This window comes from Pseudophryne corroboree, chromosome 6 (genome assembly GCF_028390025.1).
Source record: "Pseudophryne corroboree isolate aPseCor3 chromosome 6, aPseCor3.hap2, whole genome shotgun sequence".
Taxonomy (NCBI): Eukaryota; Metazoa; Chordata; class Amphibia; order Anura; family Myobatrachidae; genus Pseudophryne; species Pseudophryne corroboree.
Window position 1 is genome coordinate 660,999,933 of NC_086449.1, and position 72,089 is coordinate 661,072,021.

The 72,089-nt window shown below is 50.3% G+C and overlaps 1 long non-coding RNA gene across 1 annotated transcript; it reads left to right on the top strand.

Moving 5' to 3' along the window:
- Positions 1 to 23,080: 23,080 nt before the first annotated feature.
- On the top strand, positions 23,081 to 37,430 carry LOC134935559 (uncharacterized). The gene is made up of 2 exons (XR_010180247.1): positions 23,081 to 24,651; positions 37,022 to 37,430. It is a non-coding gene; the product is annotated as an uncharacterized LOC134935559 (long non-coding RNA).
- The last annotated feature ends 34,659 nt before the right edge of the window (positions 37,431 to 72,089 follow it).

Genomic DNA, 72,089 nt, shown 5'->3' on the forward strand with positions numbered 1-72,089 from the left:
GGGGTATACCCTGGAAAGGTCCTGATACCATTTCCTGCCGTCTGCGGGGAAAGGATAGGAAAACAAACATTGTTTGATACCTGAAATTGTGTATTCGGGTGTCTGCCGGCCGCCCACCGGAGCCTGCCCAGCTCATCCGAAACTGGACCAGTCGCTGTCATTTCGTCATCGGCGTCGAACCCTGATGGACTTGACGTGCCCGCCTCCTTTACCTGCAGTCTCAGACGAACTGCTGTATAATGCACCTGGATATTCAGAGATACTGGTTCAGACTCCACAGAAAACGGACCTCATCAGTATCCTGGACATCTCTCTCCTCCTCCCGGAGAGGCCTTTCCACTGCTGAGTTGTGTAACATGGAAGGTTATCAAGGCTCTTTTAGAAACCTGGAGAGGTGAAATGACGTACAAGGTCTCTGGTTAACAGCGACATTACCTGCATAATGTGAGCTTGTCAAACAGGAGCGTCCTGCAGGTGCGTGGAGGGCTAAGCAGATGGCTCCACCGCATACTTCACACCTAAGAGGGAATTCCTTGACTATCCCAGGTGAGACAAACGAAAGGAGAAAAGGTGGGTTAAATAAACACAGCCCTATGTAAGGTCTGCACTATAATGTGTAGTGACCGACACGATTCAAATAAACTTTCTGGAGCAGCGGAGACCTGAACCAGTAGGTCTGCGCTGTGGGACAGGAGTCTTAGCCACTAGACTATAGGAGCTCCCTTAAAGTATTTTTTTTTTTTTTGGATTCAAACCCTTGTCCCTTCAGATACCCGCTACAGCGACTGTTTGTCTGATACCACACACATTCCCCAAATTACTACTAGTATTATTATTATTAAGCGAAACCAAGGAATAATAAAGGGAAGGTAACACCTGCCCTGTATGTAGAGTACTGCTAAATTAGGAAGACGCAATACATGTTTCTCGGAGGCTCCGCTGGTTTCCCAAAATGGCGTGCAGTCTGCGAGAAAAGCCGGGGGGAAAAGTTATGTGGCAAGGCGGAGCTAATGTGAAACCAGGTCTGTCTTATAATAAAAAAACAGTGCCACTATATATGGTAGTGTAACCGTATATATATATATATATATATATACACACACATATATACACATATATATACACACACACACCCATACATAACCCCATATATATATATATATACCCACATATTTACATATATATACATAATTAAGCCAATTGGGTAGAGGGTGATATGTGAACCTGGGTTCCTATGCATAATATGCTCCACTATTATGGCCACCAAGCTATAAAAACTCTTTATAATGATGATGCATTCATGAGCCCCTGATATAGAGCAGGCTCTAATCCATGTGTGTGTGTGCTGGGGAGCGGGGAGCCCGCTGAGCAAAGCGGGATTAAGCTCCTCCCCCTCCCAGTTCAAACATTAAATGAAGCGGTAAGGTCTTTGACTCTCCCTCCAGCAATGCGTGAAGTTGCCGTGGAGCAGGGAGCCCGCTGTGCAGAGCGGAATTAGGTCGGCCCCCAAAACTTAACTAACCCGCTTCAGTTCCACGAAGCGGTGAGCGCCCTGTATCCCGCTCCGGCAATGCGTGCGGGGAGCAGGGAGCCCGCTGTACAGAGCGGGAAATGCAGTGGCTGGGGAACGGGGCGCCGAGCCCGCTGTACAGCGCGGGAGCCTGTAGTTTACCCGGAGCGGTGAGCGCCCTGTATCCCCTGCCGGAAAAGCGTGCAGCGGCCGGGTCGCGGGGAGCGCTCGCTGTACCGAGCAGGAGTTAGCTCCGCCCCCCGCTCTGGCGCATAATTTAAACGAACCCGTCGATGAGTGGCCTGCATCCCCCGCCGGCAATGTGTGTCGCGGGCGGGGAGCAGGGAGCGCTGAGCCGCAGTACAGAGCGGGCGCTGTGCATATCGCACTGAAGCTCCGCCCCCCCCCTTAAAGGCGCCAAATTTGAACCAGAAAAGGCGCCTCTGATTATAATCTGACCCACTCCAGACACATGAGATTATACAGTGGCAGACTGAAGGAATAAACATATTACTTAGAGCACATTGCACCAGTAAATGTGTAATGTAATACAGGTTGAGTATCCCATATCCAAATATCCGAAATACGGAATATTCCGAAATACGGACCTTTTTGAGTGAGAGTAGGATAGTGAAACTTTTGTTTTTTGATGTCTCAATGTACACAAACTTTGTTTAATACACAAAGTTATTAAAAATATTGTATTAAATTACCTTCAGGCTGTGTGTATAAGGTGTATAAAAACATAAATGAATTGTGTGAATGTACACACACTTTGTTTAATGCACAAAGTTATAAAAAATATTGGCTAAAATGACCTTCAGGCTGTGTGTATAAGGTGTATATGAAACATAAATACATTATGTGCTTAGACTTTGGTCCCATTGCCATGATATCTCATTATGGTATGCAATTATTCCAAAATACGGAAAAATCCCATATCCAAAATACCTCTGGTCCCAAGCATTTTGGATAAGGGATACTCAACCTGTATATAAATCATACATCAATGTGAAGGGGGGGTGTTTACTCACCACTGCTTGCAGATGATGGAGTGGCCCCGACACGTGCCGCACGCAGCGGTGTCCGGCCACTGTTACTTACCGCTGCCGTGCTGCCGGAATCTTCTGCTGGTGGAGCGGCCCCCGACACGCGCCGCACGCAGCGGTGTCCGGCCAGCTCAGGGGAGCTCAGTGTCTCCCTCAGCCGGGGCCCATCCCGAGCCGCACGCAGCTGCGATGGGACCCCGCCGGCAGCTCCCGCGGTGCAGACTGGCAGTGGCAGAGCTGCCAGTCTGTGTGTGATAGTAAGAAAAATAAAATAATAAAGAAAAAAGAAAAAAATTCTTCAGCTAAACCCAAGTGAACCAGCTACAATCGGGCACTAAACTAAGACTGGCTTGGAGGGGAGATAGTAGGGGAGGAGCTAGCCACAGTGTGAGAATTTTAAAGTGCCAGCTCCCAATTACTGCCTACTATTTCCCCCATTGTAACTACGCTCCAGTGGCCCCTAGTGGATGAAGGAGAAATAATACACACATATATATATATATATATATATATGTATATATATACACACACACATAAGGCCAGACGGCCCAGTGCAAGTGGGGTGATTGGCAGTACAGAGACTGATCCCACCATCCACAGCCATCAGCCGGGTCAGTCCGATGACTGCCCGGCAAGCAGTTGCACTGTGCAGCCTGCTATAATGAACCACCCTGTTGACCACAACTAGGCATCGCCCTCCAGCGGTAGAGGGCGTGGCTATGAATTTTATGGGCCCACCGGGGATTACCCTAAATACCCATACAACGCCCAGTCAAAGCCTGAGCAAAAGAGCCGGGATAGATGTCAACCAGGCGTCTGGAGCTGGAGGAGACCCTTTGGTCAGTACAGAGTGGCAGGTAGACACACGCAAGCACACACAAAAAATGGATGAGTCTTTTCGGTGGCCACAGGGTAGGTAAATAGAGTTATCCGGCTGGAAAGCTCCATGCCCATCCAGGCCACACCCCAATAAGACACAGTTTATCAAAGTCACTATCAAGGCCAGTTTTGATAAATTGTGCCTTAGAAATCCTACCCCCACAGTGTTGTATAAATATATCCTTGCAGGTGTCCTAACACACAAGTACTCAAACACAAACTGTGTTGCATTTTGGCAGGGTGATTTTGCACTAAGGGGCCTATTATCCCTAAATTTCTACAAAGCAAGGTGAAAATGAAAATTTTCACCTACTAGAAAACATACATATTAAATATCCATATACATCAGAAACATATTACCACGCCTCTACAGGTCTAGAACTAAAGTCTAGCCTGAGCGTTATCGGTAATTAATAATAATATTAATTACCTGTCTTGGGTCAACTACTCCTGCGGTTCTATCTTCAGAGTATGCTTTGTAGTAAAGATGACCTCAAAGAAGCTCAGAGATGAAGGCTGGCGGCTGATGACCTCACAATTCAAACACGGAGATGGTCTAACTGAAAAAAAAAATTAGAGGCGCGATAATATGTTCCTGATATACATGCATATTTATCATTGTTTCTTTATATAGTACCACAAATAAATGCAGTGCTATACATAGAACACATGTCATCCATATCAGTCCCTGCCCCATAGGAGCTTACAGTCTATAGAAATCTAAAATAATATATAAAATATATAATAAAATAGAAAAATAAAATATATACTATATATAAAAAAATATAAATCTATACAAAAATATATCTCTAAAAATATTTGTAAAAATATTGGGAGAAAACTATACATACTGGGAAAATTAATAATACACACGTAAACGGGAATGGACCATATATAAACATTCAAGTAAAAATAAGATTTTACTCACCGGTAAATCTATTTCTCGTAGTCCGTAGTGGATGCTGGGACTCCGTAAGGACCATGGGGAATAGCGGCTCCGCAGGAGACTGGGCACAACTAAAGAAAGCTTTAGGACTACCTGGTGTGCACTGGCTCCTCCCTCTATGACCCTCCTCCAGACCTCAGTTAGGATACTGTGCCCGGAAGAGCTGACACAATAAGGAAGGATTTTGAATCCTGGGTAAGACTCATACCAGCCACACCAATCACACCGTATAACTCGTGATACTATACCCAGTTAACAGTATGAAATATAACTGAGCCTCTCAACAGATGGCTCAACAATAACCCTTTAGTTTAACAATAACTATATACAAGTATTGCAGACAATCCGCACTTGGGATGGGCGCCCAGCATCAACTACGGACTACGAGAAATAGATTAACCGGTGAGTAAAATCTTATTTTCTCTGACGTCCTAAGTGGATGCTGGGACTCCGTAAGGACCATGGGGATTATACCAAAGCTCCCAAACGGGCGGGAGAGTGCGGATGACTCTGCAGCACCGAATGAGCAAACTCTAGGTCCTCCTCAGCCAGGGTATCAAACTTGTAGAATTTAGCAAATGTGTTTGATCCCGACCAAGTAGCTGCTCGGCATAGTTGTAAAGCCGAGACCCCTCGGGCAGCCGCCCAAGAAGAGCCCACCTTCCTCGTGGAATGGGCTTTTACTGATCTAGGATGCGGCAGTCCAGCCGCAGAATGCGCAAGCTGAATCGTACTACAGATCCAGCGAGCAATAGTCTGCTTCGAAGCAGGAGCACCCAGCTTGTTGGGTGCATACAGGATAAACAGCGAGTCAGTCTTTCTGACTCCAGCCGTCCTGGAAACGTAGATTTTCAGGGCCCTGACTACGTCCAACAACTTGGAATCCTCCAAGTCTTTAGTAGCCGCAGGCACCACAATAGGTTGGTTCAAGTGAAAAGCTGATACCACCTTAAGGAGAAATTGAGGACGAGTCCTCAATTCTGCCCTATCCATATGGAAAATCAGATAAGGGCTTTTACATGACAAAGCCGGCAATGACCACTTTCCACGTGAGATATTTGAATTCCACGGTTTTTAGTGGTTCAAACCAATGTGATTTTAGGAAATCCAACACCACGTTGAGATCCCAAGGTGCCACTGGAGGCACAAAAGGGGGCTGAATATGCAGCACTGCCTTAACAAATGTCTGAACTGGAAGAAAATCGATAGAGCCGAAATCTGGACCTTAATGGAACCCAATTTTAGGCCCATAGTCACCCCTGACTGTAGGAAGTGCAGAAATCGGCCCAGCTGAAATTCTTCCGTTGGGGCCTTCTTGGCCTCACACCACGCAACATATTTTCGCCATATGCGGTGATAATGGTTCACGGTAACTTCTTTCCTAGCTTTTATCAGCGTAGGAATGACTTCCTCCGGAATGCCCTTTTCCTTCAGGATCCGGCGTTCAACCGCCATGCCGTCAAACGCAGCCACGGTAAGTCTTGGAACAGACAGGGCCCCTGCTGCAGCAGGTCCTGTCTCAGCGGCAGAGGCCATGGGTCCTCTGAGATTATTTCTTGAAGTTCCGGGTACCAAGCTCTTCTTGGCCAATCAGGAACAATGAGTATAGTTCTTACTCCTCTTTTCCTTATTATCCTCAGTACCTTGGGTATGAGAGGAAGAGGAGGGAACACATAAACCGACTTGTACACCCACGGTGTCACTAGAGCGTCCACAGCTATCGCCTGAGGGTCTCTCGACCTGGCGCAATATCTTTCTAGCTTTTTGTTTAGGCGGGACGCCATCATGTCCACCTGTGGCCTTTCCCAACGGTTTACAATCAGTTGGAAGACTTCTGGATGAAGTCCCCACTCTCCCGGGTGGAGGTCGTGCCTGCTGAGGAAGTCTGCTTCCCAGTTGTCCACTCCCGGAATAAACACTGCTGACAGTGCTAACACGTGATTTTCCGCCCATCGGAGAATCCTTGTGGCTTCTGCCATCGCCATCCTGCTTCTTGTGCCGCCCTGTCGATTTACATGGGCGACTGCCGTGATGTTGTCTGACTGGATCAGTACCGGCTGGTTTTGAAGCAGGGGCCTTGCCTGACTTAGGGCATTGTAAATGGCCCTCAGTTCCAGAATATTTATGTGCAGGGAAGTCTCCTGACTGGACCAAAGCCCTTGGAAGTTTCTTCCCTGTGTGACTGCCCCCCAGCCTCGAAGGCTGGCATCCGTGGTCACCAGGACCCAGTCCTGTATGCCGAATCTGCGGCCCTCTTGAAGATGAGCACTCTGCAGCCACCACAGCAGAGACACCCTGGTCCTTGGAGACAGGGTTATCAGCCGATGCATCTGAAGATGCGATCCGGACCATTTGTCCAACAGGTCCCACTGAAAGGTCCTTGCATGGAACCTGCCGAATGGAATTGCTTCGTAGGAAGCTACCATTTTTCCCAGGACTCGCGTGCAGTGATGCACCGACACCTGTTTTGGTTTTAGGAGGCCTCTAACTAGAGATGACAGCTCCCTGACTTTCTCCTTCGGGAGAAACACTTTTTTCTGTTCTGTGTCCAGAACCATCCCCAGGAACAGTAGGCGTGTCGTAGGGACCAGCTGTGACTTTGGAATATTTAGAATCCAACCGTGCTGTTGTAGCACCTCCCGAGATAGTGCTACCCCGACCAACAACTGCTCCCTGGACCTCGCCTTTATCAGGAGATCGTCCAAGTACGGGATAATTAAAACTCCCTTTTTTCGAAGGAGTATCATCATTTCGGCCATTACCTTGGTAAATACCCTCGGTGCCGTGGACAGACCAAACGGCAACGCCTGGAATTGGTAATGACAATCCTGTACCACAAATCTGAGGTACTCCTGGTGAGGATGGTAAATGGGGACATGCAGGTAAGCATCCTTGATGTCCAGTGATACCATGTAATCCCCCTCGTCCAGGCTTGAAATAACCGCCCTGAGCGATTCCATCTTGAACTTTAATTTTTTTATACAGGTTGAGTCTCCCTTATCCAAAATGCTTGGGACCAGAGGTATTTTGGATATCGGATTTTTCCGTATTTTGGAATAATTGCATACCATAATGAGATATCATGGTGATGGGAACTAAATATAAGCACAGAATGCATTTATGTTACATATACACCTTATACACACAGCCTGAAGGTCATTTTAGCCAATATTTTTTATAACTTTGTGCATTAAACAAAGTGTGTGTACATTCACACAATTCATTTATGTTTCATATACACATTATACACACAGCCTGAAGGTCATTTAATACAATATTTTTAATAACTTTGTGTATTAAGCAAAGTTTGTGTACATTGAGCCATCAGAAAACAAAGGTTTCACTATCTCACTCTCCCTCAGAAAAGTCCGTATTTCGGAATATTCCGTATTTCGGAATATTTGGATATGGGATACTCAACCTGTATAAGTGTTCAAGGATTTCAAATTTAAAATGGGTCTCACCGAACCGTCCGGTTTCGGTACCACAAACATTGTGGAATAATAACCCCTTCCTTGTTGAAGGAGGGGCACCTTGACTATCACCTGCTGGGAATACAGCTTGTGAATTGCCTCTAGCACAGCCTCCCTGTCTGAGGGAGTTGTTGGCAAGGCAGATTTGAGGAAACGGCGAGGGGGAGACGTCTCGAATTCCAGCTTGTACCCCTGAGATACCACTTGAAGAATCCAGGGATCCACCCGTGAGCGAGCCCACTGATTGCTGAAGTTCTTGAGACGGGCCCCCACCGTACCTGGCTCCGCCTGTGGAGCCCCAGCGTCATGCGGTGGACTTAGAGGAAGCGGGGGAGGACTTTTGTTCCTGGGAGCTGGCTGTATGCTGCAGCTTTTTCCCTCTACCTCTGCCTCTGGGCAGAAAAGACGCGCCTCTAACCCGCTTCCCTTTTTGGGGCCGAAAGGACTGTACCTGATAATACGGTGCTTTCTTTGGCTGTGAGGGAACCTGGGGTAAAAAAGCTGATTTCACAGCTGTCGCTGTGGAAACGAGGTCCGAGAGACCATCCCCGAACAACTCCTCACCTTTATAAGGCAAAACTTCCATGTGCCTTTTTGAATCTGCATCCCTTGTCCACTGCCGAGTCCATAACCCTCTCCTGGCAGAAATGGACATTGCACTTATTTTAAATGCCAGCCGGCAAATATCCCTCTGTGCATCTCTCATGTATAAGACTGCGTCTTTTATATACTCTATGGTTAGCAATATAGTGTCCCTGTCAAGGGTATCTATATTTTCCGACAGGGAATCTGACCACGCAGCTGCAGCACTGCACATCCATGCTGAAGCAATAGCAGGTCTCAGTATAATGCCTGAGTGTGTATATACAGACTTCAGGATAGCCTCCTGCTTCCTATCAGCAGGCTCCTTTAGGGCGGCCGTATCCGGAGACGGTAGTGCCGCCTTCTTTGACAGGCGTGTGAGCGCTTTATCCACCCTAGGGGATGTCTCCCAACGTGACCTATCCTCTGGCGGGAAAGGGTACGCCATTAGTAACTTTTTAGAAATTAACAGTTTCTTATCGGGGGAAGCCCACGCTTCTTCACACACTTCATTTAGGTGGTCATTCCGAGTTGTTCGCTCGTTAAATTTTTTCGCATCGCAGCGATTTTCCGCTTAGTGCGCATGTGCAATGTTCGCACTGCGACTGCGCCAAGTAAATTTGCTATGCAGTTAGGTATTTTACTCACGGCTTTTTCTTCGTTCAGGCGATCGGAGTGTGATTGACAGGAAGTGGATGTTTCTGGGCGGAAACAGGCCGTTTTATGGGCGTGTGGGAAAAACGCTACCGTTTCTGGGAAAAACGCGGGAGTGGCTGGAGAAACGGAGGAGTGTCTGGGCGAACGCTGGGTGTGTTTATGACGTCAAACCAGGAACGACAAGCACTGAACTGATCGCAGATGCCGAGTAAGTCTGGAGCTACTCTGAAACTGCTAAGAGGTGTGTAATCGCAATTTTGAGAATCTTTCGTTCGCATTTTTAAGAAGCTAAGATTCACTCCCAGTAGGCGGCGGCTTAGCGTGTGCAAAGCTGCTAAAAGCAGCTTGCGAGCGAACAACTCGGAATGAGGGCCTTAATTCCTCAGATGGGGGAAAAACCACTCTTTTTTCTCCCCAAACATAATACCCTTTTTTGTGGTAGTTGGGGTAATATCAGAAATGTGCAACACATTTTTCATTGCCTCAATCATGTAACATGTGGCCCTATTGGACATTACATTAGTCTCATCGTCGTCGACACTGGATTCAGTATCCGTGTCGACATCTGTGTCTGCCATCTGAGGTAGCGGGCGTTTTAGAGCCCCTGATGGCTTTTGAGACAGCTGGGCAGGCACGAGCTGAGAAGCTGGCTGTCCCACATCTGTTATGTCGTCAAACCTTTTATGTAAGGAGTTGACACTTTCACGTAATTCCTTCCACAAGTCCATCCACTCAGGTGTCGGCCCCACAGGGGGTGACATCACATTTATCGGCATCTGCTCCGCCTCCACATAAGCCTCCTCGTCAAACATGTCGACACAGCCGTACCGACACACCGCACACACACAGGGAATGCTCTGACTGAGGACAGGACCCCACAAAGCCCTTTGGGGAGACAGAGAGAGAGTATGCCAGCACACACCAGAGCGCTATATAACACAGGGATTAATACTATAACTGAGTGATTTTCCCCTATAGCTGCTTATATGTATACTACTGCGCCTAAATTTAGTGCCCCCCCTCTCTTTTTTACCCTTAGTAGTCTTGAAACTGCAGGGGAGAGCCTGGGAGCGATCCTTCCAGCGGAACTGTGAGGGAAAAATGGCGCCAGTGTGCTGAGGGAGATAGCTCCGCCCCTTTTTCGGCTGACTTCTCCCGCTTTTTTATGGATATCTGGCAGGGGTATTTTTCACATATATAGCCTCTAGGACTATATTATGTGCTTTTTATGCCAGCAAGGTGTTTAATATTGCTGCTCAGGGCGCCCCCCCCCAGCGCCCTGCACCCATCAGTGACCGGAGTGTGATGTGTGCATGAGGAGCAATGGCGCACAGCTGCAGTGCTGTGCGCTACCTTGTTGAAGACCGAAGTCTTCTGCCGCCGATTTCCAGGACCATCTTCTTGCTTCTGGCTCTGTAAGGGGGACGGCGGTGCGGCTGTGGGACCGGACGACCGAGCCTGGGCCTGTGTTCGATCCCTCTGGAGCTAATGGTGTCCAGTAGCCTAAGAAGCCCAAGCTAGCTGCAAGCAGGTAGGTTCGCTTCTTCTCCCCTTAGTCCCTCGTAGCAGTGAGTCTGTTGCCAGCAGATCTCACTGAAAATAAAAAACCTAAAATATACTTTCTTTTTCTAGAAGCTCAGGAGAGCCCCTAGTGTGCATCCAGCTCAGCCGGGCACAAGATTCTAACTGAGGTCTGGAGGAGGGTCATAGAGGGAGGAGCCAGTGCACACCAGGTAGTCCTAAAGCTTTCTTTAGTTGTGCCCAGTCTCCTGCGGAGCCGCTATTCCCCATGGTCCTTACAGAGTCCCAGCATCCACTTAGGATGTCAGAGAAATATAAGAGCATAACGGACAGAACCTTGCCATAACAGAGTAAAGAAAAACCAATAGCAGCGCAGGTGCACTCAAATCAAACCAGAATATAAAACCATAAAAATAAAACAGAACATAAAAAGTTCAACCAGGTGAAAGCTATCGCAGCGAAGGTGACCCAAAACATCCCAGAAGATTGGGTCGTTATGTTAAGTGAGAGTCCAAGGAGATCAACTTGTCAGGGACAGTGACACCAAAGTCCTCCAGGACAGAAAAACAGTACTTGGGCTCACCAGACCCATCCCCCATCTCCTGCATATTTTAACATGAAACGGACAGACACAGATAATTCAGCTATCCGAGCCATCAGTCTGTTATAAGATTGGAAAATGGCTTGGTGAAGCTGGTCCATAGCATGGTCAGAAGGTAAAGAAAAACCAATAGTAGCTCACCCACTCGCAGTACCTCTGGGCCCCATCCGCGGCACCCCCAGTTTAACCACCTGCGGGTGGCTCCGACCCCTCCTCCACCCTCGGCACTGCCGCACCTGCAGCACCACCTCACCCGCCCCTCCCACACCCGCGGCACCCCCGCAACCGCTCCTCCCCGCTCGCAGTGGCTCCGGACCCCCACCCGCTGCACCCACGCAGCCGCACCTCCCCCACCCGCGGCACCATCGCACCCGCCCCTCTCTCACCCACGGCACCCCCGCAACTGCCTCTCCCCCACCCATGGCAACCCCGGACCCCATCCGCCTCTCCCCCCGCACCCGCCACTCCCCCAACCAAAGCACCTACTAGGTGATTCATCAGTCCCTGCGTGCGTTGTTCACACCGTTGCAAGGGGCTACGTCCCCTTAACCATTGCACGCCCTTTGTCCGTGCAATATTTAACCACTCACACAATTTTGATTGGAGGTAGTACTATATTTAATGCAAATATTGCACGCCACAAGGGCGTGCAAGGGATAAGGGGGTGTAGCTCCTTATGATGGTGTGAAGAGCGCCCGTAGGGCGTGATTAATCACCTAGTGCACAGTAAACACTGGATGTATATCACAGAATACTTGTACTAAACATTCATATAGAGTGCAATTGTTCTTAATTAACGCTGTCTAAACAACATGTAGATTACTTAAGTGTCCTGTAAATGCACAGCGCTGATGAGACAGGCGGCTTTACAGAGGAGACAGTGGCCAGAAGTCCCAGGATCAGCGCAGCTCTGTGAAATGGCTCCCAAACGCTGAGGGGGAGTGAGGGAGAGATGCAGCTCCCGGGCGGAAACATCTGCTGTAGATGGCGCCTGGAGATGGGGGAGGGGCTACAGGTCAAGCGCCTTATCCCCTCTGCTGGACTTCACCACCGGGTACTATGGAGCCTATGTTAAACAGATTATAGTAAATCCGACCTGTGCTCCCTGCCCTGGTGGATATAGTGGGGTTCCTGCACAGCCACAGTGTTTATGCCAGCGGTTCGGTCCGTCTTCTGGGACTGCGACCGGATCGCGATTTCAGCAGGTCCCAGCTAGGGGACCCTCTTACCTCCTCCCTGAAGTGCAGCCACGCGATCCAGGAGAGCAGCGGCGGTGATGTGTGCCTTAAGGGAACCAGAGAGCCTCCGCTGCAAGTACCCGGCAACCAGGGTGCGGGAGTATGCAGCGCTGCTGAGGGAAGTGATGAGGCCGCAGCACAGAATGTCAGACTGACATGCCTGTGCTGCGGACCTTGAAGTCTTCTTTCTGCTTGAAAAAAAGCTCTTTTCAGGGCTGCCTAGCGCAGCCCCACCTGTTAGCTGCCTGCACTGCAGGCACCAACTTACAAACTGAGCTCTAGTGCATGGAGGCGGGGCTATAGAGTAGGCGATGCAGTGCATTATGGGAACAGTCAAAGCTTTAGCCTGTTGGTGCCTCGGATCAAGATTCAACTCTACACCTCGATGTTATTCCCTGTGGAATACCAGTGTACCCCGCTGCAGAAACACAGTAGTAAAATCATAATGAATGACTCAATAATAGTAATGCAAAAGAGAGCAAATCGGTTTGGAGTCAGGGTAGAAAGAACCTGAAATATTTACAAACCATAAAATCCCATACAATATAACAGCAGTGAAGCGGGAACCTGAAGGCGCATTCAGGCCTACACAACACAAGATCAGGAGGGGTGGTCTTCAGGTTGCCGAATGTCGGGATCCCGGCGCTCAGTATACCGGCACCGGAATCCCGACACCCAGCATACCGACAGATATTCTCCCTCGTAAGGGTCCACGACCCCCCTGAAGGGAGAATAAATAGCGTGGCGTGCGCAGTGTTGCGAGCGCAGCGAGCCCGCAATGGGCTCATTTGCGCTCACCACGCTGTCGGTATGCCGGCGGTCGGGCTCATCACATCTACCTGCTATTCTCCTGATCGGGTGTAGGGGGTAACTCCAAGTTGATCGCAGCAGGAAATTTTGTTAGCAGTTGGCCAAAACCATGTGCACTGCAGGGAGGCAGATATAACATGTGCAGAGAGAGATAGATTTGGGTGGGGTGAGTTCAATCTGCAATCTAAATTGCAGTGTAAAAATAAAGCAGCCAGTATTTACCCTGCACAGAAACAAAATAACCCACCCAAATCTAACTCTCTCTTCAAATGTTATATCTGCCACCCCGGCAGTGCACATGGTTTTGCCCAACTGCTAAAAAATTTCCTGCTGCGATCAACTTGGAATTACCCCCTACATCCGATCAGGAGAATAGCAGGTAGATGTGATGAATATAAATCCAACTCTAGAGTGATGGACAGTGCAGTGCATCTAAAACCCAGCACAGAACAAAACCCTGCCTCTCAAATGAGCCTCTATAGCGTGGTAACAGGCACTCCACCAGTGTCGTGTCCGCCGTTCACCGGTGTCCTTTATTCTTTATTCAATCCAATCGCACTTGGCAGTATTGTATCTCTATGCCTCCGTTACATGCCATACACTAGGCTATGGACAGAGACTAATGGGCGGCAGCACTACAGAAGGAGAGAGCCATGTATATAATTACCTTGCACATTAACAAGCACAGAATGTGATGCAATAGATCTATAAATGTGACCCTCTTACAATATCACAGTTTCCGTGATATGAGAGATAATATAAACTAACAATCGGCAACAAGCAAATAAAGTGAAGGTGTAAGAGGTGCGGCAGTGCGTGTGGTGGTGCCTGCTGCCGTGCAGGTGTAGTTTCGGTACTCACCAGGCGCCGCTCTCTCTCACCTTCAGATACCGGAACCTTCAACGGACCTGGCAATCTTCAGTCGGATCCGGACACGGCGATTCCCTCTCGGAGCTGACCGACGAACGAGCTGAGGAGAAAATGGTCTACCTTAAGGGAGGTATCCACCCTTCTTCCACCGGAAGAGGGGATACCCCAGGGGTGACAGCGACCTTCACCGGTTGGATGAAAGGTCATCACTGGCACAAAGCCTCAGCCACCCAGATTTCACACACTCGCACTCTCGTGCGTAGTGTGATGAAGGGGATTCACACGTCCGTGAGCAATCCCTATTCCGGTGCTCGGGGACAGACAAAGGACAAACGCACACAGATGCTACTCACCGTCAGTTCCGCACTGCGAACGTCTTCTTCTCTTACAGGTCCCTGTAAGGAGGCAAACAAACAAGAAAACAGCCGTGCAGGCCCTAACTTTAACCTAGTGTCACACCCCTATACTAACTACAACGGCAGAGCCCTCAAACTAGCTCTGTGGGTGTGGTGCAACAAAACTAAACACACTTAACAAGCTCACACTTTGCCCCGCACGGTAACAACATACATCACGATACACAGTGCAAGCAACGACCACGGTGCTGTCCCTTTAGTTACCCGACTCAGAACACGCGGTAGCGAGGGCCGCACAGCTCACCCACCTCCCGTCCTCTCTTTCCAGGGGCTCAGGCCGAGCGGGCCTGCCTGCACAAACACCTTGGGGTGGACTGGGCCTAGTGCCCAGCGCCACCTCTATTCACTTCGGGGGAACCGCTTATTTATTGGGCCTAGCGCCCCCTATTAGCACACGGACCCGAGGCCCGACATTACCCAAGGGCCTATCGCCCGCCTTACTCGTCCCTCGTTGGGTGACCTGGGCCTGGTGCCCAGGGTCACCTTATGTTACCCTAATTGGCCAAAATACACTAGGGCCTAATGCCCTCTAATGCCCCACAGGCCTATTGCCTGATGTGCCCCCGGGCTTAGTGCCCGCCTACTGCACTGGGAGAGGGTGGCTTGGGCCTAATGCCCAAACCACCTAATCAACTGGTGGCCCCAATCTCCTATCTGCGCCCAGGCCTAGTGCCTGAATTGTGCCCCGGGGCCTAATGCCCGTCCCTGGATTGTCCAGGGAGGAAAAGGGAGGGGGTGAAAGTTGCCTCACTGAGGCCTCACCTGATCCAGGGATCTCCGGCGCCCTCTTCTGCAGCTGACCCGTCCTGGCCAGCGGCGTCGCCTCCGCTCCTCCGCGTCCAGCCGCCGCTGGACATCTTCTTGCAGGAGCCCGACGTCTTCTGGCCTCTTCAGCGGCCACCGGAGCTCTTCTTCAAACGTCCGTCTTCTCCTCGCGGCGTCTTCTCCTGCGCTCTTCCGCGTGCGCGGTCTCTTCGGCTCCCGCCCGGTGTCTGACGTCAGACGGCGGGGCCTATGATGCGGCGAGCGCCGATTGGCTCGCCGCGCCCGTCTCCGATTGGCCCCGGAGGGCGCCAACATTTGAACGCCTCCGCAGCCTGGTGCAGGGAAACATCCGATCCCTGCACCAGACACCCGCCGCCGCCACACACTGACAGGCGCTGGGGACAGACAAGCTGCCCCAGCGCTGTCCACAGCCAGGGACAGCACCTCTGATGTGCCCACAGGGCACATCTCTACAAAGGGCAAAAAACCCATGGGAGTGACAGCAGCATAAACTCTCAACCCCCATGTGTTACCATACTAGACTGCACACCCTTGGAGTTGTGACTGTTGTATATGTGAAGTACAGATGTGGCTCAGGGGGAAACATCACACAGGGACACATGGAGAGCGATATGAAATTTAATAAATTAATTACAAAAAATAAGATTTTACTTACCGATAAATCTATTTCTCATAGTCCGTAGTGGATGCTGGGGACTCCGTCAGGACCATGGGGTTTAGCGGCTCCGCAGGAGACAGGGCACAAAAAGTAAGCTTTTAGGATCACATGGTGTGTACTGGCTCCTCCCCCTATGACCCTCCTCCAAGCCTCAGTTAGGTACTGTGCCCGGACGAGCGTACACAATAAGGAAGGATCTTGAATCCCGGGTAAGACTCATACCAGCCACACCAATCACACCGTACAACTTGTGATTTGAACCCAGTTAACAGTATGATAACAACGAAGGAGCCTCTGAAAAGATGGCCCACAACAATAATAACCCGATTTTTGTAACAATAATTATGTACAAGTAATGCAGACAATCCGCACTTGGGATGGGCGCCCAGCATCCACTACGGACTATGAGAAATAGATTTATCGGTAAGTAAAATCTTATTTTCTCTAACGTCCTAGTGGATGCTGGGGACTCCGTCAGGACCATGGGGATTATACCAAAGCTCCCAAACGGGCGGGAGAGTGCGGATGACTCTGCAGCACCGAATGAGAGAACTCCAGGTCCTCCTCAGCCAGGGTATCAAATTTGTAGAATTTTACAAACGTGTTCCCCCCTGACCACGTAGCTGCTCGGCAAAGTTGTAAAGCCGAGACCCCTCGGGCAGCCGCCCAAGATGAGCCCACCTTCCTTGTGGAATGGGCATTTACAGATTTTGGCTGTGGCAGGCCTGCCACAGAATGTGCAAGCTGAATTGTACTACAAATCCAACGAGCAATAGTCTGCTTAGAAGCAGGAGCACCCAGCTTTTTGGGTGCATACAATATAAACAGCAAGTCAGACTTTCTGACTCCAGCCGTCCTGGAATTATATATATATATATATATATATTTTCAGGGCCCTGACAACGTCTAGCAACTTGGAGTCCTCCAAGTCCCTAGTAGCCGCAGGCACCACAATAGGTTGTTTCAGGTGAAACGCTGACACCACCTTAGGAAGAAACTGGGGACGAGTCCGCAGTTCTGCCCTGTCCGAATGGAAAATCAAATATGGGCTTTTGTAAGACAAAGCCGCCAATTCTAACACTCGCCTGGCCGAGGCCAGGGCCAACAGCATGGTCACTTTCCATGTGAGATATTTCAAATCCACAGATTTGAGCGGTTCAAACCAATATGATTTGAGGAATCCCAACACTACGTTGAGATCCCACGGTGCCACTGGAGGCACAAAAGGGGCTGTATATGCAATACTCCCTTGACAAATGTCTGGACTTCAGGAACTGAAGCCAATTCTTTCTGGAAGAAAATCTACAGGGCCGAAACTTGAACCTTAATGGACCCCAATTTGAGGCTCATAGACACTCCTGTTTGCAGGAAGTGCAGAAATCGACCTAGTTGAAATTTCTTCGTGGGGCCTTCCTGGCCTCACCCACGCAACATATTTTCACCACATGTGGTGATAACGTTGTGCGGTCACCTCCTTCCTGGCTTTGACCAGGGTAGGTATGACCTCTTCCGGAATGCCTTTTCCCTTAGGATCCGGCGTTCAACCGCCATGCCGTCAAACGCAGCCGCGGTAAGTCTTGGAACAGACATGGTACTTGCTGAAGCAAGTCCCTTCTTAGCTCCCGAGGCCATTAGTCCTCTGTGAGCATCTCTTGAAATTCCGGGTACCAAGTCCCTCTTGGCCAATCCGGAGCCACGAGTATAGTTCTTACTCCTCTACGTCTTATAATTCTCAATACCTTGGTTATGAGAAGCAGAGGAGGGAACACATACACCGACTGTTACACCCGCGGTGTTACCAGGACATCCACAGCTATCGCCTGAAGGTCTCGTGACCTGGCGCAATACCTGTCCCGTTTTTTTGTTCGGGCGGGATGCCATCATGTCCACCTTTGGTCTTTCCCAACGGTTCACAATCATGCGGAAAACTTCCCGATGAAGTTCCCACTCTCCCGGGTGGAGGTCGTGCCTGCTGAGGAAGTCTGCTTCCCAGTCGTCCACTCCCGGAATGAACACTGCTGACAGTGCTATCACATGATTTTCCGCCTAGCGAAAAATCCTTGCAGTTTTGCCACTGCCCTCCTGCTTCTTGTGCCGCCCTTTCTGTTTACGTGGGCGACTGCCGTGATGTTATCCCACTGGATCAATACCGGCTGACCTTGAAGCAGAGGTCTTGCTAAGTTTAGAGCATTATAAATTTGCTCTTAGCTCCAGTATATTTATGTGGAGAGAATTCTCCAGACTTGATCACACTCCCTGGAAATTTTTTCCCTGTGTGACTGCTCTCCAGCCTCTCAGGCTGGCCTCCGTGGTCACCAGCACCCAATCCTGAATGCCGAATCTGCGGCCCTCTAGAAGATGAGCACTCTGTAATCACCACAGGAGAGACACCCTTGTCCTTGGATATAGGGTTATCCGCTGATGCATCTGAAGATGCGATCCGGACCATTTGTCCAGCAGATCCCACTGAAGAGTTCTTGCGTGAAATCTGCCGAATGGAATCGCTTCGTAATAAGCCACCATTTTTACCAGGACTCTTGTGCAATGATGCACTGACACTTTTCCTGGTTTTAGGAGGATCCCGATTAGCTCGGATAACTCCCTGGCTTTCTCCTCTGGGAGAAACACCTTTTTCTGGACTGTGTCCAGAATCATCCCTAGGACCAGCAGACGTGTCGTCGGAACAACTGCGGTTTTGGAATATTTAGAATCCACCCGTGTTGTCGTAGAACTACTTGAGATAGTGCTACTCCGACCTCCAACTGTTCTCTGGACCTTGTTCTTATCAGGAAGTCGTCCATTTTCTTTGAAGACGAATCCTCATTTCGGTCATTACCTTGGTAAGGACCCGGGGTGCCTTGGACAATTCAACGGCATCGTCTGAAACTGATAGTGACAGTTCTGTACCACGAACCTGAGGTACCCTCGGTGAGAAAGGCAAATTTTTGGGACATGGAGGTAAGCATCCCTGATGTCCCGGGACACCATATAGTCCCTTTCTTCCCGGTTCGCTATCACTGCTCTGAGTGACTCCATCTGGATTTGAACTTTTGTAAGTGTTCAAATATTTCAGATTTAGAATAGGTCTCACCTAGCCTTCTGGCTTCAGTACCACCATATAGTGTGGAATAATACCCCTTTCCTTGTTGTAGGAGGGGTACTTTGATTATCACCTGCTGGGAATACAGCTTGTGAATTGTTTTCAATACTGCCTCCCTGTCGGAGGGAGACATTGGTACAGCAGACTACAGGAACCTGCGAGGGGGAAACGTCTCGACATTCCAATCTGTACCCCTTGGATACTACTTGTAGGATCCAGGGGTCCTGTACGGAACCAGCGTCATGCTGAGAACTTGGTAGAAGCGTTGGAGGGCTTCTGTTCCTGGGAATGGGCTGCCTGCTGCAGTCTTCTTCCCTTTCCTCTATCCCTGGGCAGATATGACTCTTATAGGGACGAAAGGACTGAGGCTGAAAACACGGTGTCTTTTTCTGCTGAGATGTGACTTAGGGTAAAAAACGGTGGATTTTCCAGCAGTTGCCGTGACCACCAGGTCCCATGGACCGACCCCAAATAACTCCTCCCCTTTATACGGCAATACATCTTTGTGCCGTTTGGAATCTGCATCACCTGACCACTGTCGTGTCCATAAACATCTTCTTGCAGATATGGACATCGCATTTACTCTTGATGCCAGAGTGCAAATATCCCTCTGCGCATCTCGCATATATAGAAATGCATCCTTTAAATGCTCTATAGTCAATAAAATACTGTCCCTGTCAAGGGTATCAATATTTTTAGTCAGGGAATCCAACCAAGCCACCTCAGCTCTGCACATCCAGGCTGAGGCGATCGCTGGTCGCAGTATAACACCAGCATGTGTGTGTATACTTTTTAGGATATTTTCCAGCCTCCTATCAGCTGGCTCCTTAAGTACGGCCCTATCTGTAGATGGTACCGCCACTTGTTCTGATAAGCATGTGAGCGCCTTATCCACCCTAAGGGGTGTTTCCCTACGCGCCCTAACTTCTGGCGGGAAAGGGTATACCGCCAATAATTTTCTATCGGGGGAAACCCACGCATCATCACACACTTCATTTAATTTATCTGATTCAGGAAAAACTACAGGTAGTTTTTTCACATCCCACATAATACCCTTTTTTGTGGTACTTGTAGTATCAGAAATATGTAACACCTCCTTCATTGCCCTTAACGTGTGGCCCTAAAGGAAAATACGTTTGTTTCTTCACCGTCGACACTGAAATCAGTGTCCGTGTCTGGGTCTGTGTCGACCGACTGAGGTAAATGGGCGTTTTACAGCCCCTGACAGCGTTTGAGACGCCTGGGCAGGTACTAATTTGTTCGCCGGCCGTCTCATGTCGTCAACCGGCTTGCAGCGTGTTGACATTATCACGTAATTCCATAAATAAGCCATCCATTCCGGTGTCGACTCCCTAGAGAGTGACATCACCATTACAGGCAATTTGCTCCGCCTCCTCACCAACATTTTCCTCATACATGTCGACACACACGTACCGACATACAGCACACACATAGGGAATGCTCTGATAGAGGACAGGACCCACTAGCCCTTTGGGGAGACAGAGGGAGAGTTTGCCAGCACACACCAAAACGCTATAATTATATAGGGACAACCTTTATATAAGTGTTCCTCCCTTATAGCATTTAATATATATTCATATCGCCAAATCAGTGCCCCCCTCTCTGTTTTAACCCTGTTTCTGTAGTGCAGTGCAGGGGAGAGCATGGGAGCCTTCCCACCAGCATTTCTGTGAGGGAAAATGGCGCTGTGTGCTGAGGAGAATAGGCCCCGCCCCCTTTTCGGCGGGCTTCTTCTCCGGAGTTTGTGATATCTGGCAGGGGTTAAATACATCCATATAGCCTCAAGGGCTATATGTGATGTATTTTTCGCCATACAGGTATTATACATTGCTGCCCAGGGCGCCCCCCCCCGCGCCCTGCACCCTCCGTGACCGCTGTGTGAAGTGTGCTGACAACAATGGCGCACAGCTACAGTGCTGTGCGCTACCTGATGAAGACTGAAAGTCTTCTGCCGCCTGGTTCCGGACCTCTTCAATCTTCAGCATCTGCAAGGGGGGTCGGCGGCGCGGCTCCGGGACGAACCCCAGGGCGAGACCTGTGTTCCGACTCCCTCTGGAGCTAATGGTGTCCAGTAGCCTAAGAAGCCAATCCATCCTGCACGCAGGTGAGTTCACTTCTCTCCCCTAAGTCCCTCGATGCAGTGAGCCTATTGCCAGCAGGACTCACTGAAAATAAAGAACCTAAAAACTTTTTCTAAGCAACTCTTTAAGAGAGCCACCTAGATTGCACCCTGCTCGGACGGGCACAAAAACCTAACTGAGGCTTGGAGGAGGGTCATAGGGGGAGGAGCCAGTACACACCATGTGATCCTAAAAGCTTACTTTTTGTGCCCTGTCTCCTGCGGAGCCGCTAATCCCCATGGTCCTGACGGAGTCCCCAGCATCCACTAGGACGTTAGAGAAATAAAGATTTATCTCCAAAGAAACAGATATATTAGACCAGGGGAGGCCAACCAGTCAGTGACAAAGAGCCAAAAAACCTTGTTAGGTACGTCAAAGAGCCAACATCGAGCGGATGGAGCGCATGCAAAAATGGAATGTGGCCTTGTGCCTGCTAGACCACACCCCCGGTATAAAACACATTGAAAAAGCCAGAACGCCATAAAATAATTTTTTTAAAGCCAGATCCATTGAAAAAGCCACTTTCACATAAAATAATTGAAAAAGCTAGATTCACATAATAAACTTCAGCTCCCCCATGTGTCACTCCAGCCAACACCTTCCTGTCACTCCAGCCAGCTCCCCCATGTGTCACTCCTGCTAGCACCCTCCTATATCACTCCAGCCAGCTCCCCCGTGTCACTCCAGCCAGCTCTCCCATGTGTCACTACTGCCAAGACCCTGCTGTGTCACTCCAGCCAGGTCTCCAATGTGTCACTACTGCCAAGACCCTGCTGTGTCACTCCAGCCAGGTCTCCCATGTGTCACTACTGCCAACACCCTCCTGTTATTCCAGCCAGCTCTTCCATGTGTCACTCCAGCCAGCTCTTCCATGTGTCACTCCTGCTAGCACCCTCCTATGTCACTCCAGCCAGCTCCACCATGTCACTCCAGCCAGCTCTCCCAGGTGTCACTACTGCCAAGACCCTGCTGTGTCACTCCAGCCAGGTCTCCCATGTGTCACTCCAGCCAACACCCTCCTGTCACTCCAGCCAGCTCTTCCATGTGTCACTACTGCTACCACCCTCCTATATCACTCCAGCCAGCTCCCCCAGTGTCACTCCTGCTACCAACCTTCTATGTCACTCCAGCCAGCTCTCCCATGTGTCACTACTGCTACCACCCTCCTATATCACTCCAGTCAGCTCTCCCATGTGTCACTACTTCCAGCTGTTCCCGCGTCACTCCAGCCAGGACCCTCCTGTGTCTCTCCAGCCAGCTCTGCCATGTGTCAATCTAGCACACCCTCATGTATCACTATAGCCCCCCATCAACTCATGCCATTGCAGTAGTCCCTAATGTGTCCTCTGTTTGCTTGTGGGTGTCTCACCTCTATCATCTGACTCCTTCAGTTTTCAGTCCCTGTAATGCTGCTGTGTGTCTGGCTGGAGTGCAGCGGTTTCTGTATCTGTTGTGGTCACATGATTTAGAGTGTTGGGAGCCACATTTGAATAAAGAAAGAGCCACATGTGGCTCAAGAGCCACAGGTTGGCCACCGCTGTATTAGACCATTAGGAACAAAAATATCAAGGATCTTTAAGGGGAGGGACATTCGCTCACGGACATAAAATCAGAGAAAGAGAGTGAGGAGAGAGAGGGAGTGCTAGGGAGAGAGCAAGAGAGACAATGGGTGTCAGAGAGAGAGAGCGAGAAGGTGTCAGGGAGACAGCGAGTATCGGGGAGACTGATAGAGAGTGCCAGGCAGCTAGAAGGCATGGGGACATAGAGAGTCAGAGGGAGAGACACACAAACAGGAGAGAGATAGCAAGACAGAGTGCCAAGGAGAGTGCGTGAGACTGACAGAATGGGAGGGGGTGGGGGGTACTGCCTATTACAGACACTTCATGGCATTAGGCCCCGCCCCGCCCCTTCACCATACACACGCGAATTCGCGACATTTTGCCCGCTGGGGGGCGGGGCTACGGTTATTACTCACGCCCACTCTACCCTATACAAGAAATAAAACTCACCAACTGCGCTGATCCCTGGGGCCGGCAGGAAGGGTTATTTCACTCTGCAGCAGCTCCCCGCCCACTCCTTCATGCAAACACAGGCATCTAGCAGCTCCAACACACTAACACTTTGCCCTGTCCCCGGGATGCCTGCAGTGCCCGAGCCCGGCTCTCAGCGGCTGTACGGCACCTGGAGATGTGTACAGCGCTACACGCGGGACTTTCCCCGCAGCAGCACCGCAGCTATACCTGCCCACCAAGCGCGGAGTTTCTGTCGGCGGAACCAGCACAACATACATAGGAGATGTGATTCAGCACAGGGCGCCCAGGGACCTTGGAATCCTAGCGCTAAATCCGCCCCGTGATGCGGGACCCTCACCGTGGCGGGAGATGTCGGGGTGTCATCGCCGTGACGGGAGCGGGAGACATTGAAGCTGCCAATTCAGCCGTTGTTATTCGAAAACCGTTGGGATGATCAGGCGGCTCGCGGCTCTGATGTGGGCGTGGCTTACAGTGAGGGCTCGAGACGTTCCCTGTAGGCGTGGCCCGAAGACGCACTGACCTTCTTCCTATTCGGGACTCCGCTGGGGTTTCCAAATGGTAGATGCTAGAATCAAGTGGGCTAAGGGACCTTTTCCGTAAGGGGGAGGAGTTACGACGCAAGGGGGAGGAGCTAGGCCAGCGGGATAGTTCCTCTACTATCCACCCCACCAACTATTACCTTTAGTAATCAGGTGGCGAGCGAAGCGAACCTGCGAGGGTACTTTTCGGGTACCCTGTCCGCCCGTAGCTCCTCCCCCTGGTGACGTGTCTCCTCCCCTAGGTACGTCACAAGGTCCCTTCTACCACTCCGATATAGATGCGCAGGGTGTTGACCCCCCCCCCCCCCCCCCGTCAGGCCGTAGTGGTTGCTGGGAGGTCGGGGGCGGAGCCAGTGCGAGGTGTCGAGCAGGGAAGCATTGAACTTCCCTGCCGTCTCCGCACTACAGTTCAGGTTACGCTGTCCTGAGATGGCGAACCTGAACTCCATGGAGAAGCGCACCTTCATGAATCGCACTCACCATACAAAAGGTATGGTGATGCGATTCAGGCACAGAGCAGGGGTACCGCTGGAGAAGTCAGAGACTTCTCCACGGTAACCCGCTCTGTGAATTGCAGTAGGCAGAGAAAAGCCCTGTTTAATGCAAAACAGGGCTTTTCAATGCTACATGAATAGACCCTAAAAGGTAATAGTGAGTGGCGTCAATAGTAGAGGAACTATCCCGCTGGCCTAGCTCCTCCCCATTGTGTCGTGTCTCCTCCCCCTGTCACAAAAGGTCCCTTAGGCCACTTGAATCTAGCATCAATGTGACGGTCAGAAGGTCCCTGCTCCCACTCCGATTTAGAACCAACCATTTCCAAATGCGGATAGATGCCACTACCGGTAAGGTGGGGCGATGCTGCCGTGCAATGGTGGATATGGTGCTTGTACAAGTAATATATTGTACCTTCCTCAGTCTATGTAATTACTGATGGTTTGTCATGTCTGGTGTTATGATACAGTGGAGGAGGACCAGGCTGAGGCTGGTTACATGATATGAGGGAGGGGGGCAAACTGGTGTCATGATGTGGTGGGGGCCCAGGCTGAGGCTGGTGTCATGCGGTGGTGGGGGCTGAGGCTGGGACCATGCTATGGTGGGGGCCCGGGCTGAGGCTGGCGTGGAGGCCCCGGCTGATGCTGGCGTCATGCTGTGGTGGGGGCCCGGGCTGAGGCTGGCGTCATGCTGTGGTGGAGGCCCGGGTTGAGGCTGGCGTCATGATGTGTTGGGGGCCTGGGCTGAGGCTGGCGTCATGCTGTGGTGGGGGCCCGGGCTGAGGCTGGTGTCATGATGTGTTGGGGGGCCCGGGCTGAGGCTGGCGTCATGATGTGGTGGGGTACCAGGCTGAGGCTGGCGTCATGATGTGGTAGGGGCCTGGGCTGAGACTGAGGTCATGATGTGTTGGGGGCCCGGGCTGAGGCTGGTGTCATGATGTGTTGGGGGGCCCGGGCTGAGGCTGGCGTCATGATGTGGTGGGGGCTGAGGCTGGTGTCATGCGGTGGTGGGGGCTGAGGCTGGGACCATGCTATGGTGGGGGCCCGGGCTGAGGCTGGCGTGGAGGCCCGGCTGATGCTGGCGTCTTGCTGTGGTGGGGGCCCGGGCTGAGGCTGGCGTCATGCTGTGGTGGAGGCCCGGGTTGAGGCTGGCGTCATGATGTGTTGGGGGCCTGGGCTGAGGCTGGCGTCATGATGTGTTGGGGGCCCAGGCTGAGGCTGGCGTCATGATATGTTGGATGCCCGATCTGAGGCTGGCGTCATGATGTGGTTGGGGGCCCGGGCTGAAGCTGGCGTCATGATGTGGTGGGGGCCCGGGCTGAGGCTGGCATCATGATGTGGTGGGGGCCCGGGCTGAAGCTGGCGTCATGATGTGGTGGGGGCCCAGACTGAGACTGATGTCATGATGTGATGGGGTCCCAGGCTGAGGCTGGCGTCATGATGTGTTGGGGGCCCAGGCTGAGACTGATGTCATGATGTGGTGAGGGCCCTGGCTGCAGCTGGTGACATGCTGTATTGGGGGCCCGGGCTGAGACTGATGTCATGATGTGGTGGGAGCCCAGGCTGAAGCTGGCGTCATGATGTGTTGGGGCCCCGGGCTGAGGCTGGCGTCATGCTGTGGTGGGGGCCCGGGCTGAGGCTGGAGTGATGATGTGGTGGGGGCCCAGGCTGAGACTGGCGTCATGATGTGGTGGGGGCCGGGGCTGAGACTGATGTCATGATGTGGTGGGAGCCCAGGCTGAAGCTTGCGTCATGATGTGTTGGGGGCCCAGGCTGAGGCTGGCCTCATGATGTGGTGGGGGCCCGGGCTGAAGCTGGCGTCATGATGTGGTGGGGGCCCGGGCTGAGGCTGGCCTCACGATGTGGTGGGGGCCCGGGCTGAAGCTGGCGTAATGATGTGGTGGGGGCCCGGGCTGAGGCTGGCATCATGATGTGGTGGGGGCCCGGGCTGAGGCTGGCATCATGATGTGGTGGGGGCCCGGGCTGAGGCTGGCATCATGATGTGGTGGGGGCTCGGGCTGAGGCTGGCGTCATGATGTGGTGGGGGCCCGGGCTGAGACTGATGTCATGATGTGGTGGGAGCCCAGGCTGAAGCTGGCGTCATGATATGTTGGGGCCCGGGCTGAGGCTGGCGTCATGATGTGTTGGGGCTCCGGGCTGAGGCTGGTGTCATGATGTGGGGGCCCAGGCTGAGGCTGGTGTTATGCTGTATTGTGGGCCCAGGCTGAGGCTGGCGTCATGATGTGTTGGGGCCCCGGGCTGAGGCTGGTGTTATGATGTATTGGGGGCCGAGCTTAGGCTGGCGTCATGATGTGTTGGGGGCCCGGGCTGAAGCTGGCGTCATGATGTGCTGGGGGCCCAGGCTGAGACTGATGTCATGATGTGTTGGGGGCCCAGGCTGAAGCTGGTGTCATGCTGTATTGGGGGCCGAGGCCGATGTCAGGATGTGGTGGGGTCCCGGGCTGAAGCTAGCGTCATGACGTGGTGGCGGCCCGGGCTGAGACTGACGTCATGATGTGGTGGGGGCCCGGACTGATTATGATGTCATGATGTGGTGGGGGCCCAGGCTGAAGCTGGCGTCATGATGTGCTGGGGGCCCAGGCTGAGACCGATGTCATGATGTGGTGGGGTCCCGAGCTTAGGCTGGCGTCATGATGTATTGGGGGCCCGGGCTGAAGCTGGCGTCATGATGTGCTGGGGGCCCAGGCTGAGACCGATGTCATGATGAGGTGGGGTCCCGGGCTGAAGCTGGCGTCATGATGTGGTGGGGGCCCGGGCTGAGACTGGCGTCATGATGTGGTGGGGGCCCGGACTGAGACTGATGTCATGATGTGGTGGGGGCCCGGGCTGAAGCTGGCATCACGATGTGGTGGGGGCCCGGGCTGAGGCTGGCGTCATGATGTGGTGGGGGCCCGGGCTGAAGCTGGCATCATGATGTGGTGGGGGCCCAGGCTGAAGCTGGTGTCATGCTGTTTTGGGGGCCCAGGCTGAGGCTGATGTCATGATTTGATGGGGTCCCAGGCTGAGGCTGGCGTCATGATGTGGTGGGGGCCCAGGCTGAGACTGATGTCATGATGTGGTGAGGGCCCTGGCTGCAGCTGGTGTCATGCTGTATTGGGGGCCCGGGCTGAGGCTGGCGTCATGATTTGTTGGGGGCCCGGGCTGAGGCTGGCGTCATGATGTGGTGGGGGCCCAGGCTGAAGCTGGCATCATGATGTGGTGGAGGCCCGGGCTGAGGCTGGCGTCATAATGTGGTGGGGGCCCAGGCTGAAGCTGGCATCATGATGTGGTGGGGTACCAGGCTGACGCTGATGTCATGATGTGGTGGGGGCCCGGGCTGAAGCTGGCATCATGATGTGGTGGGGGCCCGGGCTGAGGCTGGCGTCATGATGTGGTGGGGGCCCGGGCTGAAGCTGGCATCATGATGTGGTGGGGGCCCAGGCTGAAGCTGGTGTCATGCTGTTTTTGCGGGCCCAGGCTGAGGCTGGTGTCATGATGTGATGGGGTCCCAGGCTGAGGCTGGCGTCATGATGTGGTGGGGGCCCAGACTGAGACTGATGTCATGATGTGGTGGGGGCCCAGGCTGAAGCTGGTGTCATGCTATATTGGGTGCCCAGGCTGAGGCTGGCATCATGATGTGGTGGGGGCCCAGGCTGAGTCTGATGTCATGATGTGGTGAGGGCCCTCGCTGCGGCTGGTGTCATGCTGTGGCGGTGGGGGATCAGGCTGTATAATGATGGAGTGAGGGGGGCTGGGCAGTCACTGTTGTCATTTTTGTGGTGGGGGCCCGGGCTGAGGCTGGCGTCATAATGTGGTGGGGGCCCAGGCTGAGGTTGATGTCATGATGTGGTGGGGTCCCGGGCTGCGGCTGATGTCATGATGAGGTGGGGGCCCAGGCTGAGAGTGATGTCATGATGTGGTGAGGCCCTGGCTGGGGCTGGTGTCATGCTGTATTGGGGGCCCGGGCTGAGGCTGGCGTCATGATGTGTTGGGGGCCTGGGCTGAGGCTGGCGTCATGATGTGGTGGGGACCTGTGCTGAAGCTAGCATCATGATGAGGTGGGGGCTGAGGCTGACGTCATGATGTGGGGGTCCGGGCTGAGGCTGGCGTCATGATGTGGTGGGGACCCATGCTGAAGCTAGCATCATGATGTGGTGGGGGCCCGGGCTGAGGCTGGCGTCATGATGTGGTGGGGGTCCGAGCTGAGGCTGGAGTCATGATGTGGTGGGGGCCAGGGTTGAGGCTGGCATCATGATGTGGTGGGGTCCCGGGCTGAGGCTAGTGTCATGATGTGGTGGGATCCCGGGCTGAGGCTGGCGTCATGATGTGGTGGGGGCCCAGGCTGAGGCTGGCGTCATGATGTGGTGGGGTCCCGGGCTGAGGCTAGCGTCATGATGTGGGTGGGGGCCCAGGCTGAGACTAATGTTATGATGTGGTGGGGGCCCTGGCTGAGGCTGGCGTCATGATGTGGTGAGGGCCCGGACTGCGGCTGGAGTCATGATGTGGTGGGGGCCCAGGATGAGTCTGATGTCATGATGTGGTGGGGTCCCGGGCTGAGGCTGATGTCATGATGAGGTGGGGGCCCGGGCTGAGACTGATGTCATGATGTGGTGAGGGCCCTGGCTGGGGCTGGTGTCATGCTGTATTGGGGACCCGGGCTGAGGCTGGCGTCATGATGTGTTGGGGGCCTTGACTGAGGATGGCATCATGATGTTGTGGGGACCCGTGCTGAAGGTAGCATCATGATGTGGTGGGGGCCCGGGCTGAGGCTGGCGTCATGATGTGGTTGGGGCCCGGGCTGAAGCTGGCGTCATGATGTGGTGGAGGCCCGGGCTGAGGCTGGCGTCATGATGTGGTGGGGGCCCAGGCTGAGACTGATGTCATGATGTGGTGGGGGGCCAGGCTGTGGCTGGTGTTATGCTGTATTGGGGTGCCGGGCTGAGGCTGATGTCATGATGTGGTGAGGGCCCTGGCTGCGGCTGGTGTCATGCTGTGGTGAGGGCCCAGGCTGCGGCTGGTGTCATGCTGTGGTGGTGGGTGATCAGGCTGTATAATGATGTAGTGAGGAGGGCTGTGCAGTCACTGTTGTCATTTTTGTGGTGGGGTGGGAAAGGGGCCTAATTGGAAATTAAGTGGATTTTTTGTTTAAAATGTGCTTCTTCTTTTTTTTTTACCAAATGGCTTTATTGGAAGTTAAGTGGTTTTTGTGGAACATGATATAAAATTACTTACTGTAAATAGACAGTGGGGTATATTTACTAAGCTCCCGATTTTGACCGAGATGGTGTTTTTTCTTCAAAGTGTCATCTCGGGAATTTACTAAAGTCAAAGAAAAAAATTACGAATGAATACACCATCGGTCAAATATGCCTGTTTTCTCTATCGTCCTAGTGGATGCTGGGGTTCCTGAAAGGACCATGGGGAATAGCGGCTCCGCAGGAGACAGGGCACAAAAAGTAAAGCTTTAGGATCAGGTGGTGTGCACTGGCTCCTCCCCCTATGACCCTCCTCCAAGCCTCAGTTAGATTTTTGTGCCCGGCCGAGAAGGGTGCAATCTAGGTGGCTCTCCTAAAGAGCTGCTTAGAAAAGTTTAGCTTAGGTTTTTTATTTTACAGTGAGTCCTGCTGGCAACAGGATCACTGCAACGAGGGACTTAGGGGAGAAGAAGTGAACTCACCTGCGTGCAGGATGGATTGGCTTCTTGGCTACTGGACATTAGCTCCAGAGGGACGATCACAGGTACAGCCTGGATGGTCACCGGAGCCTCGCCACCGGCCCCCTTGCAGATGCTGAAACGAGAAGAGGTCCAGAATCGGCGGCAGAAGACTCCTCAGTCTTCTTAAGGTAGCGCACAGCACTGCAGCTGTGCGCCATTTTCCTCTCAGCACACTTCACACGGCAGTCACTGAGGGTGCAGGGCGCTGGGAGGGGGGCGCCCTGGGAGGCAAATGAAAACCTTTTTTGGCTAAAAATACCTCACATATAGCCTCCGGGGGCTATATGGAGATATTTAACCCCTGCCAGAATCCGTTAAGAGCGGGAGACGAGGCCGCCGAAAAAGGGGCGGGGCCTATCTCCTCAGCACACAGCGCCATTTTCCCTCACAGAAAGGCTGGAGGGAAGGCTCCCAGGCTCTCCCCTGCACTGCACTACAGAAACAGGGTTAAAACAGAGAGGGGGGGCACTAATTTGGCGTTAGAAATATATAAAAAAGATGCTATAAGGGAAAACACTTATATAAGGTTGTCCCTATATAATTATAGCGTTTTTGGTGTGTGCTGGCAAACTCTCCCTCTGTCTCTCCAAAGGGCTAGTAGGTCCTGTCCTCTATCAGAGCATTCCCTGTGTGTGTGCTGTGTGTCGGTACGTGTGTGTCGACATGTATGAGGACGATGTTGGTGAGGAGGCGGAGCAATTGCCTGTAATGGTGATGTCACTCTCTAGGGAGTCGACACCGGAATGGATGGCTTATTTAGGGAATTACGTGATAATGTCAACACGCGCCAAGGTCGGTTGACGACATGAGACGGCCGACAAACAATTAGTACCGGTCCAGACATCTCAAAAACACCGTCAGGGGTTTTAAAACGCCCGTTTACTTTAGTCGGTCGACACAGACACAGACAGGGACACTGAATCCAGTGTCGACGGTGAATAAACAAACGTATTCCTTATTAGGGCCACACGTTAAGGGCAATGAAGGAGGTGTTACATATTTCTGATACTACAAGTACCACAAAAGAGGGTATTATGTGGGATGTGAAAAAACTACCGTAGTTTTTCCTGAATCAGATAAATTAAATGAAGTGTGTGATGATGCGTGGGTTCCCCCCGATAGAAAATATGGGCGTTATACCCTTTCCCGCCAGAAGTTAGGGCGCGTTGGGAAACACCCCTTAGGGTGGATAAGGCGCTCACACGCTTATCAGAACAAGTGGCGGTACCGTCTATAGATAGGGCCGTCCTCAAGGAGCCAGCTGACAGGAGGCTGGAAAAATATCATAAAAAGTATATACACACATACTGGTGTTATACTGCGACCAGCGATCGCCTCAGCCTGGATGTGCAGAGCTGGGGTGGCTTGGTCGGATTCCCTGACTAAAAATATTGATACCCTTGACAGGGACAGTATTTTATTGACTATAGAGCATTTAAAGGATGTATTTCTATATATGCGAGATGCACAGAGGGATATTTGCACTCTGGCATCAAGAGTAAGTGCGATGTCCATATCTGCCAGAAGATGTTTATGGACACGACAGTGGTCAGGTGATGCAGATTCCAAACGGCACAAAGGTGTATTGCCGTATAAAGGAAGAGGAGTTATTTGGGGTCGGTCCATCGGACCTGGTGGCCACGGCAACTGCTGGAAAATCCACCGTTTTTACCCTAAGTCACATCTCTGCAGAAAAAGACACCGTCTTTTCAGCTTCAGTCCTTTCGTCCCTATAAGAGTCATATCTGCCCAGGGATAGAGGAAAGGGAAGAAGACTGCAGCAAGCAGCCCATTCCCAGGAACAGAAGCGTTCCACCGCTTCTGACAAGCTCTCAGCATGACGCTGAGACCGTACAGGACCCCTGGATCCTACAAGTAGTATCCCAGGGGTACAGTTTGGAATGTCGAGACGTTTCCCCTGCGCAGGCTCCTGAAGTCTGCTTTACCAAGGTCTCCCTCCGACAAGGAGGCAGTATGGGAAAAAATTCACGAGCTGTATTCCCAGCAGGTGATAATTAAATTACCCCTCCTACAACAAGAAAAGGGGGTATTATTCCACACTATATTGTGGTACTGAAGCCAGAAGGCTAGGTGAGACCTATTCTAAATCTAAAAAAATTTTGAACACTTACAAAGGTTCAAATCAAGATGGAGTCACTCAGAGCAGTGATAACGAACCGGGAAGAAGGGGACTATCTGGTGTCCCGAGACATCAGGGATGCTTACCTCCATGTCCCAAATTTGCCCTTATCACTAAGGGTACCTCAGGTTCGTGGTACAGAACTGTCACTATCAGTTTCAGACGCTGCCGTTTGGATTGTCTACGGCACCCCGGGTCTTTACCAAGGTAATGGCCGAAATGATGGTTCTTCTTCGAAGAAAAGGCGTCTTAATTATCCCTTACTTGGACGATCTCCTGATAAGGGCAAAGTCCAGGGAACAGTTGGAGGTCGGAGTAGCACTATCTCGGATACTGTTACAACAGCAGGGGTGGATTCTAAATATTCCAAAATCGCAGCTGATCCCGACAACAAGTCTCCTGTGCTTAGGGATGATTCTGGACACAGTCCAGAAAAAGGTGTTTCTCCCGGAAGAGAAAGCCAGGGAGTTATCCGAGCTAGTCAGGAACCTCCTAAAATCAGTGCATCATTGCACAAGGGCCATGGTAAAAAAATGGTGACTTCCTTCGAAGCAATTCCAGTCGGCAGATTTCATGCAAGAACTTTTCAGTGGGATCTGCTGGACAAATGGTCCGGATCGCATCTTCAGATGCATCAGCGGATAACCCTATATCCAAGGACAAGGGTGTCTCTCCTGTGGTGGTTACAGAGTGCTCATCTTCTAGAGGGCCGCAGATTCGGCATTCAGTTTTGGATGTTGGTGACCACGGAGGCCAGCCCGAGAGGCTGGGGAGCAGTCACACAAGGAAAAAATTTCCAGGGAGTGTGATCAAGTCTGGAGATTTTTCTCCACATAAATATAGCTAAGGGTAAATTTATAATGCTCTAAGCTTAGCAAGACCTCTGCTTCAAGGTCAGCCGGTATTGATCCAGTGGGATAAAACATCACGGCAGTCGCCCACGTAAATAGACAGGGCGGCACAAGAAGCAGGAGGGCAGTGGCAAAAACTGCAAGGACTTTTCGCTGGGCGGAAAATCATGTGATAGCACTGTCAGCAGTGTTTCATTCCGGGAATGGAAACTGGGAAGCAGACTTCCTCAGTAGGCACGACCTCCACCCGGCAGAGTGGGAACTTCATGGGGAAGTTTTCCACATAATTGTAAACCGTTGGGAATTACCAAAGGTGGACATGATGGCGTCCCGTCTGAACAAAAAACGGGACAGGTATTGCGCCAGGTTAAGAGACCCTCAGGCAATAGCTGTGGACGTTCTGGTAACACCGTGGGTGTACCAGTCGGTGTATGTGTTCCATCCTCTGCTTTTCATACCTAAGGTACTGAGAATTATAAGACGTAGAGGAGTAAGAACTATACTCATGGCTCCGGATTGGCCAAGAAGGACTTGGTACCCGGAACTTCAAGAGATGCTCACAGAGGACTTATGGCCTCTGCCGCTAAGAAGGGACTTGTTTCAGCAAGTACCATGTCTGTTCCAAGACTTACCGCAGCTGCGTTTGACGGCATGGCGGTGGAACGCCGGATCCTAAGGGAAAAGGCATTCAGGAAGAGGTCATTCCTACCCTGGTCAAAGCCAGAAAGGAGGTGACCGCACAACATTATCACCACATGTGGCGAAAATATGTTGCGTGGTGTGAGGCCAGGAAGGCCCCACGAAGAAATTTCAACTCGGTCGATTCCTGCATTTCTTGCAAACAGGAGTGTCTATGGGCCTCAAATTGGGGTCCATTAAGGTTCAAATTTCGGCCCTGTCGATTTTTCTTCCAGAAAGAATTGGCTTCAGTTCCTGAAGTCCAGAAGTTTGTCAAGGGAGTATTGCATATACAACCCCCTTTTGTGCCTCCAGTGGCACTGTGGGATCTCAACGTAGTTCTGGGATTCCTCAAAACACATTTGTTTAAAACCAGTCAAATCTGTGGATTTGAAGCATCTCACATGAAAAGTGAACATGCTCTTGGACCTGGCCTGGACCAGGCGAGTGTCAAATTGGTGGTTTTTTTCTCAAAAAAGCCCATATCTGTTTGTCCATTCGGACAGGGCAGAGCTGCGGACTCGTCCCCAGTTCTCTCCCTAAGGTGGTGTCAGTGTTTCACCTGAACCAGCTTATTGTGGTGTCTTGCGCCTACTAGGGACTTGGAGGACTCCAAGTTGCTAGATGTGGTCAGGGCCCTGAAAATATAGGTTCCAGGACGGCTGGAGTCAGGAAAACTGACTTGCTGTTATCCTGTATGCACCCAACAAACTGGGTGCTCTTGCTTTTAAGCAGACTTTTGCTAGTTGGATGTGTAATACAATTCAGCCTGCACATTCTGTGGCAGGCCTGCCACAGCCAAAATATGTAAATGCCCATTCCACAAGGAAGGTGGGCTCATCTTGGGCGGCTGCCCGAGGGGTCTCGGCTTTACAACTTTGCCGAGCGGCTATTTAGTCAGGGGCAAACACGTTTGTAAAATCCTACAAATTTGATACCCTGGCTAAGGAGGACCTGGAGTTCTCTCATTCGGTGCTGCAGAGTCATCCGCACTCTCCCGCCCGTTTGGGAGCTTTGGTATAATCCCCATGGTCCTTTCAGGAACCCCAGCATCCACTAGGACGATAGAGAAAATAAGAATTTACTTACCGATAATTCTATTTCTCGGAGTCCGTAGTGGATGCTTGGCGCCCATCCCAAGTGCGGATTATCTGCATTACTTGTACATAGTTACAAAAATCGGGTTATTATTATTGTGAGCCATCTTTTCAGAGGCTCCGCTGTTATCATACTGTTAACTGGGTTCAGATCACAGGTTGTACAGTGTGATTGGTGTGGCTGGTATGAGTCTTACCCGGGATTCATAAATCCTTCCTTATTGTGTACGCTCGTCCGGGCACAGTACCTAACTGAGGCTTGGAGGAGGGTCATAGGGGGAGGAGCCAGTGCACACCACCTGATCCTAAAGCTTTACTTTTTGTGCCCTGTCTCCTGCGGAGCCGCTATTCCCCATGGTCCTTTCAGGAACCCCAGCATCCACTACGGACTCCGAGAAATAGAATTATCGGTAAGTAAATTCTTATTATTTGCTAGAACTCTGTAATTTACTAAAAAGTGTAATTCACAAACATTGCCGGAAATAGCCAAACACTGCTGTGAAAAAATACAAATCGTAAAAAAATGCTAAAAAAAACAGACCTGCTTTTTTTTACCATGTCCATGAGATCCGTGCATGTTTATCAGTGGGAAGTGGTGGGAAAGTGTTAAATTTGCTGGGAAAAAATTGCGTGGGGTCCCCCCTCCTAAGTAAAACCAGCCTCGGCTCTTTGAGCCGGTCCTGGTTGAAAAAATATGGGGGGGAGGGGGAAATGACAGGGGTTCCCCCATATTTAATCAACCAGCACCGGGCTATGCGCCTGGTCCTGGTTCCAAAAAATACGGGGGACAACTGGTGGGAACTTTGCAGTCAGCGGTGAGGTTACGTTCGGTCAACCGCTGACCGCAAAGTTTCCATTATTGGTTACAATGGAGCGCATAGGCGCTACATTGTATCACTGCCGTGTGCTGCCTGTCAGATACTACAGGAGCACACAGCCAATCAAGAGGGTGCCACCTGATTGGCTGAAGGAACCCTCTTAGACAGGAGGGGGGGGGGGGGGTCCTGGCAGTCGGGGAAAGGGGTCCCATGTGAAAACATGGGGCCCCTTTCAGTGCGTGGTCGGGTGTCCGTTTTATTATTTTACAAAGTACGTGGATTATACAAAGAACAGAAGAGGACCGATCTACACTGGATTCTGTGAGTATAATTTGTTCCACAGGTACCCCATGGATTCTACATGGAGAAGAGGACCGACCCTCGTGTGAACATAGGTAAGTATGTTTGTTTGGAGGTGTGCATGTATGTATTATTAAACTTATACTTTCAAGGTGTGTGTCTCCTGTTTTTATTGGGGTATTTTTATAGTAGTAGTACAACAGGTACCAGCGGGCCCGGTTTTCCGCTGCATGCTGGTACTTGTGGTTCTCCAAGTACCAGCTTGCGGGGGAGGCTTGCTGGGACTTGTAGTACTGCTACTAAAAACAATATTCACATTTTTTACAAAAAGGCTATCAGCCGCCCTTGGATGGGGGGGACAGCCTCGGGCTTCACCCCTGGCCCTTGGGTGGATGGAGGGGGGGGGGGACCCCTTGATTTAAGGGTTTCCCACTCCTCCAGGGTACCCCGGCCAGGGGTGACTAGTTGGGTATGTGATGCCAGGGCCGCAGGGACCAATATAAAAGTGCCCCCCGGCTGTGGCATTATGTACCTAGCTAGTGGAGCCCGGTGCTGGTTTCAAAAATACGGGGGACCCCTACGCTTTTTGTCCCCCGTATTTTTGGGACCAGGCGCAGAGCCCGGTGCTGGTTGATTAAATATGGGGGAACCCCTGTCATTTTTTTCCCCATAATTTTTCAACCAGGACCGGCTCAAAGAGCCCGAGGCTGGTTTTGTTTAGGGGGGGGGGGGGACCCCACGCATTTTTTTTTTGTATTTTTAACAATGTTTTTTTTATTACGAAAGGTGCACAATGAAGCCCAGCGCGGATCTCACAGATCCAGCCGAGATTCATTGTGTTAATGTCGGCAGTGTTGTTCAATTCACTCCCGTAAAACACTGCCAAAAAATACGAATGACATCGACATCGGTAAATACGAAAATGCAGAATACGACAGCTTAGTAAATTAGTCGTAATAAATTCAAAAAGTTGCAATTTTGCACTTTCATTGTCATTCGTGTTTGAACTTTAACCTCATTCGGAAAAATACGAATTTTAGTAAATATACCCCAGTGTCTAGAATGTTTGTATATGTCATGTTTTTATGATATAATGATCTATATCTCCTTTCTTTTGTAAGACTCCCATGACATACATAACCTACTTCATGAAACACATGAACCTACAGTTTTAACAACTTCTGGACGTGGAACTCCCTTTTTAAACCAGACATGCTGTGCTCCGTTGTATCTGCTTGAAAAAGGTATTGCCATACTGAACGCTTCATGTGGTTACGAAGTTGTCATCTGGCCGGCTGCAGAGATCAGAAATAGAAGCACCAGCAGGGGAATTTGGAACTATTGGTGTTTGTGATATGACTTCTGGCTTCTGTTATCTGTGAGGAAACGGCGTTGGGCTGTATCAGTGGTTCATACAGTTTTTTGAATCGCGGTGGCCTAGGGTATCAAAATTTTGTTTTCAGTGGCACCTCTAGCTCCAATATTTCTTAATTGTGAAATTCAGAAATACATTAAATTAAGTAAATTGTGTTTTAGATGTCATTCTTTGCTTCACTTATGTGGTGAGGGACATAATTCACTTCTGTTTGTCCACATATTTTAGGATGGAATTCTACAAGCACTGGTTTTGCTTATTACATTGACCATAAGCAATTTTAATTTGTTCTGGACCACCACACCAGGGCACCTCTACAATTTCCTCCGGGAACCACTGGGTTACATGAACATTCCTGGGAATTTAGTTACCGTATATACTCGAGTATAAGTCGACCCGAATATAAGCCGAGGCACCTAATTTTACCACAAAAAACTGGGAAAACTTATTGACTCGAGTATAAGCCTAGGGTGGGAAATGCAGATCTAGCCGTACACATCCATTCGCACAGCGAGCACGTTGATGCGCAAGAAAAGATTTATATATATACACGTACACACACAAACATATAATATGCACACACACACATGTAACTGCATGTATGCAGTATTTGGCGGCTCCAGCATCTGATACAACACTACATACACATGTACAATTGCAGCCCTGTTTGAGGAGTAACTTGCCGCCCACTGTGCCCCAGGCATGGAGGGGTCTAACATACATGCCAGCAGCCCCCGGCCAGGGCACATCAACTCTTTGCTGCTTGTACATTATTCAGGACACTACCAAATTGCATAGATAAACTGGTGGTACCTGAAACACAGCACAGGATCCCAAACGACACTCAGCATGGTCCTAACATCCGGGAGGACGTTCTTTTTACTTCTAGTGGTTGATCAGCCTCAGCGGTGCCAGCCGCTGATTGGATGGTTCCGCCATCAGCCATCAAAATTGAGAGGGCTGTATTTGGGGCGGCTGTTTGGCTGCAGCTGCTGTCATTCAGGCCAGCTGGGAGGAAGGAACGACTATTGGTGCTGCTGTCCTTCAGAGCTATCAGCCGTCACTGGGAAGTTAAGCAGCTGGGCCATGAGATACTGCACTGCCGCTGCTGATGCTCACCGCAGCGGCACTTTACATGCACAGATCGGGAAAGGCTGAGCTGTGTAACTTTGAAGCTGTGTGTGTTAGCAGCAACGGAGGTGAGGTCCGGCCGGGTGACTGTTCAGCAAGAGCAGCAGCGGCGGCAGTGCAGCGCGTATCTCACTTGCTGAACAGTCACCCGGCCGGACCTCACCGCCGTTGCCGCTAACACACACAGCTTCAAAGTCACACAGCTCAGCCTTTTCTGATCTGTGCATGTAAAGTGCGGCTGCGGTGATGTCACTGAGAACGGGCCGTGGCTGCTAATAAGAAAGGGATCCTGTCCAGCAAGACTCCAGCCCAATACACCGCTGGCGGGTGGCATGCGATCCGGGCCCTCCACTCGCTGTCAGAGAGGCCGGGCCCGGGACAGTTGTGGCCCCAGCACCCCCTTGATGGCGGCCCTGGCCGCTCACCCGGAAGCAGGTACTTTTCATTGTGGTCCTGGAGCATCACTCGAGTATAAGCCGAGGGGGGGCTTTTTCAGCACAAAAAATGTGCTGAAAAACTCGGCTTATACTCGAGTATATACGGTATGTCCTGGATCTATTTCTGTGTCTTGTAAATTTATTTGCAAGTTAAACACCATTGTTTTAAAAGTATAATCGGCTCGAGCATGGAGTAGGAAGCTAGGAGTTAGAGCTCCGTCTATCCTGCCTTATATATCCTGCTTTCCCCGTTCGTGGCTACTAATGACCCGGCTCAAGCGTTGTGGCTTTTAACCCTGCTCATATTGAGGGGTCTGTGGGACTGTGTTTCTGCCCTGGGAAGCCGCTGGACGTATCGCGGCCTACACCGCTCGGCCTCACTCCTTCCGCCCAGCGCCATCTTGGGAATCAACGGCGGAGTCCGGAGCCGCGCTGGGACGGAGCTCCCTCCACTCGCACCCTCTGCTGTTTTCTGCTGAACCGGAGGTCGTTGTGTGTCCCTGTCTCCTTCCACCTTGCGTCTGGCGGACTGCAGGCCCCTCTGTGGCGGTGATAGCTGCTGACGGCGCGGGGGTGCATCTGCCTACACGGACCGTCTCTCCTCACATCCCCTGCCTCTCTGCACTGCTGGTCGGAGCCTCCCAGCCTGCACTACTCTGCCTGCGGGGCTGCCTTGATACCTGCAACTACCCTGCTCTACACACACTGCTGGGTGACGTTTCCATATCTACACTACTCTCTGAGAGGGTCCACTCAAAAGCCTGCTGTTGATTATACTGCCTGACTGCTGACATTACAGATTTCCTTTTCCTTGCCTGGGTTTATTCAACTGCGTGAGACTCTGGAGTCCTGGGGATTTTACAACCTGTGGTGAGCACGTATTGTTTATTCTATATCATTGAATCCGTCCGTCTCCCATCATGGTACGTGGGGGCAGTGCTGCTGCTGCTACCGCTGCTGCTAAACTTGAGAAATATGCTAGAGGCTCTCAATCCTCCTCCCAACCCACCAGGGCTGCTGCTCCCCCATCCCCCTCTTCCTCCTCGGGATCACCACCTCGTGAAGACGACACGTCTCAGTCGACGCAGCAAATTCTCTTAGCCATATCCACGTCCGAGCACAGAGTCATGGATAAAATTGGCCAAGTACAGGTGGATATCACTTTAATCAGGCATGACATGCAAAAGATTCGTGAACGGGTGGGGGAGGCGGAGCACCGTATCTCCGATCTAGAAGACGTCACCAATCCTCTTAAAGACACAGTTTCCAGCCTCACAACCCAGATGTCGGCAGTTAAGGCGAAGCTCTCCGATATTGAAGGAAGACTGCGTCGTAATAACGTTCGCTTTGTGGGCCTCCCGGAGAGAGTGGAGGGCTCCTCCCCAGAATCCTTCCTCGAAACATGGCTTCTCCGTCTATTTCAACGCGATGACTTTGGTCCTCAGTTCTCTGTGGAGAGGGCCCATCGATTGCCTGCCAGGGCTCCTCCCCCGGGCGCACCTGCACGCACTTTCATAGCCCGTTTTCTACATTACAGGGACCGGGATGCAGTCCTACGGCTGGCCCGCACACAGGGTCCTTTGAAATTTGACAACCATGATATTTCTGTTTACCCAGACTATGCCGTGGAAGTCCAGAAGTCGCGTACGCAGTTCCTACAGGTCAAAAGAAAGCTTCGTGACCATCAAATTCAATATGCCATGTTGTTTCCGGCACGTTTGAGGGTGGTGTATGATGGCTCCACACACTTCTTCAATACCCCTCAAGAGGCGGAGGCCTGGCTGGAGCGCAGACCCAGGCCCCCTATTTAGGGACTGTTTCTCCCTCAGAGGTCGCATTGACTGCTGGGTTCTGTACTCCTCCTAACCATGTAGCGGGAATGATCTTTATTTCTAGGAGCTGAATGCTAGGATATAGCCTTTTTGTAGAGGCATTAGTTGTCTCTACTCCCTAGGGTTGATATAGGCTCTCAGCCTTAGTTTAGTTAGAGTTTTTTTGGGATCCAGGCGTGTCTAGTTTGGGATGGATATGCAGGGAAGGGGGGGTTTGGGATGTTCTGGGTTTGTTCTTTTTGTACATGTATTGCTTTATGTGTCACTGTGCTATTTTGTTTTCTTCTCGAACTGTAATGTGTCCATGATTTCGTCTATGTATGCCTTCTGCTCTCCGTATGCTCTGCCTGTGTGCTGGCGGGGGGTCGTAGTGATCCCTTTGCTTCTTTCCCCTCTACGTTATGGGTTCCTCTCTTTTGCGCGCCTTGCTTGCCTTGGATTTCCTTCTTCTCCTGCCTCTCCGTATTTGCCCCTTGCCCTTTTTCTCCTTCTGTCCTTTCTCTTTTGTATCCATGGCTGCAGGGGTTGACGGACTCCGCATACTCGGCTGGAATGTGAGGGGCCTGAATGACCGCATTAAGCGGGCTCTGGTTTTGTCTCAGGTGAGAAAGTATAGAGCAGATATCATATGCCTTTCCGAAACGCACCTAGTTGGTACTAAAACCTTGGCTCTCAGGAAGCCCTGGGTGGGTCTCTCCTATCACTCCACCTTCTCTGCTAACTCCAGGGGGGTTTCAGTTTTGGTGCGGAAGTCGGTTAATTTCCACTTAGTTCATAGCCAAATTGACCAATATGGCAGATATGTATTTCTTAGGGCCTATGTTAACCGTACACTTTTACACATACTTGCTGTCTACGTCCCTCCCCCCTACAATAATGAGGTACTCAGGCAGGCAATGTCGTTTCTTGCTACTTCTCCCTCAGCTCCGGTCCTTTGCATCGGTGACTTCAATAATGTTTTAGATAAAGTCTTAGATAGATGGGCTGAGCTTCCCCCTTCTCTACCCTCTGCCTCCCCGTCCCCCACTCCGTTCGCGAGGTTGGTTTCCGAGCTTGGACTCCTGGATATTTGGAGGTTGAGACACCCTAAACAACTCCAATACTCCTGCCACTCGGCCAGCTTTCACTCGTTCTCGAGAATAGACTTGGCCCTCGTCTCCCCTGATCTCACTGCTAGAATACTGGATGTCCAGTACCTTCAGAGGGGAATCTCGGATCACTCACCTGTGCTGGTGGTCCTGGATTCTGTTCCTCCCTGTGGGGCTAAGCTCTGGAAATTGAATCCCTTCTGGTTGACCTTGCTGACTGACCACGAGGCCTTGCTTAGCGAATGGAGTGATTTTGGGGTTCATAATGCGTCCTGTTCTGATCCACTGGTTAAACATGACGCATTTAAAGCTTCACTACGGGGCTCCTTCATACGACAAATAGCTAATGTCAAGAAATCTAGTAGGGAGGAAGAGATGCGCCTGGAGCTTGCCTGTTCCCAATCCGAATCTGCTTACCTCACTACTAGGACCCTTGATGATCGGGCAAGTTGGGATTTGGCCAGGAAAGCCTGGTCTGACCACTTGCTTGATAAATCAAAGCGCAAATTACTTTTCTCCCAGCACGCCCTCTATTCACAATCGGACACGGGGGGTAGTTACTTGGCCTTTCTGGCTAGGGGAGAGAGAATGGGGGTTCCATTCAGCAGGTCTGTGATACTCAGGGCGAAATGGTATATGCCACTCCTGAAATAGCCCAGGTTTTCCAGTCCTTTTATTCTTCGTTGTATGCCTCTAGAGTCACCTATACCCCCACTCAACTACAGCAATATCTTTCAGACATTGCCCTGCCACAGCTGTCCCAACAATCTGTAGATATTTTGGATGCTAATATCACCCCAGAGGAAGTTGAGGCTGCTATTGCCTCCTTCCCTAATAAAAAGGCCCCGGGTAGCGACGGTATACCGGTTGAAGTTTATAAACAATATCGTGCATACTTTGTCCCCTATCTTTTGACTCTCTTTAATACATTGCTGGAGGGCGCTCGTCTACCTCCCTCTATGTCCGAAGCTATTATTGTGGTGATCCTTAAACCGGGTAAAGACCCTACAGCCCGGAATCCTACCGCCCGATCTCATTGCTACCTACTGATGTCAAGATTTTGGCCAAAATTCTGGCACTTAGACTCAATAGTGTTATCACCTCGATCATTCATGATGACCAGACAGGATTTATGCCAGGCAAGTCCACCCTCCAAAATTTGAGGCGACTGTTTTGTCACCTGCAGATGGGGGACCGCCCCGAGTCGGGGGCTGTGGTAGTTTCCTTGGATGCTGCCAAGGCCTTCGACTCTGTAGAATGGGAGTATTTGTGGGAAGTCCTTAGACGGTTTGCTTTTGGCCCCAAATTCATACGCTGGGTACAATTACTCTATTCCTCCCCCGTGGCTCGGATATCTGTCAATGGCTATGTGACGTCCCCGTTTGCTTTGTCCCGTGGTACCAGACAGGGCTGCCCACTCTCCCCTGCCCTTTTTGCCATTGGCATGTTTCATCAGAGCGTCCCCTGATGTTAGGGGCATCACCATTGACGGACATGAGGATGTCATTGCATTATATGCCGATGACATGCTCTTGTTCCTCAGAGACCCTGATGCTTCCCTGACCTCCCTTCTGGGTATTGTTGATACATTTGGTCTCTACTCCGGCCTGACTATCAACTGGAATAAATCTAATGTCTTTCCCATCTCTGGTATTCTTCCTGACCCGTTACCAGATGTGTCCTCCTTGGCCTGGACCCTTCGCTTTCAGTATCTTGGTGTCTGGATCACTCCTAATGTTAAGTCTTTTGTACATCAAAACATTGACCAGGTCACGGTGGATCTGAAGCGACGGGTTCATGTATGGAAGAAGCTTCCCCTTACTGTCACGGGTCGCATTAACCTTATTAAGATGGTGATGCAACCAAAGTATCTTTCTCTATCGTCCTAGTGGATGCTGGGGTTCCTGAAAGGACCATGGGGAATAGCGGCTCCGCAGGAGACAGGGCACAAAAAGTAAAGCTTTAGGATCAGGTGGTGTGCACTGGCTCCTCCCCCTATGACCCTCCTCCAAGCCTCAGTTAGATTTTTGTGCCCGGCCGAGAAGGGTGCAATCTAGGTGGCTCTCCTAAAGAGCTGCTTAGAAAAGTTTAGCTTAGGTTTTTTATTTTACAGTGAGTCCTGCTGGCAACAGGATCACTGCAACGAGGGACTTAGGGGAGAAGAAGTGAACTCACCTGCGTGCAGGATGGATTGGCTTCTTTGGCTACTGGACATTAGCTCCAGAGGGACGATCACAGGTACAGCCTGGATGGTCACCGGAGCCTCGCCGCCGGCCCCCTTGCAGATGCTGAAAAGAGAAGAAGGTCCAGAATCGGCGGCAGAAGACTCCTCAGTCTTCTTAAGGTAGCGCACAGCACTGCAGCTGTGCGCCATTGCTCTCAGCACACTTCACACGGCAGTCACTGAGGGTGCAGGGCGCTGGGAGGGGGGCGCCCTGGGAGGCAATGTAAACCTATTTTTTGGCAAAAAAATACCTCACATATAGCCTCCGGGGGCTATATGGAGATATTTAACCCCTGCCAGAATCCGTTGAAGAGCGGGAGACGAGCCCGCCGAAAAAGGGGCGGGGCCTATCTCCTCAGCACACAGCGCCATTTTCCCTCACAGAAAGGCTGGAGGGAAGGCTCCCAGGCTCTCCCCTGCACTGCACTACAGAAACAGGGTTAAAACAGAGAGGGGGGGCACTAATTTGGCGTTAGAAATATATAAAAAGATGCTATAAGGGAAAACACTTATATAAGGTTGTCCCTATATAATTATAGCGTTTTTTGGTGTGTGCTGGCAAACTCTCCCTCTGTCTCTCCAAAGGGCTAGTGGGTCCTGTCCTCTATCAGAGCATTCCCTGTGTGTGTGCTGTGTGTCGGTACGTGTGTGTCGACATGTATGAGGACGATGTTGGTGAGGAGGCGGAGCAATTGCCTGTAATGGTGATGTCACTCTCTAGGGAGTCGACACCGGAATGGATGGCTTATTTAGGAATTACGTGATAATGTCAACACGCTGCAAGGTCGGTTGACGACATGAGACGGCCGACAAACAATTAGTACCGGTCCAGACGTCTCAAAAACACCGTCAGGGGTTTTAAAACGCCCGTTTACCTTAGTCGGTCGACACAGACACGGACACTGAATCCAGTGTCGACGGTGAATAAACAAACATATTCCTTATTAGGGCCACACGTTAAGGGCAATGAAGGAGGTGTTACATATTTCTGATACTACAAGTACCACAAAAGAGGGTATTATGTGGGATGTGAAAAAACTACCTGTAGTTTTTCCTGAATCAGATAAATTAAATGAAGTGTGTGATGATGCGTGGGTTCCCCCCGATAGAAAATTATTGGCGGTATACCCTTTCCCGCCAGAAGTTAGGGCGCGTTGGGAAACACCCCTTAGGGTGGATAAGGCGCTCACACGCTTATCAAAACAAGTGGCGGTACCGTCTATAGATAGGGCCGTCCTCAAGGAGCCAGCTGACAAGAGGCTGGAAAATATATAAAAGTATATACACACATACTGGTGTTATACTGCGACCAGCGATCGCCTCAGCCTGGATGTGCAGAGCTGGGGTGGCTTGGTCGGATTCCCTGACTAAAAATATTGATACCCTTGACAGGGACAGTATTTTATTGACTATAGAGCATTTAAAGGATGCATTTCTATATATGCGAGATGCACAGAGGGATATTTGCACTCTGGCATCAAGAGTAAGTGCGATGTCCATATCTGCCAGAAGATGTTTATGGACACGACAGTGGTCAGGTGATGCAGATTCCAAACGGCACAAAGGTGTATTGCCGTATAAAGGAAGAGGAGTTATTTGGGGTCGGTCCATCGGACCTGGTGGCCACGGCAACTGCTGGAAAATCCACCGTTTTTACCCTAAGTCACATCTCTGCAGAAAAAGACACCGTCTTTTCAGCTTCAGTCCTTTCGTCCCTATAAGAGTCATATCTGCCCAGGGATAGAGGAAAGGGAAGAAGACTGCAGCAAGCAGCCCATTCCCAGGAACAGAAGCGTTCCACCGCTTCTGACAAGCTCTCAGCATGACGCTGAGACCGTACAGGACCCCTGGATCCTACAAGTAGTATCCCAGGGGTACAGTTTGGAATGTCGAGACGTTTCCCCTGCGCAGGCTCCTGAAGTCTGCTTTACCAAGGTCTCCCTCCGACAAGGAGGCAGTATGGGAAAAAATTCACGAGCTGTATTCCCAGCAGGTGATAATTAAATTACCCCTCCTACAACAAGAAAAGGGGGTATTATTCCACACTATATTGTGGTACTGAAGCCAGAAGGCTAGGTGAGACCTATTCTAAATCTAAAAAAATTTTGAACACTTACAAAGGTTCAAATCAAGATGGAGTCACTCAGAGCAGTGATAACGAACCGGGAAGAAGGGGACTATCTGGTGTCCCGAGACATCAGGGATGCTTACCTCCATGTCCCAAATTTGCCCTTATCACTAAGGGTACCTCAGGTTCGTGGTACAGAACTGTCACTATCAGTTTCAGACGCTGCCGTTTGGATTGTCTACGGCACCCCGGGTCTTTACCAAGGTAATGGCCGAAATGATGGTTCTTCTTCGAAGAAAAGGCGTCTTAATTATCCCTTACTTGGACGATCTCCTGATAAGGGCAAAGTCCAGGGAACAGTTGGAGGTCGGAGTAGCACTATCTCGGATACTGTTACAACAGCAGGGGTGGATTCTAAATATTCCAAAATCGCAGCTGATCCCGACAACAAGTCTCCTGTGCTTAGGGATGATTCTGGACACAGTCCAGAAAAAGGTGTTTCTCCCGGAAGAGAAAGCCAGGGAGTTATCCGAGCTAGTCAGGAACCTCCTAAAATCAGTGCATCATTGCACAAGGGCCATGGTAAAAAAATGGTGACTTCCTTCGAAGCAATTCCAGTCGGCAGATTTCATGCAAGAACTTTTCAGTGGGAAAATATTGATACCCTTGACAGGGACAGTATTTTATTGACTATAGAGCATTTAAAGGATGCATTTCTATATATGCGAGATGCACAGAGGGATATTTGCACTCTGGCATCAAGAGTAAGTGCGATGTCCATATCTGCCAGAAGTATTGCCGTATAAAGGAAGAGGAGTTATTTGGGGTCGGTCCATCGGACCTGGTGGCCACGGCAACTGCTGGAAAATCCACCGTTTTTACCCTAAGTCACATCTCTGCAGAAAAAGACACCGTCTTTTCAGCCTCAGTCCTTTCGTCCCTATAAGAGTCATATTTGCCCAGGGATAGAGGAAAGGGAAGAAGACTGCAGCAGGCAGCCCATTCCCAGGAACAGAAGCCTTCCACCGCTTCTGCCAAGCTCTCAGCATGACGCTGGGACCGTACAGGACCCCTGGATCCTACAAGTAGTATCCCAGGGGTACAGATTGGAATGTCGAAACGTTTCCCCCTCGCAGGCTCCTGAAGTCTGCTTTACCAAGGTATCCCTCCGACAAGGAGGCAGTATGGGAAAAAATTCACAAGCTGTATTCCCAGCAGGTGATAATCAAATTACCCCTCCTACAACAAGGAAAGGGGTATTATTCCACACTATATTGTGGTACTGAAGCCAGAAGGCTAGGTGAGACCTATTCTAAATCTAAAAAAATTTGAACACTTACAAAGGTTCAAATCAAGATGGAGTCACTCAGAGCAGTGATAACGAATCACTAAGGGTACCTCAGGTTCGTGGTATAGAACTGTCACTGTCAGTTTCAGACGCTGCCGTTTGGATTGTCCACGGCACCCCGGGTCTTTACCAAGGTAATGGCCGAAATGATGATTCTTCTTCGAAGAAAAGGCGTCTTAATTACCCCTTACTTGGACGATCTCCTGATAAGGGCAAAGTCCAGGGAACAGTTAGAGGTCGGAGTAGCACTATCTCGGATACTGCTACAACAGCACGGATGGATTCTAAATATTCCAAAATCGCAGCTGATCCTGACGACACGTCTGCTGTGCCTAGGGATGATTCTGGACACAGTCCAGAAAAAGGTGTTTCTCCCGGAAGAGAAAGCCAGGGAGTTATCCGAGATAGTCAAGAACCTCCTAAAACCAGGAAAAGTGTCAGTGCATCATTGCACAAGGGTCCTGGTAAAAATGGTGGCTTCCTACGAAGCAATTCCATTCGGCAGATTTCACGCAAGAACTTTTCAGTGGGATCTGCTGGACAAATGGTCCGGATCGCATCTTCAGATGCATCAGCGGATAACCCTATATCCAAGGACAAGGGTGTCTCTCCTGTGGTGGTTACAGAGTGCTCATCTTCTAGAGGGCCGCAGATTCGGCATTCAGGATTGGATGCTGGTGACCACGGAGGCCAGCCCGAGAGGCTGGGGAGCAGTCACACAAGGAAAAAATTTCCAGGGAGTGTGATCAAGTCTGGAGACTTTTCTCCACATAAATATACTGGAGCTAAGGGTAAATTTATAATGCTCTAAGCGTAGCAAGACCTCTGCTTCAAGGTCAGCCGGTATTGATCCAGTGGGAAAAACATCACGGCAGTCGCCCACGTAAACAGACAGGGCGGCACAAGAAGCAGGAGGGCAATGGCAAAAACTGCAAGGACTTTTCGCTGGGCGGAAAATCATGTGATAGCACTGTCAGCAGTGTTTCATTCCGGGAGTGGAAACTGGGAAGCAGACTTCCTCAGCAGGCACGACCTCCACCCGGGAGAGTGGAAACTTCATCGGGAAGTTTTTCCACATGATTGTGAACCGTTGGGAAATACCAAAGGTGGACATGATGGCGTCCCGTCTGAACAAAAAACGGGACAGGTATTGCGCCAGGTCAAGAGACCCTCAGGCAATAGCTGTGGACGTTCTGGTAACACCGTGGGTGTACCAGTCGGTGTATGTGTTCCCTCCTCTGCTTCTCATACCTAAGGTACTGAGAATTATAAGACGTAGAGGAGTAAGAACTATACTCATGGCTCCGGATTGGCCAAGAAGGACTTGGTACCCGGAACTTCAAGAGATGCTCACAGAGGACTTATGGCCTCTGCCGCTAAGAAGGGACTTGCTTCAGCAAGTACCATGTCTGTTCCAAGACTTACCGCAGCTGCGTTTGACGGCATGGCGGTGGAACGCCGGATCCTAAGGGAAAAAGGCATTCCGGAAGAGGTCATTCCTACCCTGGTCAAAGCCAGGAAGGAGGTGACCGCACAACATTATCACCACATGTGGCGAAAATATGTTGCGTGGTGTGAGGCCAGGAAGGCCCCACGAAGAAATTTCAACTCGGTCGATTCCTGCATTTCCTGCAAACAGGAGTGTCTATGGGCCTCAAATTGGGGCCCATTAAGGTTCAAATTTCGGCCCTGTCGATTTTCTTCCAGAAATAATTGGCTTCAGATCCTGAAGTCCAGAAGTTTGTCAAGGGAGTATTGCATATACAACCCCCTTTTGTGCCTCCAGTGGCACTGTGGGATCTCAACGTAGTTCTGGGATTCCTCAAATCACATTGGTTTAAAACCAGTCAAATCTGTGGATTTGAAGCATCTCACATGCAAAGTGACCATGCTCTTGGCTCTGGCCTGGGCCAGGCGAGTGTCAAATTGGTGGGTTTTTTCTCAAAAAAAGCCCATATCTATTTGTCCATTCGGACAGGGCAGAGCTGCGGACTCGTCCCCAGTTCTCTCCCTAAGGTGGTGTCAGTGTTTCACCTGAACCAGCTTATTGTGGTGCCTTGCGCCTACTAGGGACTTGGAGGACTCCAAGTTGCTGGATGTTGTCAGGGCCCTGAAAGTATAGGTTCCAGGACGGCTGGAGTCAGGAAAACTGACTTGCTGTTATCCTGTATGCACCCAACAAACTGGGTGCTCTTGCTTCTAAGCAGACTATTGCTAGTTGGATGTGTAATACAATTCAGCTTGCACATTCTGTGGCAGGCCTGCCACAGCCAAAATATGTAAATGCCCATTCCACAAGGAAGGTGGGCTCATCTTGGGCGGCTGCCCGAGGGGTCTCGGCTTTACAACTTTGCCGAGCGGCTATTTAGTCAGGGGCAAACACGTTTGTAAAATCCTACAAATTTGATACCCTGGCTAAGGAGGACCTGGAGTTCTCTCATTCGGTGCTGCAGAGTCATCCGCACTCTCCCGCCCGTTTGGGAGCTTTGGTATAATCCCCATGGTCCTTTCAGGAACCCCAGCATCCACTAGGACGATAGAGAAAATAAGAATTTACTTATCGATAATTCTATTTCTCGGAGTCCGTAGTGGATGCTGGGCGCCCATCCCAAGTGCGGATTATCTGCATTACTTGTACATAGTTACAAAAATCGGGTTATTATTGTTGTGAGCCATCTTTTCAGAGGCTCCGCTGTTATCATACTGTTAACTGGGTTCAGATCACAGGTTGTACAGTGTGATTAGTGTGGCTGGTATGAGTCTTACCCGGGATTCAAAATCCTTCCTTATTGTGTACGCTCGTCCGGGCACAGTATCCTAACTGAGGCTTGGAGGAGGGTCATAGGGGGAGGAGCCAGTGCACACCACCTGATCCTAAAGCTTTACTTTTTGTGCCCTGTCTCCTGCGGAGCCGCTATTCCCCATGGTCCTTTCAGGAACCCCAGCATCCACTACGGACTCCGAGAAATAGAATTATCGGTAAGTAAATTCTTATTTTATCTATTGCAGCACTCTCCTACTTATATCCCCAAGAAAATATTCACTAATATTGATAGTGTGCTTTCCTCCTTTGTTTGGGGCGACAAAACGCCTAGGGTTGCCCTGAGAGCTCTGGTTAGGGCTAAATCGGATGGAGGTTTGGGCTTTCCCAATCTCCGGGCCTATTATATAGCTGCTCAGCTTGCACATTTGTCTAATTGGATTCTCAGTAGGGATAGTCTCACATTTGAGAGATTCTTTGCCGAGTGTGTGGGGTCTCATTTCTCCCCTCTCCAGTTTCTTCTTTCTGCCTCTTCTACTGCTGGTCTTCCTCCTTTGCTCCGACAATCGCTACTTGTGTGGCGTCAGGCTCACTCCTATTATTCATGGCAAGGCACAGACTCTGACACGCCACTTTGGTTCAATCCAAGATATAGGGAGTTGTTGCAACTCTCACAGGACAACATATGGATTGGGGCGGGCCTTACCACAGTCTTGCAACTGTTTGATAATGGTGTTTTCAAATCTTTCGCACAACTGAAGGAGGAGCTTGAAATATCCAATAGATCCTTTTATCGCTATCTACAGCTCCGCCATGCGGTGCAGGCACAGTTTGGGGCCTCGCCCCCGCCCATTTCTGACTCCCCGATTAAAGATATGGTTAGGAATTTAGGTGCAAGACACCAAGTTTCCATTTTATATAGTAGTCTGAATGCCCACATCTGTCCGACTATATTTGACCAACTTAAACTCAAATGGGAACAAGACATTGGCCCAATTGCAGACGACCAGTGGCTACAGGTGTTGAGCTCACTTAAATACTCCACTCAGTGTATCAAATATCAGCAGGTTTATTTCTTTGTTCTGCATAGGACATACAGAACTCCAGTTTCTTTGTATAAAGCAGGCCTACGGCCTGATAGTACCTGCCCCAGATGTGGTGCCCTTGAATCTACTTTTTGGCACCTATTATGGCTGTGCCCCACTGTGCATGCCTTTTGGGCAGCAGTTTGGGCGGACATCCTGCTCACTGAACCTACGCTGCCCCCCCTCTCTCCTACTATATGTATGTTTGCGCTAGACTTAGAGGAATCCTACTGCCCTGCACTATACAAATATGTTCTTTGCCTGACTACCTTAGCTAAGGTGATTATAGCGCGTAACTGGTTTGCTACTTCTTCCCCCAATGTGTACAACTGGCGAGCCCTAGTAAATGAGGTGTCAGGACATGAGAGGTTTACACATAGGTCTAGAGGGACCCTACCCCATTACTTTAGCAAGTGGGATAGGTGGAATAACTCCCGTCTGGCTACAGCTGGAGCACTATTCTCTGGCTGATTGAGGCTTCATATTTGAATTTGCGATGTTGCCGTGACACTTATTATCTTTTTCCATGTGACACTGTGACACAGATGGTATTAATTACTGTATTTTTCCTGCAATGTGTGTTTTGTTTTTTGTTTTCTCCCTCTGTTTTGTTTGTTGTTCTGGTTTTGTTCTGTATTTAATGTTGTTGGTTTTTTTTACCTTGTCCCTGTGAAAAACTCTAATAAAAAAATTACACAAGTTAAAAAAAAAAAAAAAAAAAGTATAATCGGCTAGTATCGTCTTATTTTTTCCCCTCCTCTATGTTGGGTACCCTGTGTTTCTGATATACCTTATTGAGGACAGAAGAAATGTGTATATTTGATACACCGGTTTTTCCAACAGGGCCTAGTAAGAGCAACTATATTTAAAGATTTTGGTTTCTGGATCCCATCTGTAAGGGTTTATAGGTTGTACAGCATTTTGTTAATGCATTCTATCTGTAAGGGTATAGAAGTGGTATAGAATGTTTGTTTCTGGATCCTATCTGTAAGGGTATAGAGGTCGTATAGAATGTTGGTTTCTGGATCCTATTTGTAAGGGTGTAGAGGTCGTATAGAATGTTGGTTTCTAGATCATACCTGTAAGGGTAAAGAATGTTGGTTTCTGAATCCTATCTGTAAGGATATATAATGTTGGTTTCTGGATCCTATTTGTAAGGGTTTAGAGGTAGTATAGAATGTTGGTTTCTGGATCCTGTCTGTAAGGGTATAGAGGTGGTAGAATGATGTACAAAGGGGTTTCTTATATTATGAAATGTAATTCTAAACAAGGAATTTTTTATTTATTGCTCATTCATCTACTAGGGAACACTGAAGCTAAGACAGAGTATAGACGGGAGATTGAGAGGAGCCGGCACTTTAAATTTTGAAGTGTGACTGGCTCCTCCCTCTCTATGCCCCTCCCAACCCTCCATTTTAGAAATGTGTCCGAGGGAGCCGGACATCCCTGGGCTTAGCTCCAATAGTTTATTTTATAGTCCTTTTTTTTTAACATTGAGGACAGGCAGACAGTCCTTTCCCCTGTCTGCCTGCACTGAGGGAGCTGCCGGAGGGACTTGCTGCTGCTTCTTGAGGCATGTGTCCGTGTCCCAGTCCGTCAGTACATTGATACTCAGGGGACCCACCATAGCTGCAAGCGGCTGTGCCTGGATCGTTTTGGTCCACCGCACACCTGTCGAGAATGGCAGCAGTGAGTACACCTGTCTCCCCGGCTAGCAGGACAGACTGAGGAGGTGCGGTAGAGGGTGAGTGCTTGGTGCTACATCCCCATACATGGCTGGCGCAGTGTAGGTGTTTAATTTAGTGCCAAAACGGGCGCCGGCGGCGGAGTCTTTTGAGGGATAGCATCTCAGCCCATCACTAGAGCTTTCACTCCCCGAGCTTCTACCTTACACCTCATTGCAGCAGCGTCTCCCCTCTCACTGGGGGTTTCAAGTTGCTGCAGGCACTATAAGCTGAGGACTGGTCACGAGGCTGAAGTTAGCTTCTTATTCAGCCAGCTTTTTATTCACTTCTTATTCAAGCTCTAGCTTATTCACTTCTTATTCCAGCTCTAGCTTATTCACTTCTTATTCAAGCTCCAGCTTCTTATTCAGATCATTCAGTTTTGCAAGGGTTAATGAGTCTTGGGTCACAAATTTGACACCTGAAATCAACAGAGTAGGGTCCCTTGCATATGACCGACTTGTATTTTGCCTGGCCCAACGCTGTTTTGGGCATGAAATACACTGGCAAAGTGGGCACACACACCATATTATACCATTTTCAATAAGTAGCTGTAGTTTTGCAAGGGTTAACCAGTCTTGGGCCACAAATTTGACCCCTGAAAGCAACAGAGCGTGGTCACTTGCATATGACCGACTTGTATTTTGCCTGGCCCAACGCTGTTTTGGGCATTAAATACACTGGCAAAGTGGGCACACATACCATATTTTACCATTTTGAATAAGTAGCTGTAGTTTTGCAAGGGTTAACCAGTCTTGGGCCACAAATTTGACCCCTGAAATCAACAGAGCATGGTCACTTACATATGACCCACTTATATTTATTTTGCCTGGCCCAACGTTGTTTTGGGCATGAAATACACTGGCAAAGTGGGCACACACACCATATTTCTCTAACGTCCTAGAGGATGCTGGGGACTCCGTAAGGACCATGGGGAATAGACGGGCTCCGCAGGAGATAGGGCACTTTAAGAAAGCTTTGGATTCTGGGTGTGCACTGGCTCCTCCCTCTATGTCCCTCCTCCAGACCTCAGTTTTACACTGTGCCCAGAGCGAGATGGGTGCACTGCAGGGAGCTCCCCGGAGTTCTCTGCCTAGGAAGCATTTTTGTTTGGATTTTTTCTACATTTTTACAGGGAGCACTGCTGGCAACAGGCTCCCTGCATCGAGGGACTGAGGAGAGAGGGGCAGACCTTCTTAATTGATAGGCTCTGCTTCCTCGGCTACTGGACACCATTAGCTCCAGAGGGGGTGAACACAGGTTCTTACTGGGTGTCCACCCCCAGAGCCGCCGTTCTCCTCACAGAGCCAGAAGAAACGAAGTCAGAAGACGTCTCAGGCGGCAGAAGCCTTCAGAGCTTCACTGAGGTAACGCACAGCACTGCAGCTGTGCGTCATTGCTCACATACTCTGGTCATTGTAAGGGTGCAGGGCGCAGGGGGGGCGCCCTGGGCAGCAATATAACACCTCTCTTATGGCAAAAGACAATATGCATGTACAGGTGGGCACTGTACATGTATATAAAAGAGCCCCCGCCATTTTTTAATAACTTTGAGCGGGACTGATGCCCGCCGCCGAGGGGGCGGGGCTTCTCCCTCAGCACTCACCAGTGCCATTTTCTCTCCACAGCACCGCTGAGAGGAAGCTCCCCAGACTCTCCCCTGCTTACACACGGTGAAGGGGTGTTTAAAAGAGAAAGGGGGGGGGGGGCACATAATTGGCGCATAACTTATATTACAGTCCAGCTGGGGAAAAACATTTTGTGTTGGTCTCCAGGGTCATTGCTCTGGGGTGTGTGCTGGCATACTCTCTCTCTGTCTCTCCAAAGGGCCTTAAAAGGGATACTGTCTTCAGAAAAGAGTTTCCCTGTGTGTGTGTGTGTGTGTGTGTGTGTGTGTGTGTGTGTGTGTGTGTGTGTGTGTGTGTGTGTGTGTGTGTGTGTGTGTGTGAAGTGTGTCGGTACGCGTGTGTCGACATGTTTGACGAGGAAGGCTCGCTTAATGTTGAGGGGGAGTGCTTGAATGTCATATCGCCGTCGGCAGCGCCGACACAGGAATGGATGGATATGCTGAATGTCTTAAATGCAAATGTCAATCTATTGCATAAAAGGTTAGACAAGGCTAAAGCTAGGGATCAGTCAGGTAACCAGACCATGCCTGTCCCTGTGGCGCCAGGACCTTCGGGGCCTCAGAAGCGCACCATATCCCAGATCGATGACACAGATACTGACACGGACACTGACTCTAGTGTCGACCATGAAGATGCAAAATTACAGCCGAAGGTGGCAAAAGGTATTCGGTATATGATTATTGCCATTAAAGAGATTTTGCATATTACTGAGGAACCCCCTGTCCCTGACACGAGGGTACAAATGTATAAAGGGAAAAAGCCTGAGGTCACCTTTCCGTCCTCATTTGAGCTGAGCGAATTGTGCGAAAAGGCTTGGGAATCTCCTGATAGGAGACCACAAGTTCCCAAAAGGATTCTTATGGCGTATCCTTTTCCACAAACGGATAGGATACGATGGGAATCTTCGCCTAAAGTAGACAAGGCGCTGACACGCTTATCCAAAAAGGTGGCACTGCCTTCGCAGGATATGGCTTCCCTCAAGGATCCTGCTGATCGCAGACAGGAAATTACCATGAAGCACATTTACACTCATTCCGGTACTATTGTTGTCGTGGCATGGGCAGATTCCTTATCTACGGAGCTTGACACCTTAGATAGGGATGCCATTTTAATGACCATAGAGCATATCAGGGAGGCTGCCTTGTATATGAGAGATGCTCAAAGAGACATTTGTTTACTAAGCTCCAGAATAAACGCTATGTCTATTTCTGCTAGGCGGCTCTTGTGGACCCGACAGTGGACGGGAGATGCCGATTCAAAGCGGCATATGGAGTCCTTGCCTTACAAGGAGGGAGGAGTTGTTTGGAGGCGGCCTCTCGGACCTTGTCTCTACTGCTACGGCTGGTAAGTCAAATTTCTTACCTTATGTCCCCCCGCAGCATACAAAAAAGGCACCTCATTATCAAATGCAGTCCTTTCGTTCCAATAAGAGCAAGAAGGTACGGGGATCGTCCTTTGTTGCCAGAGGAAAAGGCAAGGGAAAAAGGCTGCACACAGCTAGTTCCCAGGAGCAGAAGTCCTCCCCTGCATCTGCAAAGTCCACCGCATGACGCTGGGGCTTCCCGGGGGAGGCAGATCTAGTGGGGGCTCGTCTTCGGTGTTTCAGCCACGTCTGGGTTCGCTCGCAGGTGGATCCCTGGGCATTAGAGATTGTTTCTCAGGGATACAGGCTAGAATTCGAAGACTTGCCTCCTCGCCGTTTTTTCAAATCGGCTGTGCCGGCTTCCCCGTCAGAGAGGGAGCTAGTGTTGGCAGCAATCCAAAAATTGTATATTCAACAGGTGATTATCAGAGTTCCTCATCTCCAGCAAGGAGAGGGATATTACTCAACCCTGTTTGTGGTCCCGAAACCAGACGGTTCGGTCAGACCCATTTTAAATCTAAAATCCCTGAACCTATACTTGAAGAGGTTCAAGTTCAAAATGGAATCACTCAGGGCGGTCATCGCCAGCCTGGAGGGGGGGGATTGGATGGTGTCCCTGGACATAAAGAATGCTTACCTTCATGTTCCGATATTCCCCCCTCACCAGGCGTTCCTGAGATTTGCAGTGCAGGACTGTCACTACCAATTTCAGACGTTGCCGTTTGGGCTTTCCACGGCCCCGAGAATTTTCACCAAGGTAATGGCAGAAATGATGGTGCTCCTGCGCAGGCACGGTGTCACAATTATCCCATACTTGGACGATCTCCTCATAAAGGCGAGATCTCGGGAGAAGTTGCTGGACAGCGTGTCTCTGTCCATGAAGACGTTGCAGTTACACGGCTGGATTCTCAATATACCGAAGTCCCAGCTAGTCCCTACAACGCGTCTGACCTTTTTGGGCCTGATTCTGGACACAGACCAGAAAAAGGTTTTTCTTCCGATCGAAAAGGTTCAGGAGCTCATAGCCCTGGACAGGAACCTATTAAAGCCAAAAAAGGTTTCAGTGCATCATTGCACATGGGTTCTGGGGAAGATGGTAGCTTCATACGAGGCCATCCCCTTCGGCAGGTTCCATGCGAGGACTTTTCAATGGGACCTCTTGGACAAGTGGTCAGGGTCCCATTTACAAATGCATCAAAGGATCACCCTGTCTCCCAGGACCAGGGTATCTCTCCTGTGGTGGCTGCACAGTGCTCACCTACTAGAGGGTCGCAGATTCGGCATTCAGGACTGGGTCCTCGTGACCACGGACGCAAGCCTCCGAGGCTGGGGAGCAGTCACACTGGGAAGAAAGTTCCAAGGTCTCTGGTCAAATCTACAGACTTGTCTCCACATCAACGTCCTGGAGTTGAGAGCCATATACAATGCCCTGCGTCAAGTGGAGGAATTGCTTCGGTCAAAAACGGTTCTGATTCAGTCAGACAATGTCACAGCAGTGGCTCATGTATACCGCAAAGGCGGAACGCGAAGCAGAGTGGCCATGGCAGAAGCGACCAGGATTCTACGCTGGGCGGAAGGCCATGTAAGCACACTATCAGCAGTGTTCATTCCAGGAGTGGACAATTGGGAAGCAGACTTCCTCAGCAGGCACGACCTGCATCCGGGAGAGTGGGGACTTCATCAAGAAGTCTTCGCACAGATCACGGGTCGGTGGGGGCTGCCTCAAATAGACATGATGGCGTCCCGTCTCAACAAAAAGCTAAAGCGATATTGCGCCAGGTCAAGGGACCCTCAGGCGGTAGCGGTAGACGCTCTGGTGACACCTTGGGTGTTCAGATCGGTCTATGTGTTTCCTCCTCTTCCTCTCATACCCAAGGTGTTGAGAATAATAAGAATAAGCAGGGTCAGAACAATCCTCATTGTTCCAGATTGGCCACGGAGGACTTGGTATCCGGAGCTGCAAGGGTTGCTCACAGAAGATCCGTGGCCTCTTCCTTTAAGGCAGGACCTGCTGCAGCAGGGGCCCTGTCTGTTCCAAGAATTACCGCGGCTGCGTTTGACGGCATGGCGGTTGAACGCCGGATCCTAGCGGAAAAGGGATTCCGGAGGAGGTCATTCCTACCCTGATCAAGGCTAGGAAAGACGAGACGTCGAAACATTATCACCGTATATGGCGAAAATATGTTTCTTGGTGTGAGGCCAGAGCTGCTCCTACGGAGGAGTTCCAGTTGGGCCGTCTGCTTCACTTCCTTCAAACGGGAGTGAATTTGGGCCTAAAATTAGGGTCCATAAAGGTTCAAATTTCGGCCTTATCCATTTTCTTTCAAAGAGAATTGGCTTCTCTTCCTGAAGTACAGACTTTTGTGAAGGGCGTGCTGCATATTCAGCCTCCCTTTGTACCTCCGGTGGCGCCTTGGGACCTTAACGTGGTATTAAGTTTCCTCAAGTCACCTTGGTTTGAACCACTCAAAACAGTGGAGTTGAAATACCTCACTTGGAAAGTGGTCATGTTGTTGGCCTTAGCTTCTGCAAGGCGGGTTTCGGAATTGGCGGCTTTATCATATAAAAGCCCATACCTGATTTTTCACGTGGATAGGGCAGAGTTGAGGACTCGTCCTCAATTTCTGCCCAAGGTGGTCTCATCTTTTCATATGAACCAACCTATTGTCGTGCCTGTGGCTACACGGGACTTGGAGGATTCCGAGTCCCTGGATGTGGTCAGGGCTTTGAAGATTTATGTGACCAGAACAGCTAGGATCAGGAAGACCGAAGCTCTGTTTGTTCTGTATGCGGCCAACAAGGTTGGCGCTCCTGCTTCAAAGCAGACTATTGCTCGCTGGATCTGTAACACGATTCAGCAGGCGCATTCTTCGGCAGGATTGCCATTGCCTAAGTCGGTTAAGGCCCATTCCACTAGGAAGGTGGGCTCCTCTTGGGCGGCTGCCCGAGGGGTCTCGGGACTACAACTGTGCCGAGCTGCTACTTGGTCGGGGTCAAACACCTTTGCAAAGTTCTGTAAGTTTGATACCCTGGCTGAGGAGGACCTCCTGTTTGCTCAATCGGTGCTGCAGAGTCATCCGCACTCTCCCGCCCGTTTGGGAGCTTTGGTATAATCCCCATGGTCCTTACGGAGTCCCCAGCATCCTCTAGGATGTTAGAGAAAATAAGATTTTACTTACCGGTAAATCTATTTCTCGTAGTCCGTAGAGGATGCTGGGCGCCCGTCCCAAGTGCGGACTTCTTCTGCAAGACTTGTATATAGTTATTGCTTACATAAGGGTTATGTTATAGTTGATCGGGTTTGAACCGAGGCTATGTTATTGTTCATACTGTTAACTGGGTAGTTTATCACAAGTTATACGGTGTGTTTGGTGTGGCTGGTATGAATCTTGCCCTTAGATTTACAAAAATCCTTTCCTCGTACTGTTCATCTCCTCTGGGCATAGTTTCTCTAACTGAGGTCTGGAGGAGGGACATAGAGGGAGGAGCCAGTGCATACCCAGAATCCAAAGCTGTCTTAAAGTGCCCTATCTCCTGCGGAGTCCGTCTATTCCCCATGGTCCTTACGGAGTCCCCAGCATCCTCTACGGACTACGAGAAATAGATTTACCGGTAAGTAAAATCTTATTTTTACCATTTTCAATAAGTAGCTGTAGTTTTGCAAGGGTTAACTAGTCTTGGGCCACAAATTTGACACCTGAAATCAACAGAGCGTGGTCACTTACATATGACCCACTTGTATTTTGCCTGGCCCAACGCTGTTTTGGGCATGAAATACACTGGCAAAGTGGGCACAAACACCATATTTTACCATTTTGAATAAGTAGCTGTAGTTTTGCAAGGGTTAACCAGTCTTGGGCCACAAATTTAACACCTGAAATCAACAAAGCATGGTCACTTACATATGACCCACTTGTATTTTGCTTGGTCCAATGCTGTTTTGGGCATGAAATACACTGGCAAAGTGGGCACAAACACCGTTATATAAATTTCCATTTTGAATAAGTAACTGTAGTTTTGCAAGGGTTAACTAGTCTTGGGCCACAAATTTGACACCTGAAATCAACAGAGCGTGGTCACTTACATATGACCCACTTGTATTTTGCCTGGCCCAACGCTGTTTTGGGCATGAAATAGTGGGCACACATACCATATTTTACCATTTTCAATAAGTAGCTGTAGTTTTGCAAGGGTTAACCAGTCTTGGGCCACAAATTTGACACCTGAAATCAACAAAGCATGGTCACTTACATATGACCCACTTGTATTTTGCTCGGTCCAACGCTGTTTTGGGCATGAAATACACTGGCAAAGTGGGCACACATACCATATTTTACCATTGTCAATAAGTAGCTGTAGTTTCTCTGACGTCCTAGTGGATGCTGGGAACTCCGTAAGGACCATGGGGAATAGACGGCTCCGCAGGAGACTGGGCACATCTAAAGAAAGCTTTAGAACTATCTGGTGTGCACTGGCTCCTCCCCCTATGACCCTCCTCCAAGCCTCAGTTAGATTTCTGTGCCCGGCTGAGCTGGATGCACACTAGGGGCTCTCCTGAGCTCCTAGAAAGAAAGTATAGTTTAGGTTTTTTATTTTACAGTGAGACCTGCTGGCAACAGGCTCACTGCAGCGAGGGACTAAGGGGAGAAGAAGCGAACCTACCTAAGTGGTGGTAGCTTGGGCTTCTTAGGCTACTGGACACCATTAGCTCCAGAGGGATCGAACACAGGACCCGACCTCGTCGTCCGTTCCCGGAGCCGCGCCGCCGTCCCCCTTACAGAGCCAGAAGCAAGAAGGTCCGGAAAAGACTTCTGTCTTCTCCAAGGTAGCGCACAGCACTGCAGCTGTGCGCCATTGCTCCTCATGCACACCACACACTACGGTCACTGATGGGTGGAGGGCGCTGGGGGGGGGGGGCGCCCTGAGCAGCAATATTAACACCTTGGCTGGCAAACTGACACCATATATAACCCCAGAGGCTATATAGGTGTATATTAACCCCTGCCAGATATATTAAAATAGCGGGAGAAAGCCTGCCGAAAAAGGGGCGGAGCCATCTCCCTCAGCACACTGGCGCCATTTTCCCTCACAGTTTCGCTGGAGGGATCGCTCCCTGGCTCTCCCCTGCAGTCCTGCACTACAGAAAGGGTTAAAAAGAGAGGGGGGGCACAAAATTAGGCGCAGCATAGAATATATATGCAGCTATAAGGGAAAACACTCTCTATAGGTGATATCCCTGTGATATATAGCGCTCTGGTGTGTGCTGGCATACTCTCCCTCTGTCTCCCCAAAGGGCTTTGTGGGGTCCTGTCCTCTATCAGAGCATTCCCTGTGTGTGTGCTGTGTGTCGGTACTGCTGTGTCGACATGTATGATGAGGATAATGATGTGGAGGCAGAGCAAATGCCTGTGAATGGGATGTCACCCCCTGCGGGGTCGACACCGGTGTGGATGGACTTATGGAAGGAATTACGTGACAGTGTCAACTCCTTACATAAAAGGTTTAACGACATAGGACAGCCGGCTACTCAGCTTGTGCCTGTCCAAGCGTCTCAAATGTCATCAGGGGCTCTAAAACGCCCGCTACATCAGATGGCAGACACAGATGTTGACACGGATACCGACTCCAGTGTCGACGACGAGACTAGTGTACCTTCCAATAGGGCCACCCGTTACATGATTGAGGCAATGAAAAATGTATTACACATTTCTGATAATACCCCAGGTACCACAAAAAAGGGTATTATGTTTGGTGAGAGAAAACTACCAGTAGTTTTTCCAGCATCTGAGGAATTGATATGAGGTGTGTGAGGAAGCGTGGACTTCCCCCGATAAGAAATTGATAATTTCTAAGCAGCGTACCCTTTTCCGCCAGAGGATAGGTCACGTTGGGAAATACCCCCTAGGGTAGATAAAACGGTTACACGCTTATTAAAAAAGGTTGCACTACCGTCACGGATACGGCCGCCCTGAAGGACCTGCTGATAGAAAGCAGAAAACTACCCTTAAAGCTATATACACACACACTGGCATTATATTGAGACCTGCTATTGCCTCGGCATGGATGTACAGTGCGGCAGCTGCGTGGTCAGATTCCCTGTCGGATAATATTTATACTATAGATAGGGACAATATTTTGCTGAAAATAGAGCATATAAAAGACGCTGTCTTATACATGCGTGATGCACAGAGGGGTATTTGCCGACTGGCATCACAAATAAGCGCTATGTAAAACCATTGCCGCCAGGCGGGGGTTATGGACTCGGCAATGGTCAGGGCGATGCCGATTCAAAACGGCACATGGAAGTTTGCCCTATAAGGGGGTGGAACTGTTTGGGGATGGTCTTTCAGACCTCGTTTCCACAGCTACGGCTGGGAAATCAAACTTTTGCCACAAGCTACCCCACAGCAAAAGAAAGCACTGTATTATCAGGTACAGTCCCTTCGGCCCCAGAAAAGTAGAGGGCTAGAGGCTCATCTTTTCTGCCAAGAGGAAAAGGTAGAGGGAAAAAAGCTGCAGCACACAGCTAGTTCCCAAGAGCAGAAGTCCTCCCCTGCGTCCGGTAAGTCCACAGCATGACGCTGGGGCTGCTCAGGCGGACCCGGGTACGGTTGGGGCCCGTCTCAGAAATTTCAGCGCACAGTGGGCTCTCTCACAGGTGGATCCCTGGGTTCTTCAAACAGTATCTCAGGGGTACAGGCTGGAATTCGAGACGTCTCCCCCCCGCCGTTTCCTAAAATCTGCCGTACCGGCAACTCCCTCTGCCAGGGAGGCAGTGTTGGTGGCTGTCCAAAAACTGTATTCACAGCAAGTGATTATCAAGGTACCCGTCCTTCAACAGGAAAAGGGTTACTATTCCACAATGTTTGTGATACCGAAACCGGACGGTTCGGTGAGACCCATCTTAAATTTAAAATCCTTGAACACATATAACAAAAGATTCAAGTTCAAGATGGAATCGCTCAGGGCGACTATTGCGAACCTGGACGAGGGGGATTACAGGGTCTCTCTGGACATCAAGGATGCTTACCTACATGTCCCCATTTACCCTCCTCACCAGGAGTACCTCAGGGTTGTGGTACAGGACTGTCACTATCAGTTCCAGACGCTGCCGTTGGATTATCCACGGCGCCGAGGGTCTTTACCAGGGTAATGACCGAAATTATGATACTCGTTCGCAAGAAGGGAGTTTTAATTATCCCGTACTTGGACGATCTCCTGATAAGGGCAAGGTCCAAGGAGCAGTTGGTAGTGGGGGTAGCATTTTCTCGGGAAGTGCTGCAACAGCACGGCTGGATTCTCAATATTCCAAAGTCACAGCTGGTCCCGACGACACGTCTTCTGTTCCTGGGAATGATTCTGGAAACAGACCAGAAAAAAGTGTTTCTTCCAGTGGAAAAAACCGAGGAGTTGTCATCTCTAGTCAGAAACCTCCTAAGACCGGGACAGGTGTCGGTACATCAATGCACAAGAGTCATGGGAAAAATGGTAGCTTCGTACGAAGAAATTCCATTAGGAAAGTTCCACGCAAGGATTTTCCAGTGGGACCTGTTGGACAAGTGGTCCGGGTCCCATCTCCAGATACAGCAGCGGATGACCCGGTCGGCAAGAACCAGGGTGTCGCTGCGGTGGTGGCTGCAGAGGGCTCATCTACTAGAGGGCCGCAGATTCGGAATACAGGACTGGGTCCTGGTAAACACGGTTGCCAGCCTTCGGGGCTGGGGTGCAGTCACACAGGGAGTAAAATTCCAAGGACTTTGGTCCAAACAGGAGATTTCACTTCACATAAATTTTCTGGAGCTAAGAGCCATTTACAAGGCCCTAAGCCAAACAAGGCCCCTGCTTCAAAACCAGCCGTACTGATCCAATCAGACAACATCACGGCGCTCGCCCATGTAAACAGGCAGGGCGGCACAAGAAGCAGGAGGGCAATGGCAGAAGCCACAAGGATTCCCCGTTGGGCGGAAAATCACGTGGTAGCACTGGCAGCAGTGTTCATTCCGGGAGTGGACAACTGGGAAGCAGACTTCCGCAGCAGACTCCACCCGGGAGAATAGGGACTTCATTCAGAAGTCTTCCAAATGCTGGTAAACCGTTGGGAAAGACCACAGGTGGACATGCTGGCGTCCCGCCTCAATAAAAAAAGATATTGCGCCAGGTCAAGGGAACCTCAGGCGATCTCTGTGGACGCTCTAGTGACACCGCGAGTGTACCAGTCGGTTTATGTGTTCCCTCCTCTCCCTCTCATACCCAAGGTACTGAGGATAATAAGAAAAAGAGGAGTAAGAACTATACTCATTGTTCCGGATTGGCCAAGAAGGGCTTGGTACCCGGAACTTCAAGAAATGATCTCAGAGGACCCATGGCCTCTGCCACTCAGACAGGATCTGCTGCAGCAGGGGCCCTGTCTGTTCCAAGACTTACCGCGGCTGCGTTGACGGCATGGCGGTTGAATACCGGATCCTGAGTGAAAAAGGCATTCCGGAGGAAGTCATTCCTACCCTGATCAAAGCCAGGAAGGATGTCTGCCTGAAGTCAGACGTTGTAAGGGAGTGCTGCATATTCAGCCCCTTTTTTGTGCCCCCAGTGGCACCTTGGGATCTCAATGTGGTTTTGGAGTTCCTGGAATCACATTGGTTTGAGCCACTTAAAACCATGGATTTGAAATATCTCACATGGAAAGTGGTCATGTGTTGGCTCTGGCTTCGGCCAGGCATGTGTCAGAATTGGCGGCTTTGTCATGAAAAAGCCCTTACCTGATTTTCCATATGGATAGGGCAGAGTTGAGGACTCGTCCTCACTTTCTCCCGAAGGTGGTATCAGGTTTTCACTTGAACCAACCTATTGTGGTGCCTGCGGCTACTAGGGACTTGGAGGATTCCAAGTTACTGGACGTAGTCAGGGCCCTGAAAAATTATATTTCCAGGACAGCTGGAGTCAGGAAAACTGACTCGCTGTTTATCCTGGATGCACCCAACAAGCTGGGTGCTCCTGCTTCTAAGCAGACTATAGCGCGCTGGTTTGTAGCACTATTCAGCTTGCGCATTCTGCGGTGGGACTACCGCAGCCTAAATCTGTAAAAGCCCATTCCACAAGGAAGGTGGGCTCATCTTGGGTTGCTGCCCGAGGGGTCTCGGCTTTACAACTTTGCCGAGCTGCTACTTGGTCAGGGGCAAACACGTTTGCAAAATTCTATAAATTTGATACCCTGGCTGAGGAGGACCTTTACTCACCGGTAATTCTATTTCTCTGACGTCCTAGTGGATGCTGGGACTCCGTCAGGACCATGGGGAATAGCGGCTCCGCAGGAGACAGGGCACAAAATTTAAAAGTTTGACCACTAGGTGGTGTGTACTGGCTCCTCCCCCTATGACCCTCCTCCAAGCCTCTGTTAGGTTTTTGTGCCTGTCCGAGCAGGGTGCAATCTAGGTGGCTCTCCTAAAGAGCTGCTTAGAAAAAGTTTGTTAGGTTTTTTATTTTCAGTGAGTCCTGCTGGCAACAGGCTCACTGCAACGAGGGACTTAGGGGAGAAGAAGTGAACTCACCTGCGTGCAGGATGGATTTGCTTCTTAGGCTACTGGACACTAGCTCCAGAGGGACGATCACAGGTACAGCCTGGATGGGTCACCGGAGCCGCGCCGCCGACCCCCTTGCAGATGCCGAATAGAGAAGAGGTCCAGAAACCGGCGGCAGAAGACGTCTCAGTCTTCATGAGGTAGCGCACAGCACTGCAGCTGTTCGCCATTGCTCTCCGCACACTTCACACCAGCGGTCACTGAGGGTGCAGGGCGCTGGGGGGGGCGCCCTGGGCAGCAATGTAATATACCTATTCTGGCTAAAATATATCACATATAGCCCCTGGGGCTATATGGATGTATTTAACCCCTGCCAGGTTCCAAAAAAACCGGGAGAAGAAGCCCGCCGAAAAGGGGGCGGGGCCTATTCTCCTCAGCACACAGCGCCATTTTCCTGCCCAGCTCCGCTGCGAGGAAGGCTCCCAGGACTCTCCCCTGCACTGCACTACAGAAACAGGGTAAAAACAGAGAGGGGGGGCACTTATTGGCGATATTTATAATATTTGAGCTGCTATAAAGGGAACACACTTATTAAGGTTGTCCCTATATATATTTATAGCGCTTGGGTGTGTGCTGGCAAACTCTCCCTCTGTCTCCCCAAAGGGCTAGTGGGGTCCTGTCTTCTATCAGAGCATTCCCTGTGTGTCTGCTGTGTGTCGGTACGTGTGTGTCGACATGTATGAGGACGATGTTGGCGTGGAGGCGGAGCAATTGCCTGTAATGGTGATGTCACCCCCTAGGGAGTCGACACCAGAATGGATGGCTTTGTTTATGGAATTACGGGATAGTGTCAGCACGCTACAAAAGTCGGTTGACGACATGAGACAGCCGGCAAACCAGTTAGTACCTGTCCAGGCGTCTCAGACACCGTCAGGGGCTGTAAAACGCCCTTTACCTCAGTCGGTCGACACAGACCCAGACACTGACACTGAATCCAGTGTCGACGGTGAAGAAACAAACGTATCTTCCAGTAGGGCCACACGTTATATGATCACGGCAATGAAGGAGGCTTTGCATATCTCTGATACTGCAAGTACCACAAAAAGGGGTATTATGTGGGGTGTGAAAAAACTACCGATAGTTTTTCCTGAATCAGAGGAACTGAATGAAGTGTGTGATGAAGCGTGGGTTACCCCAGATAGAAAACTGCTAATTTCAAAGAAGTTATTGGCATTATACCCTTTCCCGCCAGAGGTTAGGGCGCGCTGGGAAACACCTCCTAGGGTGGATAAGGCGCTCCCACGCTTATCAAAGCAAGTGGCGTTACCGTCTCCTGATACGGCCGCCCTCAAGGATCCAGCTGATAGGAGGCTGGAGAATACATTAAAAAAGTATATACACACATACGGGTGTTATACTGAGACCAGCAATCGCCTCAGCCTGGATGTGCAGTGCTGGCGTGGCTTGGTCGGAGTCACTGTCTGAAAATATTGATACCCTGGATAGGGACAGTATTTTACTGACTATAGAGCAGTTAAAGGATGCATTTCTTTATATGCGAGATGCACAGAGAGATATTTGCACTCTGACATCAAGAGTAAGTGCGATGTCCATATCTGCCAGAAGAAGTTTATGGACGCGCCAGTGGTCAGGTGATGCGGATTCCAAACGACATATGGAAGTATTGCCGTATAAGGGGGAGGAATTATTTGGGGTCAGTCTATCGGATCTGGTGGCCACGGCAACGGCCGGAAAATCCACCTTTTTACCCCAGGTCACCTCCCAGCAGAAAAAGCCGCAGGCTTTTCAGCCACAGTCCTTTCGTTCCTATAAGAACAAACGAGCAAAAGGACATTCCTATTTGCCCCGAGGCAAAGGAAAGGGTAAGAGACTGCAACAAGCAGCTCCTTCCCAGGAGCAGAAGCCCTCCCCGGCTTCTACAAAGGCGTCAGCATGACGCTGGGACCTTACAAGCAGACTCAGGGGCGGTGGGGGGTCGCCTCAAACATTTCAGCGCACAGTGGGCTCACTCGCAGGTGGACCCCTGGATCCTGCAGGTAGTATCTCAGGGTTACAGGTTGGAATTCGAGAAGTCCCCTCCTCGCCGTTTCCTAAAGTCTGCTTTGCCAACGTCTCCCTCCGACAGGGCGACGGTATTGGAGGCCATTCACAAGCTGTATTCTCAGCAGGTGATAGTCAAGGTACCCCTCCTACAACAGGGACAGGGGTATTACTCCACGCTATTTGTGGTACCGAAGCCGGACGGCTCGGTAAGACCGATTCTAAATCTAAAATCTCTGAACCTGTACATACAAAAATTCAAGTTCAAGATGGAGTCACTCAGAGCAGTGATAGCGAATCTGGAAGAAGGGGATTTTATGGTGTCCTTGGACATCAAGGATGCTTACCTTCATGTTCCAATTTGTCCTTCACACCAAGGGTACCTCAGGTTCGTGGTCCAAAACTGTCATTATCAGTTTCAGACGCTGCCGTTTGGATTGTCCACGGCACCCCGGGTCTTTACCAAGGTAATGGCCGAAATGATGATCCTTCTTCGAAGAGAAGGCGTCTTAATTATCCCTTACTTGGACGATCTCCTGATAAGGGCAAGATCCAGAGAACAGCTGGAGGTCGGAGTAGCACTAACCCAAGTAGTGCTCCAACAACACGGGTGGATTCTGAATTTTCCAAAATCCCAACTGATCCCGACGACACGTCTGTTGTTCCTAGGGATGATTCTGGACACTGTTCAGAAAAAGGTATTTCTCTAACGTCCTAAGTGGATGCTGGGGACTCCGTCAGGACCATGGGGTTTAGCGGCTCCGCAGGAGACAGGGCACAATAATAAAAGCTTTAGGATCAGGTGGTGTGCACTGGCTCCTCCCCCTATGACCCCCCTCCAAGCCTCAGTTAGATTTTTGTGCCCGGCCGAGAAGGGTGCAATCTAGGTGGCTCTCCTGAGCTGCTTAGAATAAAAGTTTAAGTTAGGTTTTTTTCTTTCAGTGAGACCTGCTGGCAACAGGCTCACTGCTACGAGGGACTTAGGGGAGAGAAGTAAACTCACCTGCGTGCAGGATGGATTTGCTTCTTAGGCTACTGGACACCATTAGCTCCAGAGGGAGTCGGAACACAGGTCTCACCCTGGGGTTCGTCCCGGAGCCGTGCCGCCGACCCCCCTTGCAGATGCCGAAGTTGAAGAGGTCCAGAAACAGGCGGCAGAAGACTTTCAGTCTTCATAAGGTAGCGCACAGCACTGCAGCTGTGCGCCATTGTTGTCAGCACACTTCACCAACAGTCACCAACTGTCACTGAGGGTGCAGGGCGCTGGGGGGGGCGCCCTGGGCAGCAATGTATAATACCTTTTTATGGCTAAAATACATCACATATAGCCCTTGAGGCTATATGGATGTATTTAACCCCTGCCAGATCTCACAAACTCCGGGAGAAGAGCCCGCCGAAAAGGGGGCGGGGCCTATTCTCCTCAGCACACGGCGCCATTTTCCTGCTCAGCTCTGCTGTGAGGAAGGCTCCCAGGCTCTCCCCTGCACTGCACTACAGAAACAGGGTTAAAACAGAGAGGGGGGGCACTTATTTGGCGATATGATTACATATATAAAAATGCTATAAGGGAAAACACTTGTATAAGGGGTTGTCCCTGTATAATTATAGCGTTTTTGGTGTGTGCTGGCAAACTCTCCCTCTGTCTCCCCAAAGGGCTAGTGGGGTCCTGTCCTCTATCAGAGCATTCCCTGTGTGTGTCGGTACGTGTGTGTCGACATGTAGGAGGACGATGTTGGTGAGGAGGCGGAGCAAATTGCCTGTATTGGTGATGTCACTCTCTAGGGAGTCGACACCGGAATGGATGGCTTATTTAGGAATTACGTGATAATGTCAACACGATGCAAGGTCGGTTGACGACATGAGACGGCCGGCAAACAAATTAGTACCTGTCCAGGCGTCTCAGACACCGTCAGGGGCTTGTAAAAACGCCCATTTACCTCAGTTGGTCGACACAGACACGGACACTGACTTCAGTGTCGACGGTGAAGAAACAAACGTATTTTCCTTTAGGGCCACACGTTACATGTTAAGGGCAATGAAGGAGGTGTTATATATTTCTGATACTACAAGTACCACAAATAAGGGTATTATGTAGGGTGGGAATAATCTACTTGTAGTTTTTCCTGAATCAGATAAATTAAAGTGTGTGATGATACGTGGGTTTCCTCCGATAGAAAATTATTGGAGGTATACCCTTTCCCGCCAGAAGTGAGGGCGAGTTGGGAAACACACCTTAGGGTGGATAAGGCGCTCACACGCTTATAAAAACAAGTGGCGTTACCGTCTCCAGATACGGCCGCCCTCAAGGAGCCAGCTGATAGGAAGCTGAAAAATATCCTAAAAAGTATATACACACATACTGGTGTTATACTACGACCAGCAATCGCCTCAGCCTGGATGTGCAGCGCTGGGGGGGCTTGGTCGGATTTCCTGACTGAAAATATTGATACCCTTGACAGGAACAATATTTTATTGACTATAGAGCATTTTAAGGATGCATTTCTATATATGCGAGATGCGCAGAGGGATATTTGCATTCTGGCATCAAGAGTAGATGTGATGTCCATATCTGCCAGACGATGTTTATAGACACGACAGTGGTCAGGTGATGCAGATTCCAGACGGCACATGGAAGTATTGCCGTATAAAGGGGCGGTCCATCGGACCTGGTGGCCATGGCAACAGCTGGAAAATCCACTTTTGTTACCCCAAGTCACATCTCAGCAGAAAAGGACACAGTCTTTTCAGTCTCAGTCCTTTCGTACCCATAAAGGCAGGCGGGCAAAAGGCCAGTCATATCTGCCCAGGGTTAGAGGAAAGGGAAGAAGACTGCAGCAGGCAGCCCATTCCCAGGAACAGAAGTCCTCCACAGCTTCTGCCAAGTCCGCAGCATGACGCTGGGGCCATACAAGCGGACTCAGGTGCGGTGGGGGGTCATCTCAAGAGTTTCAGCACGCAGTGGGCTCACTCGCAAGTGGACTCCTGGATCCTACACGTAGTATCCCAGGTGTACATTGGAAATTCGAGACGTCTTCCCCTCACAAGTTCCTGAAGTCTGCTTTACCAACGTCTCCCTCCGACAGGGAGGCAGTATTGGGAAAAAATTCACAGGCTGTATTCCCAGCAGGTGATAATCAAAGTACCCCTCCTACAACAAGGGAAGGGGTATTATTCCACACTATATTGTGGTACTGAAGCCAAACGGCTCGGTGAGATCTAAAAGATTTGAACAATTACATACAAGGGTTCAAATCAAGATGGAGTCACTCAGAGCAGTGATAGCGAACCAGGACGATATGGTGTCACTGGATATCAGGGACGCTTACCTACATGTCCAAATTTTGCCCTTCTCACCAAGGGTATCTCAGGTTCGTGGTACAGAACTGTCACTATCAGTTCAGACGCTGCCGTTTGGATTGTCCACGGCACCCCGGGTCTTTACCATGGTAATGGCCGAAATGATGATTCTTCCTAAAAGAAATATGGACGCTTTCCTGATAAGGGCAAGGTCCAGAGAACAGTTGGCGGTCGGAGTAGCACTATCTCAAGTAGTTCTACGACAGCACGAGTGGATTCTAAATATTCCAAAATCGCAGCTTTTTCCGACGACACGTCTAATGTTCCTTGGAATGATTCTGGACACAGTCCAGAAAAGGATGTTTTCTCCCGGAGAAGAAGGCCAGGGAGTTATCCGAGCTAGTCAGGAACCTCCTAAAACCAGGAAAAGTATCAGTGCATCATTGCACAAGGGTCCTGTGAAAAATGGTGGTTTCTTACAAAGCGATCCCATTCGGTAGATTTCACGCAAGAACCTTTCAGTGGAATCTGCTGGGAAAATGGTCCGGATCACATCTTCAGATGCATCAGCGGATAACCCTGTCTCCAAGGACAAGGGTGTTTTCTTCTGCGGTGGCTGCAGAGTGCTCATCTATGAAAGGGCCGCAGATTCGACATTCAGGACTGGGTCCTGGTGACCACGGATGCCAGCCTGAGTGGCTGGGGAGCAGTCACACAAGAAAAAAAAAAAAAATTTCCAGGGAGTGTGATCAAGTCTGGAGACTTCTCTCCACATAAATATACTGGAGCTAAGGGCAATTTACAAGGCTCTAAGCTTAGCAAGACCTCTGCTTCAAGGTCAGCCGGTATTGATCCAGTGGGACAACATCACGGCAGTCGCCCACGTAAACAGACAGGGCGGCACATGAAGCAGGAGGGAAATGGCAGAAACTGCAAGGATTCTTCGCTGGGCGAAAAATCATGTGATAACACTCTCAGCAGTGTTAATTCCGGGAGTGGAAAACTGGGAAGCAGACTTCCTCAGCAGGCATAACCTCCACCCGGGAGAGTGGGGACTTCAGCGGGAAGTCTTCCACATGATTGTAAACCGTTGGGAAAAACCAAAGGTGGACATGATGGCGTCCCGCCTGAACAAAAAACTAGACAGATATTGCGCCAGGTCAAGGGACCCTCAGGCAATAGCGGTGGACGCTCTGGTAACACTGTGGGTGTACCAGTCAGGGTATGTGTTCCCTCCTATGCATCTCATACC